This window comes from Rhipicephalus sanguineus, chromosome 8, assembly GCF_013339695.2.
Source record: "Rhipicephalus sanguineus isolate Rsan-2018 chromosome 8, BIME_Rsan_1.4, whole genome shotgun sequence".
NCBI classification, from domain to species: domain Eukaryota; kingdom Metazoa; phylum Arthropoda; class Arachnida; order Ixodida; family Ixodidae; genus Rhipicephalus; species Rhipicephalus sanguineus.
The window spans coordinates 79,073,546-79,134,493 of record NC_051183.1 but is presented as its reverse complement, the minus strand read 5'-3'; the positions used below and the strand labels follow the sequence as shown (position 1 = coordinate 79,134,493).

The window sequence follows — 60,948 nt, the reverse complement described above, 5'->3', positions numbered from 1 at the left end:
TGTCCTGCACGTGGCATCGAGGTCTTTTGATGCCCTGTCTACATTCAAGCCGTCTTTCACGCAGTATAAGGACGAGGCGTTGTTGGGTCTTGATAATTCAATGTTGAAGTCACCGGTAATGATGAGAGGCCTTGTTCGCTCGGAAAATTTATTGTAGGAAGCATTGACCCCGATTTTTACGTAATCGACGTGATCCACGTTGCGGACCACGTGAATGAGTGCATGGTAGTTTAGCGTCTTCCAGGGGTGTTCTGTCTTCAGCATCCTCACTTTCCTTGTGTCCGCCGCGGTGGTGTAGCGTTTACGGCGCTCGGCTGCTGACGCGAAGGTCGCGGGTTCGATCCTGGCCGCGGCGGTCGCATTTCGATAGATGCAAAATGCTAGATGCCCGTGTACTGCGCGATCTCGGTGCACGTTAAAGAATACCAGATGGTCAAAATTCCAGAGCCCTTCACAACGGCGTCTCTCATAATCATATCGTGGTTTTGGGACATAAAACCCCAACAATTGTTATTATTATCACTTTTCTTGCGTGTCAATGTGTGTGTTCGCGTTTACTGTGTTGGTTGAGACTTTGTATCACCTGTGGCACATACCCGCATAACATAAAATCTGGTATGCGGGTATGTGCCACGCGTGACTGAGAGAAAGGGTTTCATGACGTACGCGACAGGTATTTTCAGTTATTCATGCCATGACCAGTGAATCGTGTTCGTCATACACTGATCCCCTGCTATGTCAGTTTTGGTACATTTGAAGTTATGGAGACGACCAGGAGAGCGCCCAGACGTAGGCGGCTAGATAGATGGATAGATAGATAGATAGATAGATAGATAGATAGATAGATAGATAGATAGATAGATAGATAGATAGATAGATAGATAGATAGATAGATAGATAGATAGATAGATAGATAGATAGATAGATAGATAGATAGATAGATAGATAGATAGATAGATAGATAGATAGATAGATAGATAGATAGAAACGCCCAATGTGTCTGGGGTTCGCTAAGAAATGCTTCGCATTTAAAGAATATTTTTATTGACTGTGATTCCCGTACACTGTCGTGATTGGAATTGTTGATTGTATATCCGTCTGAAGTTTCTTATGGTTATATTTAGTGTTGTGTAATACCACTACTGTCTATATATTATCACTATTCTATACTTAGCTGCGTTTTTTGTATTAATTGTGCGCCTGCATATTATGCATCATACTTTTGTGATTATTCTGTGCAGCTGAATGCGTACATTGCACTGCAGGCTTAGCCAGGTGACGTTTAACGTCCCCTTTTGCCGCAAGCACCATCACAATCTTGTATTGTTGCACCAATAATAATAATAATAATAATAATAATAATAATAATAATAATAATAATAATAATAATAATAATAATAATAATAATAATAATAATAATAATAATAATAATAATAATAATAGAATTAAACAGAACACTGTCGTTATCTATGCTTACTTATAGGTACACTGCAGGTAGAAACAGTTGAAGCTCCGGTTTATAAAGGTCGTGGCGTTGGTGACGACTTGTCCAATGCGTTACGTGACGTGCTTACAAAGTATCAGCAATTAATAGCGACAATCACAAGAATATCGGCAGCCTGCACTTTACTGATCATATTGTCGATAACTGTAACATTGGAGATTACTTGCAATAAGATGCTCAGGACTTGCATTGGCAAAATCTAATATTTTAAAATGATATGGGTCTGAGCTTGTTGGTAAGGCTTCGTGGGTTCCAAACAGCGCGTAAAATACGAGGACACAGAAAGCGCCTGGCCCTGTCCGTTTCTTTCTGTGTCCTCGTATTTTACGCGCTGTTTCGAACCCATGAAAGTCTAATATGTTTTGTGTATAACTAGAACAGCGTAATAGATCTTCAGCGCACGCTATAAGAAACAAAAAATTGAGAATTCGGGATGTATTTCTGCCACACAACAATAATCGTCATCTGGCTTGCTCGCGTCTGCTTTCTCGAAAATTTGGCTCTCGCCACTTTCCTCTGAAGAACGCTATGTCACGCCGATAACGCGCACACCGTTCGTTAACGGGAAGTGCTGGGATCGCGGTGATAACGCGAGGAAAGCAATAATAATAATAATAATATGTGGGGTTTAACGTCCAAAACCACGATATGATTATGAGAGACGCCGTAGCGGAGGGCTCAGGAAATTTCTACCACCTGGGGTTTTTAACGTGCACCTAAACCTAAGTACACGGGCGCCAAACATTTTCGCCTCCATCGAAAATGCGCGAGGAAAGCACGCGAGGTAGATAACGATCAAGGTTGTGTGACAGAAAGACTCCTCAGATACTCGATTTTTTTAGCGTGCAAGAAGAACCTGATGGCGAACGGACAATACACCGCTAGTACAAAAATCGAATGCTTATTGGCAATATTGAAACGAGACATCTGCGATTACCGCATGCTATCAACACTGCTTGCAAATGATATATAATGAATAACGTACACCATTCAGAAGAGCACAACCTTGCAGCAAGAGATGCGAAAGAAAAGAGACAGATGTGACGTCACGTGAAAGGAAGCTGAGAGTACGTACCAAAAACCAAGCAGCCACAACTGATATTCCAGTCGAAATCGAGCACAACAGGGCGACGCATATGCCTACGGTGATGGTTAAGAATGTGACGACGCCGTGAAGGACTTGGCGGCCAAAAGAAGCTTTTGTAGACTGAACAAAATATTCACTTGGGACGTCGGCAGGATGGTCAACTTAATGTTTCTTATTCTGCACTCCTGCACCCCTAATTACCGTTCTTCCCTTAAAATACATGTAAAACCCTGTCGTCCTCGCGATATTGTTGCGATTGTGATCCACAAGATTCAAGGCTTCCATTTAGGTATTCTTTATAATAATATAATAATTGTTGGGGTTTAACGCCCCAAAACCATGATATGATTATGAGAGACGACGTAGCGGAGGGCTACGAAAATTTCGTCCAACTGGGGTTCTTTAACGTGCACCTAAATCTAAGTACACGGGCCTCTAGCATTTTCGCCCCATCGAAATTGCGGCCGCCGCGGCCGGGATTCGATCCCGTGACCTGAGGATTAGCAGTCGAGCACCTTAAACACTAGACCACCGCGGCGGGTATTCTTTATGAAGGAGCGCACTGCATACATATAAACATTGTCCAAAATTAAAAGTTCCATCAGATAAAAATTAGCACTCCTCTGAGTGACCCATTTAAGAGCTACATAGCATTCAATCGAACTCCCCTCTAAGACGCCACACTAATTTTAACATGCTATACCTTCATATTTTAAGTCAAAGTGTGGAATATGTTTCACGGGGGACGATTTTGCACATTTTTTCTGCAATTCGACTGCATTTACGAGCGTGTAAGCTTTTTACCTCCATGAAACGCGTACAGTCAGTCTCAAAAGTCTAGGGACCACGAGACACAATAAGAAACTTAATATTGCCGCTACATCGGCAGGCAACCTTCAATTTACGTTTCCGGCCTGCCCTAAAACGCGCCAACAACATGAACTGTGCAGTTCGACCGAGTACAGTCACAAATTTCTGAGAAATTTAAATTTTTCTTAGACCTTCTGGTCCTTAAACCTTTGATGCCGACTGTACATAGTACATCGAGTGCATTCCGAGCAAGCTTCGCCCTCATACTCTTTTTTTTTCTTCGTCTTGGTTTCAGTACCACAGAAATTCCGAACCAGAGCAACTTTCGTACTAGCATGTCTTCAGACAGTTCAAGTGCCTCGGTCGGGAATTCTTGGCACGGAAGAAGAAATAACTCTCTAGCCGTCCCTGAGACCAATTTCTCGTGGCCCATATGTTCTCTTGTTTGACTCAATACAAGACGAAAACAAGCGGAATCAAATAAAACATAGTCAGACATGCTACACAGCAGAAAGGCTGGCAAAAATCAATACATGCTTGTTTATGGAATCCGCGCCGAAAAGCCAGGCACACGCGTTGGCCGCAAGAGGCCCTACAACCGGTAGGGAGTCAGAGTTAGGAGGGAGTGACGCTTTTACCACCAGGCCCATTGCTTACGTAAGGCTTGAAGTATAGGCATCTCCAGCCACGCGTTCCAGAAACACACGTTGGCGATGAATGTTTAGGCTTCTGGGGCTGCGCCGAAGGCCTTAACCGTGCCGAGCCCTTCGGCACGAAGCAAACAAATCGTGGGCGATCGACACGAAAACGCCGGTTTGAACGGTAGGCCTCCGAAACCGGCGGCCTTGCATGGAGTCTGTGCCTTGCCTTGACAGATGACCTCTGAAAACTTCGTAGACGCCGTCAAAACATACACATCGTGGCCTGAATAACAAACCAAAGCGGACCATGCGTTCTGAGTGTGCCGGCCATTCGTGTGAAGGGTGTTTTCAGACCACTAAAAGGTTTGGTGGGGACTTTGGTTCGCTGACCCCGTGGTTATTCTTTTAGTATAAGAAGGGAGGTCTGCTGGGAGCCTCGTTCAGAAGCTCCTGCGAGAGCCGGTACTGCTAGGACGAGCTTAAACACGACCATGAAGGACCTCAAGGGAAAGGTTGCCCTCGTAACAGGAGCTGCTACTGGTTTCGGAAAAGCGATCGTCGATCTTCTTCTTGGCAGAGGATGCAAGGTAATGTTATTTATAAGTGTCGTAAAGCAGTGTCATTCCACTTAAAAGTTTAAACGTGCCTTACAGCATGCCGACACTTAAATTTTAAGCCGGTGCTAAATTTTCCGATACCAAACGCGAGTTCATTGTTAAACAAGTGTTATTCAAACTCATCTGTAAATTATAAGGAAGATACAAAGCATGTAGCGATGCTGCGAATTCGTTTATCTTTTTTTTTTAAATATTTACCCAGTATTTCGGCATCAGGCTTCGCATGTGGCTGCCACAAGTGGAATCGTTATGTCTCCAGCAGGCGTACTTTAACAGGTTTTGAAGACAGAAAAGAGACAGGACAACCCTTATCCTTGTCCGATTTTCTAGGATTTCGTTTCTCCTCCAATGCGTTTGAATGCCTGCTCATATGAACCTTAAGCTGCCATTGACTGACTATCCAACCTGTGCCGTCAAGGAAGCTCGCGCATGAGAGTGATCAAAGCTAACAGCGCATAGACATCGGCCAAAACATATACCTGCGTTTTCTTTAATTTTATGAAGCCTGCATTATATTATGATCATCTGGTACGAATTTCTCAAGAGCTTTCCATTCGTTCGATGCTTGTTTTTTTGTCACATTTAGGGAACCGACATAAGTGAACGCATCCTAATGTTCGCATTCAAGGAACACTTTCCTTTCTTCTAGCTGAACCATTTCCCCATCACCTAATTTCGTCATTCGTTTACTGTATACGCATACTTGCCATTCATGACTCACCGAAGTGTACCCATGTTGAGCAACAACTGTCACAGACTTGCCAATTTACGCAAGACCAACGCTGATTACCAGCTCTTTCTTTCCGGTTCCGCCTGCCGTTCGCGTAATAAACTCTACATGGATGTATTCGACGGTCAGCAGCGCTATGGCCAACAATCTCGTTGTTAAAAGTAGCAGTGCATGCACATAACTTATCAATAAGGTGGACAAAAAAGCAGCTGCCACCGCACTTCCATCGTTATCAATATCCGTAGGCGCACCAAGAATGGTTATTACTTGCACTCATATGTTACGTTTCATTCAGCGTCCGCTGCTTCGACTACGTTTTACAGGTAGCTCTTCTGGACATGGACTGCAATGTGGGCAAGCAGACAACCGCGGAGTTCCAGGCTAAGTATGGGAAGGACTGCTGTATCTTCCTGAAATGTGACGTCACAGACGATCAGGAACTTGACGGTGAGTTCATTTCGACAACTATCTACTGTGTAGAGGTAAAGGTTACGTTGGTCTTATATTGAAAAAGAGAAAAAGAATATCTCAAGTTATGGGGGTAAAGTAAGATTTATTGCTGAATCCACTGAACACCGGAATGTCCATAGTGAAATGGAAGCGAGCCTTTCAATGCGACCAGATTGCAAAAAAATAAAATTATTAAACGGAGGAACAGGCCCTCCCTCTGTAGGTATCCAGAAACCGTTGTTCTGAGTACCCGGGCCACGCCGCAATGCTTCTCGTTTATACAGGTCTGCAACTCAGGACACCATTGGCGCGGCTGTCGCTTGAGGTTAGCGGCGCTTAACATGCGCACACATGCACGTACGCGCGCACGCATTCTCGCTTTCTCTATATGAAAAACACTGTCAGCACACTGCGCTTTCACAATCGGTGCAAATGCATCGTGGGGTGGAGGGAACGAGGTTCGATCACCAAGCTAAACGAACTCTACAGAACTGTACAGAATTTTCGTAAGTTAAACGTTTACCGCGCAGTCTCCTGTAGGTATTAAGGCGAGTTCATCATTTCTTGTGCCTAGTAAATACTGGATCTTATTCGTAACTTTCGTGCTTGGCAGAAGCGTCGACTACATTTGTGGTGAAAAGTTGCCTAGCAAGTAAAGCTTCTCCGTTGCTCTCTATGATGCACTGGGCGCGTTAAGTTAGAGAGCTCGAGCGCGCTCTAGCCGGCGGAGTGCGCTCTTGTAAACTTAACGGTTAAGATTCGACTTCCGGCGCGTGATTAAGGAGCGCGCTCTACGCGCTGCAACCCTGAGACGGTGCATGAGACGTTGCGCGAGAGCTCGCGCCTGCTACGGCTTCCGAAAAAATGATGTGCTTCCGACTCTCTCTTCCGATGAAGTGCGTTCTCCTTCGCCACTCGCTTCCTACCGCGGAAGCAACATAACATTCGCCATGTAACGCTCTCGTGCCGCCGAAAGCAGTCGGCAGAAATTGCCATTAAGCTAAGCTCCGAAGGCATCGCACTCGAGCGCATTCTAGCGTGTTCCTTTGGAGTTCGGAGCGCGCTAACTTAACGCGCCCATTGCCTACCAGGGTTGACAAGGGGCGGAGCAGTTTTTCACCTGGTCCGTTCTAATTTCGTAAGGAGTTGCAGTTGTCACTCATCCTGATTCGTTCCTCATCGTAACAGCAAGCAGCTCACGATTGTTGGGAAACTATACGACATCCTCTGTGTCACTGTGTGCCATTCCACAGCCAACAGTATGTTCCACTCCCTTGTTCCGACCACTCGATATGATAGATCATTCTCGAAACAAATGATTCTAGAAGCTTGGCCTCATTCACTCGCTGGATTACGCTTCTCATTGGCTTTTGCTTCTTTTCGCTACTCATCCTTCCTGAAGTGATCGAGGTAGCCAGTTATGTTTGGCCTTGGTGACCATGCATTCCATGTTTCTTCTCTTCTTCTACACTCTCTTCTTCTTCAATTGCATTGATTGATAGCGGAAGGTCCGAAAAACTGCACATACCAATTACTCGCAGCGCCACTGTGTCTAGCAACGAGCCTAAACGTTTCGTACAGTCGCTACATGCCGTTGCTCTCGTGTCCTCCAATTACAGACTGCTTCTGCCGGACCCGCGCCCACTTCTGCGGCCTCGACATCGTGATCAACAACGCCGGCATCGCTGGCGAGGCTAAGTGGAAAAAGATATTCGCCATAAATGCCGTAAGTGCTTTTTTTTTTTTGAAAACACAATGCCTACATTATTTGAACGAAATCTCGTACAGGTACTCAGAAAACAAAAAAAAAAGTCACATGGTCCCTTATGTAATTGCCTAAGACGACTGGGAGGCCAAACCCATCTTCTTTTACTTCTCCGTCGACTGTGTTAATCACGCCTTCAGAATTTTCACACCGAACGTGGTTTTCCACTGCCTCCGGTATCAGAGGAGTTGGAAGCTTTGGGCACCTTACGTGGTTTTGCAGTGCCTCCGTGATCGGCCCTCCTTTAACCAGGCGACGATGTCATGTGATGACGTCATCATGTGACGTCACTATGACGTCATGATGACGTATGAAAATTTTGTCAACGTGTCGCGTCATGATGACGTGAGAAGATAACGTCATCGCGTGATTATGATTCTTTGCTTCACTCGCGATGAGGCCGCCGACGCCGCCGACGGTCACTTTTCGCGTTTGATGAGGCATCTAAGATACGGAAGATGGTATGCCTTTCTGCAGCTCGTTTCGTAACTTATGTCCTAATTTTGTGAGACTTATGGATCTTTCCATTTTTTTTACGCTTGAATGAATCAGGGACATTAACAAGTCCCAGTATCTACTTCAGAGTGCTGCGCAGTTAAAGAAAAAAAAAACGATGTGAAGCAGCGCGCATGCAGTATACAGTGAAACCTCGGTGATACGAACCTCACGGGACCACCAAAAATATTCGTATCATCGGAAATTCGTATCACCAGAAAGCATGAAAAATTAGCATGCGACGAAAGAAAGCTGGCGTCCATTTTCATTTATTGTTGCTCAGGGACGCAGCAACGTCAGGAAGAACTCTGAATGATTGTCAGTTAAGTTTTTAGATGTCGGCAATCATGCCAGCACTCGTAAATATACGGCCCGTACGCGCTTATTTAATTAATGAACCAGGTGCATTGTGACCCACAACAACAGTAGCCCCTTCCAAATTTTAGTATGCTTTTTTGCATGACAGCAAAGTACTGCAGCGAAATTACCGAAAGAAGAGCTTTGACGCGATGGATCAAGGCCACAAACTTACAGGACCCCGGTCCTGTGTTATGATTTTGTAATCGCAGAGGTGTTGGGGATGTTTTGGGGAGACTTACGGCCGTGCCCGCACGAGTGCGATCTCAACGGTAGCGCATGTTGACGTTGTGAGGCCTGACTACTTCGCCAAGACCGTCCTCGCCTTCTTTCGGTCCTCGTCCACCTTTCATAGGATGTCTGATGCACGAGGCAGGCACGTGTAAACACAGTACAGCGACAGCAGCCCGCGTCGACGCCTTAAAAAAAGCGTGGCGCTAATGTCCTCCGTAATCTAAATGCGAAGGCACAGGGAGGCACATAAGAGCCTCAGAGATTCGCGCACACAATCTTGGAGGCCGCGAGCGTCCCTGGAGGTTTATTCAGACCGTAAGAAAAGAGTTTTGTTTACACCGTGATTCTGACGATTTGGCGATGCGGCGCGCATGCCCATGCTTGCGTTCCCGCGCTCGCATGTGCTTGGTGCGTCTTCCGCGACAGCGCAGGCAGCACCTCTTCGTATCTGGGCGGTAGCGTACGTTCGTATGAAACGTCACTGGGTGAAAAATGGTTCGCAACAGCCTTACTCCTTGCACTGCAGGCCAATGGGCCTTGGCCGGGACCAACGAAAAATTCGTATCACCCCGAAATTCGTATGAGCTGTGATCGTATCACCGAGGTTTCACTGTAAGTAGGACTCCGTGTTTTCGGATAAATCCGAAGAAATCCGGTAAACACTCGCCTCTAAAATTTCTGGCAATTCGAATTTATCCGATAAACTCCGAATTTAACGGCCAATATGAGCCTGTTACGTTCTTTATAGAAATGTCACGTTCTCAGCGGTCATTGATACATCGGCCGGTTTGACCGATATGAAGCTTACCTCACGTCAACAGTATCACGTAGACCGCACCCATCGCACATTTGACATAAGGCTTGTCGCGCACAAAGCGATACATATTAACGTAAGTAGTGCCCCCGGGAGCGTGAGGCGACATCTTCATATACGGTCCCCTGGCGCCGCTGGGGCGCGCCAGACGACATCAAGTATGCAGACCTCGTAACGTATGTGTGCGCCTATTACAACAAGCTTTAAGACTGTAATACGCACAAACGTAGGTGTTCTGTATTGAAGCGTTTGTACTTTTGTGTGTATACATGTATTTGTGCGCTCAAAGCTTCCAGACAACTAAAATACGCTTCGTGTTTTCTGATGTTTTCGTGTCCAGATATCATTTCATCCGAGACATTGGAGCGTTGAGAACAATGCGAAATTAATCTCCGAATTTCGGAGAATTAGGGATTTACGAAACATAAACCCCGATAAACGTGGAATTTCCGCCAAAAGAGAAAGATAATGAACTCCGAAAACACGGCGCCCTAAGTATGAGTGAAGGAAATTCAAGCCGACGCCTTGCCAAAACAAGCCGGGGCGCGTGGCTTCGAGCCGGCCAGTCCAAATTAAGGAGCGCGACAACTCGTCGCCGATGTGTTTATCCAGAATGCCAGCCACGTGCCGTCAAACCGTTCGAGCCTCCCACGACGGCGCGAGCGCGTCATAAAGCTCAATACTTAGACCGCCTCCCTCCCTCTTCCTTGAACTCACTCACTCACTCGCGAACACAAACACGCAGTCGCACTAGGGAATGCGGTAGACCTGTAGGTGCTATGTGTGCGTCTACGTGTGCGCTCGCTGGTGTGCGTATGTGTTTGTGTATGTGTTTGTATGTGTTTCGTTTGTAGATGAGCGTGTGCATGTACGTGTGGTTTATGCGTGCGTGAGCGCGTGTGTGTTCATAGGAGAGGATGAAGCGAGTTGTCGTTCCGCAAGCAGCAGACCACGAATAGACTAACCAACGGGTCGAATACGATACGGGTGTTCCGCGAGTAAGCAGTCCCTCCCTACGAAGGTCAAGTTGGTCACGCTGAAGTTTTGTGCGTTGCCACGCGGCCCACGCTTAGTTTTATTAACGCGTATCTACTAACCTTCAAACTGGAAGGGTGTCTTATTTAAAGGTTACGGCCGGCTCTCGCTCCTCTTGGGCAACCAACTCAAATCTAAGCCGGCCATTCGGCAAGGGACAAGACATCTGCTGGCATCATCTGAGCTTAGCAAGAGGTAGTAATGTTAGCTTTAAAGGTACAATAAAGCTCCTGCAATGGCACACGTGAGGCTGCCTGCAGGCAGCAGTTGGCACGCATCGCGATGTTCAGCTGCTGCTACGCACAAATAGAACGCAAAGCACATGAAGCGTGTTTGCGACGTAATATTTTAGCGCCGCGTCGCGTGGTGACAAGGTGTCCATTTCGCACTGCGCTATCCGATTCGCCGTTATGGGGGCCTTAAGAATGCAGTGCGAGGCTTCAATTCTGGATATGGACGTAACTTTGCCGACTTGAGCTGTAACTACAATTGTAGCGGTATCAGAGCGAGCTATAAATATTCATGCACTCTGCAAATATATGATTATTCCGCCTCAATAAATGTTATCCACGGCTCGCGTTTAACCACTGTCATTATGACCTATCCGTTAAAAAAATGGTCAAGTTCTCAACAGGATAATTCAGCGCAAAACACATATAAGCTTGCCTAGAACCGAAATCAGCGTACTGGAACCCCTTCTTCCCTTTCCCTTCCCTCGCCCTGGGGCGAGCGGTACATATGCATTTGTTGTATGTGCGTGTTTGTGTATGTCTGCGTGTGTGCGTAACGTTCTGCCCCGTGTCTCGGTTCCTTCCTTTAAGTGTACGTCAGGGGTCTCAAACACGCGGCCCGCGGACGCTCCGCTAGCGGCCACGCACGCGCATGACTGCCTTCGTCCCATTTATTTATTTTTTTTTTATGAATAAGTATGTTCAAGAGCTACACAGGCGTGTCTGTTTTTTCTTTTTTTTGTGAGGCACCCCATGTGGTCATCATGTTGGGAAACATAACCGTGGAACAAGAATTCTACATTTCAGAATCGGCGTCCACATTTCATTCACTCTGGAGATCAGCGTCGACATGTTTCTCAAATTCTGACGCCAAATCCGCTTCAGGAATTACTCATATATGAGATATGAGAAAAAGCCTTCTTTCAAATGGTAACGCTAGCTGGCATTTCGTTCGAACTCCCACCCACCTACCGCTCCAACATTCTTCATTTTCGCGGCCCTTGCGGGATACTAAATGTCGTGATGGCGGCGCGCTAGCTGAGGTGAGTTTGAGACGCCTGGTGTACGTGATGACATTCATATAATCACGAAGAACTGTCCTTGTAACAGCAATAATACGGCCACTCAAAGCGAACAAACATCGTCGTCATCCTCATAGTGATATCTTGAAGTGCAAGGCGCGACGACAACACACACACACACACACACACACACACACACACACACGGATCGTATGTATCTTCCTCTAGGCGCTCCCTGTGTGTGTATGTACGTCCCTCTGTCCTTAATATGCGTGGCGCCTTACACTTCAATATATGTTGCGCCAACACAACCAATTAGCCATTCCTACACCGTAGTGGTACATACGGGGTCCACGTGCGATTGATATGATGTTACGACGCTCTGCGTGCTGTATGCTGTGAAATGGGGGAAAACTATACCAGTGAGTGCGTCGTCTTCGCGCGCTGAGTAGAGGAGAGACGCTAAGCGCATTCACGCAGGGAAATGGGGGAGAGGGGCAGACGAAAGTGGCAGAAGGGGAGGGAAACAGATCGTGTTTCCGTTAGTCAGCCCCTCATGTGGAGGTCAAAGCTGTAAAATGCGGCGTTCTCCCCGCTTTGCAAAAGTTGTGACAAAACGACCGCGCGCGCCGTATCATACAAGTGATCGATGCCGGCACTAACGGTTGGGCAAGCCGATGGAGCTGGCAGCTCCATGTGACTGACGCCGCAGGCATCTTCAAATCTCCCCGCTTGTACATGGCGGCGCACTTTTTCTCAAAGATGTGGGAAGCAACTCAATGAGTCTGCTCCATATAAATTTCGCGCTGGCTGTCAGACCGATGTTACTGACACGTGTTCATGTATGCCCGTGCGCGCAGGCACCGCACTCGTTAATTCAACAAATACAGAAATCTTTACTGCAATTTAAATGGCTCAGAAAAGTAATAACATCTTTATTCGTGGTACATGCATTGCTAACAATCGCTGTCAGTATTTCCCTTTTTGTGCGAAGCTGACCTTCATTATTAACTTATTTGTTTTGATTGTAACCGAGCCATACTCGACGCACCGTTTTATTGCAATCTTATGAGCCCTAGAAAATCTGAAACAATTCCGGTGAGACCATTAAATGAACACTTCAATGACACAAATCACTACATGCGATAGTGAAACGCGACGAGTTCGATAAGTCTGAGAAATATGAACGTCGTCTGCATCGCCATTCGCCATTAATACCTCTATTCATTGTGCCACTCCATCCTAGCGACAATCTTTCTTTATGTTTATTGTATGTCGGTCATCATTGAAATCTATGATGCCGACGCAGGAAGCCGTCTTCAGTGGAATCCTTCTCGGCTTGAAGTACATGGGAAAGGACAACGGCCAGAAAGGCGGTCACATCATCAACGTCGCGTCAGTCGCTGGTAAGACTTAACAGCTTAGTCATAAACTATCAAATAAAAATTATCAAATTCTGATGTTTGGTGTTCCAAACCCCAGGGTGTAATTGTGACGTAGCGAGGGAACTCTACAATAATTCTCAACACGAAGGATTCGTAGATGTGGACCCAAACCGAAGTACACGGGTGTTTCGTATGCAATTTTCTATGCACGGGTGTTTTGTACCCAATCAACGTGCCACTGCCAATGCTGGGAGTCAAGCTCACGTCCCAGAGCTCCAAACCTCATCGTATTAATCGCGTTTTTTTCTTTCTTTCTTTCTTAAACATCATTCAGGCCTCAGAGTGATGCCCACGATCCCGGCATACAACGCGGCCAAGACGGCTGTTGTTGCCATGACGAGAGCTTTCGGGGTGAGTAGATGAAAAAAATAATAATAACCTTACCATGCACAATCACCAATCTGCGTCTCTGCAGAAGGTTATCTAGTAGGAAATATTTTAAGCCATGATGCGAAGGTGCTTGCATTCCTATATTCATGTATCACTTGCATGAAGATCTCAGGTGGGGCTGGGCTAAGGGCATGCGTCTATTTCGTAGAATAGTCCATGGTGATTAATGACACATCGCCTTGTTAAACGCTATTGTACTTGCAAGGGTTAATCTTATGTTCAAGGACCACTATCCCTACACCCTTTCCTATTTAATACAGTTATTCGACCTGCTACCTTGGTTAATACTTCCTGGTTCTCTAGCCATTGCATATAAATTTAAAAACCAACGAATCATACGCGCAAATTCTCGCCATTATGTGGCTTTATGGGCACGTGAAGCGTAAAGCTTATTACATGGATGCAGAATAATAGGCGCACTTGGTTTTCGGGTAAATAAGAGGACGTGGGATACCGTATGACGGAGTAGTTTACTTTCAGCTATTAAGGGTAGAAAGTTTCAACTATTATTAATAGATTCAGCTATTAAGGGTAGACAAATTTTCGTTAATATGTTATCTATGACCCACTGAAACGCTCCATATGGCACCCTAATAATGCCGTATGTTATCCTATGGAATCTATACAAGTCCACATATTTATTATATGTTTGCCATATACTTCAGTAAGAATCTTAAGGGAATATATATGGAATTATTAGAATTTCTTGCGGAACGTTTCAGCATAGGGAAATAAGCCGTTATATAGCTCGATGTTCTTCGACATCAAATAGAATTATCTCGGTCGAGTATGAGTTTTTCAAAAATGTGCGCACGGAAGCAGGCTATACTTTAAGTGCGCCGCCAATGTATGCATCCTGTAATTCTGAGCTCTTTACTCTTTAATATAATGAACTCTCAACGCGGCCACAAGTTGCAACTACGTTGCACCCAATTAGTTTCTTCAAGTGCACCCGCCGCCAAGCTTCTAAACGCAACATAAGCACTATGGATGCAGTGTGGCACTCGGTTGCTGGCATAATGGCGCATCTATATTTGTACTGCTCTGGTATCGTCGGTCGGGCATGAGAGAGCACAAAGACAGTTACAGTTCTATGCAAGGAGGATGCGATACGGTTTGAGATTCTTATCGCATCAGAAAATAAGGACGCGTAACCGGAGCGGCTCTTAATCTATACTGAGGTAGTAAACGGTAATGATATCACTACTTAAGCATATGGGCCAGGCGATTTACCTCTGCAGTCATGAACGCTTATCAAAACAAACCGGAGCTAAAGAAGGAAGAGAGGCGTCGGAAAGGAAGGGGCCATAACTTGCTATGCTTATGCGGCACTGACGGCTACAAGTCGCTTGATTATGGCCGCAGCGGGAGATAAACCGCATTGCTCTTTCGAATATAAATCCGTTCACCAGTACAGGAACAGCTTTCGGCTAACACAGATCGAAGCAAAGCCTCGAAACTTGAAATTCAGCGCAAAAACGATGTTAGGTCGAGTCATTGCCTGCGATAAGGCTAACAGTAGCTAGGAAGGCCGAGTCCTAGTGGGATGTTTAAAGACTCTCCCCGTTTCTGGACGTACACAGACGAAGGAAAGAACAGCAAGGAGAGGAAAGGAATGGATGTTAACGTGTCTAGAACAAATGGCATGCTATGTAGCACTGAGGAAAGCAATGGGGGATTCTGAAAGTTAGATGTATGCAGGACGAGGGAGAGAGAGGGACAGAGGGGGAACCCACACAAAGTCAACCATGACATCATTATTGGTCTATAGCCGCTTGTGCTAGTTTTCTTCGAGAATTTTAGCACTGGCTTCGTCGTCTTTATCCTCAATGACTTCTCATGGCGACATTCTAAAATCGCTGCTGCGGACATCGGTCTGTGGTCAAAGCAAGGTATCGTCTCTGCAAACTGCAGTGAGGGTATATTAAAACACATACACACAAGAAAAATAGCGAATAAGCGAAGGGAAGCATCACTGTGGTAACTACACCTCGACAAGAAGTAAAGTAGGAAAAAAAAGTTAAAATATCTCGAAAATTTAGCACTACACTTAGACACGGGCTCCGCGTGTAGTCGTGAGCTTTCTGCAACGTACTGCATTACTTTTGATGCATTAGTTTCGATGCATTAGTTTTGATGGAGATTCCTGCGTGTTGAATTGTTAAGCACACTGATATAAAGAACGCTTATTAAGTGATTAAGTGACGCTGATATTTTGTTACACACAACATATATGGTGGGCTCTTGAAGGTTGTAGGTGTGATGATCTCTGACAGCATGGAACTGACTTCGAAGACTCCTTTGAACTATTTCTGCAGTTTACGGTAATGTTTCAACGGGCGATACTCTTCGCGTACTTTGGCGTTAGCGTCACTGTTAGCAATTACTGCGATTAAGAAACGGTGGTGCTGTGCGGCCCAGTAAATGTAAACTGGGCCCGGAGTTTCCCGAACACCCGTGAAGTCCGACAAGCTATGTACATGGACTCCGAAGCAACGCTGGCCCCGGTCGCGTATGCCTGCAGCTTGAAACTGTGTATCCGATCCTGTCCACGAGACAAGCTAAAAATAGCCACGAAATGCGCCCGAATCAGCGACACTGGCAACAACCGCCAGCACAGCGGGTCAAAGATGAGTCCAGCTTGTAAACTGCTTCGGGCGAAGTCGTTTTTAGAGCGTCCTCATGCCCACCACGTGCGTACTAAATTTAAAGCACGCACTGCGGGCCGACGACGAGGGGAGGTGGTGGGCGCACGCTGCCGATCCCCTGTCGACGCACCGCCGACCAGTGCAGTGCAGTGCGGGGTTCCTTTGCCTCTCATTAACCTGCTTTGACTCGGCGTTTCCCATATTTCATCGCTCCCCGCGCGGCTCCTATTTTATTTTCTCCATATTCCAGCCAGTTTTGCGTGGGTACGGACCATCCGCGAGGGGTGCAGAGTGCGCGAGTTTCGGCTCGATTGAGATATCATCTCGTTGCTCGTACGGGACGAGACCGCCACACGCTCCGTCGCACTGTTTGGTGGAGAGTGCCAGACGTTTTCTGTAGGACGTCGCATAACCGTACGATATAAGAAGACTGACGAAAACGGAAGGGGGGGGGGTGGAGGAGCACTAGAAGATGGCGTGGTTGTGGTAAAGGGATCTGGTATCTGTGGAGTAACTGTCGACAGGAGCTGTATTTGGATGCGAGTGATGAGCGAGTGCGGATGGAGACTAGGTATCACACAGACGAGTAGTGTTGAGTAGAGAGAGTGAACGAGTGGGAGCAGGTCTTCACGTCAGAAAAGACATCAGTGTGGGGGGCTGGGGTGATTGAGAAAGTGGGCAGGTGACTGAACGCGTGGGAGTGAATTCATGCAAGCGTGAAGATGAGTGTGACGGGGAGAACTAATTTGTAAGAGGAGTGAGGGAAAATATGTCAGTTAGAGGGTGAGTGAGTCGGTGAGCGAAAGACTTAATGCAAAAGTAGAAGAGGAGGAACGAGTGAGCAAATAGGATTTTCAAGTTTGGCTCGTCTAGCTCAAGACCACATGGAAGCGGTAACGTAGCAGAAAGCTTCTGCTAAATAATAGTCCTATTCAGAGCGTATGTAAACCTCTTACGGCATAGCTTGAAAATTAACATAATTTCTGGGTGGTCTTTTCAGTATGTTATGAAACAACTAAGCTTTTTTCGTGATTGTGAAGTCGTTTAGCGAAAAAATACTACGGGAAGAAAACGTTGCGTACTGCAGAAGGGCTCACTTACATCTGATAGTCCCAACAGGCCCAACAGCCGACGCTTCTGAACATTGTTTCACAATCATCCAGATTACTGGCACATTGCTCCGGCGTCAATGCATAGTTCATGCCTCCGGTCTCACGTTGAAATCAACGTATATTTCATGCTTCCGGTCTCACGTTGTGGCAGCACTTCGGCAGCCTCATAGAGTACAAATTCCTTATACAGTATTATAGAGTCTAGAGCCTTAAACAGTGTAATTATACAGTGCAAAAGTATTTTCAACTTTTTTCTGTCGCGCTGTTTTCTTTATAATGCATCCGTACCAACTCGCCCAACTGTCAGTCCAATTTCTGCAGGCAGGTCTGCTACTCTAAGTACACTTCCGGCCTTATTATTGTTAATTAATGCAGGATGACCTCTACCTGAATCGTCACGGAGTCAGGGTGAACTGCATCTGCCCCGAGCCGATGAACACGCCTATGTGGTGGGGGATATCCGCCTTCTGCAAGACCCGCGAAGACACCACCCCAATGGCCCTGGATTACGACAAGCGTGTTATGCCGTGCGTGTTAAACCGACTTCTAAGCATACTCGCCGGTGCGCCACATCGTTGACAAGAACATATGATTCTCCCTCTTGTCAGTTCTGAAACAGCGAGAGTTTACTTCTGGCCTTGTTCATTAGACTGCTCTAAACGTTTAGCGTAGAAACTTATGACTGGACGTGAGAAGAAGGAGCACACACAAGCGCTAACTTTCAATACTGATTTATTTGAAGTCAGATCACACATTTACACATGAAATAAATCAACTCCAGCGTAGGCAGACAAGGAAGCATCAAGGAGAAATAGTTGCTTTTTGTTAAAGATAGTGAGGTCGTGCTAGTGCCCAAGCAATAGTTACAGGGCGTACAATGGCGCACTACTGGCCCCAGGCACCGAAATATCAAAGTGCGCCACATTCGGAGACGCACTTTGCAAGCAACGTAGACCGAAACACTATACCTTAGTCAAAAATCGGATGGACTCCGATGCACATGCTGAACAACAATACAGGATGCCATTACTAAAATATGCGAAATACCGTTCGAAATGTGTGCAAGGCCAGTCAAATTATGAATGTACATACTTAATGATCCTGCATTCACTATAACTACTGGCTTATTTTACATAGATGCGCTCTTTCTTGTTGCAGTGTCGAGCACGTGGCCAGGGGTATTCTGACGCTCTTGGAAGACGAGAAGAACGGCGCTGCTTTGGCTGCGCTCCACGGCCAAGAGTTACATTATTTCCAGTTCCACGACTGTTGAGAGGCACTCGCCGAACTCTAGTCTGCGTTAGTCGAAGCCGTGCAACTTTAGAACTTGTAGCGAACTGTCAGCGAAGATGATGTGGATTGAAATAAACACCGTCCTTGACTTTGGTTTAAGACCAATACAAGTGATCCCGGTTTCCAAGCGCACTAGACCTGGGTTGGTGAGTTGCATACAAATCAGCCCAGTGGTGAATTAGTTCCGCAGATGCTTGCCCCTGAAAGTCGTTGGACTTGGGTTCCAATACCGGACCAATGCGGTGAAGCTTTTTTCTTGAAAAAAAACCAGCTTGGGTTTTCTTGTACCTGCGTGTGACAAGTGGGTATATGGATTAGCAGCAAGGCTAATCACTGTTCTCGTAACGTTCATGCCGTCAACAGTATGAAATTGATGAGGACGCTGCCGGGTGCTCCTGAGCGTGGCAGCGCCCGGCTGGCTTGGCGGTACTGCAGACCGAGACTGCCGGCCGGCACTGCGCAGGCACGGCCGTCTCCAACAAAGTGTAATGCATGCCGCATTTTCGAAGGTCTTACAATGCTCTACAGGAGGTCTGAGCACCTGCATCAACTCCGGCCGGCCGCGTTCCGTTGTGCGCTGCCGCAGTTGATCGCGGAATTCCCGAGTCCTCCAACGGTGTTAAGGCTTATTCACCCCTGCGACTATCACCGGTCGCGCGACCATTCGCAACTGGCGACCTAAAAGCGATTCTACACGCGACCGATGTTCACACGTGCGTGCGACGTCTACCTGTCGACAAACAGAATTCACGCCTGCTCGCATTGCTATTGCCTCTCTAAACAAGCTGACGTCCTTTTCCTGCACATCTGATGGCTTCGGAGGTATGCGACTGAAGATCGCGTGACTGGAAAATCGAGCAGCGAGTGGCTGGGCCAAAGTGGTCTCTTTGTGACCATTTGCGGCCACTCGCATTGCGGCTAACTTGGTCGCACTATCAACGCTTTAGTCGTAGATGTGACCGAGCATTTACAGGCATCGCATGTGGATGGCGCACAAAGTTAGACCAGAGGAATGCCATGGGCTTGAGTCAGCGTGCTAAATAAAAGGCTTACGGGAATGGATTTTACCCGTACCAAAGTGCCGTATTTACAGCGCTGCCAGGCAAGAACAGTATAATATCCATAGGCGGAATGTTGCTATCTCAAGTGGAAGCCGGAACACTTGCCTCGCTGTGGCAGCTGCCACAGCAAGGCAAGTGTTCCGCGATCAATCAGCTCTAGAGCTGATTGATCGCGCATTGGTGATGCGCCCGCCCGGGTGCCGTCGTCGCTTTCGCAGCGAAACGCACATTATATTTCTCATGGAATCCTGGAATTCTAATGATGCATAATCGTGAGTGCCTGAACTATCCGCGGGTGTCCTGAAAAATTTTTAGGCGCCACCAATGGCAGAACAGCATAATTGTGCCCACACCAAATGCGTAGTCCGCGCAAATGCGCTGCGAGAGAATCTATAACTGTTAGCAAAGTAGAAAAGAATTATCCAAAACATTGTTATTCTAATCGTTGTTTCGAACTTCTGGACAAAAACTACTCAATTCCAACGCATATAGCACCGTTTTAATTGTCCTGACCCAATTTATCATATTTCCAACATTCTGAGCCCTTCCGTCGTCGCTTGTAGAGTATACAGTCGAAACCCGCGATAACGAAATCCCGAGGGAACGAAATTCTCACCGCAACGAAATATTTTCGGAGCACCGGCGAACGCCCATAGAAGTCAATGCATTTCGTAACTCGCGACTACGAAAGATATTCATACCGCAGTCCCTCATTAACGAAATTTTTGAAACACGAGTGCGCAAATAATCTACTCTCGCAACATTAACTACATTCGAAAACTGCTGAAATGCATTCATGCTACACTTAAATTTTGCAAAAATACCGCTACAGCGCACTTGAGAAGCAGCCGCCATCATTGTTCACAAAAAAACAGAAAGCTGGCGACGATGATCATGATGGCTTGCCGAAACACCTGCTCGTTACGGCGGACTACGTAGCCAAATCCACATTCCTCATGGAGTTTCGTTCGTTGGCTTAGTTCGTTGCTTGGCTTTGTCGGCTTTTCGCGCACATGGTCGCGTGTGTGGAGCCATTTGTGGAGCGTTTGCTTGGTCGCTTGGTAGAACGTGAACTGTGTGTTGCGGTTGCTTCATCCTATTTCGCTGCCTGCGAAGATGCCGCCTCCAACGAAAAAGCGGAAGTTCATCACGCTGGAAGATAAGGCTACAATCATCAGTTAGATGGAAAAGGGCAGGAAAAAAATGGACATCGCTGAAGAATTCGGCGTTGCGTGCAGCTCGCTGTCCACGATTCTGCACTGATCCGCACTGATCCAGCGGAGCCGGAAGAAGGTTCGCCTGTAGGCGCACTTGATGACGGTACTGGTGACAGCGCGGTGCCGCCGTCACTGACCAGTGCATGGGGCGAACTTTGTGCCGTGGCAAACGAGATTCCCGATCGAGAGGCATGAAACTGTTGCATGGTAAGGCGCGTCAAAGCAAACACACTGACTTTTGGAAATAAAATTTGTTTTTTTTTTTGTAAATTCCATATCTTTCCTGCCGCATTCTCGCGCCAACGAAATTCCCGCAAGAGCGAAATTTTGTGCTTTCCCCGCCGATTTCGTTATTGCGGGTTTCAACTGTATAGATATTGAACGTTTCTGCTGAAAACTGTCTAAGTTTTCATATTTTCCTAGAACTATCGGTGAATGGAACTGCTTTACGAATACATGTGATCAGGCTGCAAAATAACGTTATTCAGCCTTTATTGTTGTTGTTCTGTCATTGCTACTCCTTTTGTACTTGTATTGACCATCGTGCTTGGGCCATGAATCCGCAGTATTGAATAAATAAATAAATAAATAAATAAATAAATAAATAAATAAATAAATAAATAAATAAATAAATAAATAAAATGTGTGTGAATTCTTCAGCAATGCTCTTTGACGCCAGCTTGGGTGGAGCATCACTTTTTGCAGGATCTAGAGCCACTGGGACTGAGAGTAATGTATCGTGTTTCGATGAACGCCGTTAACACTAGCTTTGGAATGGACCGCCTAATGTGGTGGTATTGTTTGTGTACCGCTTGATATGTGGCCCAAGGGTCGGCGAGTGTCTGCCACGAGAACCAACGTGTTTGAACCAGTTGTTATCTACAACTCTTCGGTCAATCTCTTTCACAGCATTCTGGTTTATTGGGCGCCGGATATTCCTACATTAAGACATATCCTCCAGTGTAGTGCGTCCTGCGTAAGTTCCTTTATCATAATTCCACACGACGCTAGCGAGTGCATGACTGACAGCTGCTATTGCATGCTGACTTGAATAAAGAATGAAAATATAAAAGACTCACGCGGCAGATAAAACACCCTCACTTATGCTTGTATGCTCGATAGTTCTTTCCGTTGGAAGAAAAACGTCATGTTATGACAGCTCCTCTTCCCGGGGTAACTTCAGTCTGCGAAAAAGGTCTGTAAGCGAAATAGCATATGACTTCCTGACTACCTTTTTCAGTGAGCAGGGAAATCAAAGGCGTCTATCGTTTAAGGCACGGATGACCGCTCTCCTGCGGGTAGGGTATATACAAGTACTCTGAGCATTCCTTCTTTGTTGATGAACACAGAAGAGAACATTATCTGAACGGCAATAGCAGGTAATATTTGAGATATTTGCGTACAGATTTCCCATAGAATACATACAGGCTGCTAAATTGTTCACTTTTGTTCTAAACACACGTCGTTCTTTTCTGCTGTTCTGGTAGGCTTTAGCCAAGCCTTTTATTAAAACGAGGCGCAAGGCCTGCGCGAATACATGTCTGGACAGCGCCTCCTCTGTTTTCGTCTGGAGAACCACTCTCGAATAGTCGGCACGATATCCCGTGCAATCTCACAAATCTGCCCGATGTCGCACAATATTTGGAGACGTCAACTTACAGACGATCACTTATTCGGCCACGGTTATATATTTTTTTTCATACGAAAGTGTTTTATACCGGGGTCCACCATGACTTCAATGACGTATTTCCGTCACGGAAATGAGGTTGGTAAAATGCACACGATCAGACGGCAAAGAAAAAACTAGAGGAAACATGTCCGTTCGTGCGAGTCGAACCCACGACCTCACGGTCCGCGACGACAGCTGCCGGGTGCTCTTCCGGAACACTGCGCTTCCGTCAAACTTTATTGATAATAAATCGGAGTGTGAATTGGGGAGCCAGGTGCTCTTGGTTCGGGGGGTTGTGTCGCTGTCTGGGAGCTTAAAGTGAAGTAGCGCATCACGACGCTAACGTGCGCCGACTGGGAGCTCTTCGGTAGTTTTAGCGCAGCGGACGCTTTCGTTATAAAGGGCAGCGTTCTCGACAGCGAGCGGCGGCGGAAGTTGGCGACGCCAGGTTCATCACGTTACGCTGACGGGAAAACCACTCGCCCTAACGCATCCGCATTTGCGCGCGCCCGGCATCCCTTCGTCACGAAGACAGACGGCCGCGGAGGAGCCTGGTGGCATGTCGCATCTGGAGCCAGCTGCAGCCGGGGCGCTTCGACGGACGGCGGATGCGTAGGTCGCGCCTCTCTACTCTAGTCACCATAGCCTCGCGTCGGACTGTAGAGGGCAGCGCGTTCGCTAGCGTAGCGTCGCTGTGCCGAGCGTGCGCCAGGCGTGCGCGCGCGTTGATGGGATTTCGGACTATAAAGGGTCCTTAATACTGCAGAGAACTCTATGGTCGGTGAAAAGTGCGTGGTGGTCCGATTCGGTCACGATGCAGTTATGTAATTTGCCTTTCGCGTCAACGTTTGACGCCTCCTCGCCAGCGTAGGGCAGCTTCCACATAGAGCAACGGAGTTCCTCCGCCGCCTACTCAATCGGATGGTGGCACCGGCTAATAAAACGAATGCAATGAGTGCTACAGAAAGGCAACGACGTCGACGCGTGAATGTCGTGCAAGTCGGTGCTTAGGAGACACGCCAGCGGGAAGCGGAGCGCCGTCGCGCGTTCACGACGCAAGCTACGAACTCTTCCTCTCGCTTTCCTGAAAAGCTATGTTGTATATGCATTAGCACAGGCGTAGGTTACCCTGTTACTGGGGAACGCACACTTTGCCGTTTCTCTCCTCAAATGACGACGCTCTGAAAGTGTGCATATCGAGTACCAGTGTTTATTATGTGCCTGTCGATGCCATCCTTGCGCGAGATTCACCATATGCTGTGTCCAGGCGTATTCTAACTGCTACACCTAGCGCAAAGGTTTAATCATGACCACGGACGTTAGGTTTCGGGATGTAGATGTGCCACCAGGCGTCGACGTGGGTGCATTGACATCAAATGGTGCTATAGCTGCCAAGCACCAATAGGCACTGTGCAAGCTCTCGTATATTAATCTACAATAAAGATTCAACTCCTTCTGTGAGGATATGTTTCATATTCACGTTATACCGATTCCTATGACGTAGGGATCAACCACGTTTTTCTCAAGTGTTCTTCTTCTTAAAAGTTAACACTGGCGCATGACAACGCACACAAGAAAGACAACAAATAATATACCTTGTGAGCGCTGCTCTTCGCCGTTGCCAAGTTTAAACCTATGTCAGCAATTAGCCCGATGGATTAGTTTCCAACGTTATCATTTCATCACTAACGGCATCTTTAGTTTACCAGCACAGGACTGATCCAAGGTACATTATATTTCAAGCGTGAATACAATTCCATCGAGGTTAGCATTGGGGTGCTCGAAGGAGTCACTCTTACTGATGGCACATTCTCTTACGAATTATCCAACACTCTCAGACTATTGATGGTCTGCACACATAAGGTGGATTTCGTACGTGAGCAAATCAGGCATTTGCGAACGCCGGGCTGCGCCTTACCAAGGCGCGATTCCGACAGTCACTCTAAGAAATAAAGAGTCATTTTACTTTTTCTAAAAGTGCATAGCACTTTAGGGGTCCGCCTTGTTGTCCATCCATCGCCTCATGCCACATTGTCACGCAGTGGTCAACAGGCCTAAAACAAGGCTAACAATGCTCACAACCAGCGAAAAATAAACTGACAATGTCTAAAACAGTATAAACTACAGAAATAATGAAGGATTAATTGCAATAATTTACCTAAAATCGCGGAAAACACTTCAGAAACATGCGGCTGATGCCCGCGCCACGCAAGAGAACCGCCTCGGCAAGCGCGCGATTGACCAGGTGGTGGCCAGTGCCAAAGGAATCGCTGGGTTGCCCGTGCTACGCACTTCCTCAAGTTTCACGGTAGTGGAGCTGCATTAAGCCCAGTATTGAGAACTACAAGACCTACACAAGGACGACATTAGAGCAGGATTTAGAACTACAACAAGACCTACACAAGGACTTTCTTTGTTCAGTCCTAACTTGGTACATAACGACTCTCTTCATAGAGACGCATGAACTCTCTTAGGAGATCACTATACTCCCGTCGCGTGGTTTCGGGACCCAAAAGGGAGTTAAAGTCATGCCTCGCGGGCATTTGACCACGAATTCTCGCTCGTTCCTCCCCGGAAACAATGCGTCAGTGACGTTGGCCGATTCTCCTAACGTCGCCGGCTTCCTATCTTGAAGATAGCAACGTGGTGCTACGTTGGCTCTTTCCGCCTACGTTCTGTAACGAGTTAAGGCGACGAACGATTTCTCACCGAAGATATGAGCCGATTCCGAAAGCAGTGCAAGTCCAACGCGGCGTCTCGCCAAGTCACGCGCCTTAAACTCCCACATTGACTTGTACACTACAGACACTCGTTAGCGCTGACTCATGTTGTCTAGTTCTGGCTAAATGACGGCTGCCGTTCGGATAGTGTAGGCCAGCGTAGGCTACTGCTAAATATTTCTTGAAGATTTCTTATGTTGTCTATTCGTCTCTAAAGCACCAATACTGTCGCTCTTCAATCACAATTTGCCGACAGAGTTACATGCTCGGGACTAACAGGCATAGGCGTGAGCATAGGGTGGAGGACGCAGGGAGCCACCCACTTCCCCTTATAGTTATCTAAGGGGTGCCAATCAACCCCAAATCTTTACTCAGTCCGACCTGTACCTTCAATGTTTAAAGTCCAAAATTATAGAAAGTCACGTTTTTGACGAAAGGAGCCGCCGAGGGTTCCTGATGTTGCATTCCAAGAACGATTTACTTCCGACCTGTATACCCTCCGATACCCAATGACCAGAGACCAGAGTTAATGTCATTGCATCATGCGCATTTCTGTGTACATTGCCAAGCTTGTTTTTGTTTGGACTCGTCAAACGGGACGCATGCCTATTTTAACAGGGCCTGTGATCGCTGTAAGAGTCAGCACTTCTCTGATGTAAGAATCAGCACGTAGCAGCACGCAGCTGTGCATCGCGATCTTCGGTTGGTGGCTTCATGCATTGCCTGCCAAGTCGCTGCATTCCGCTTGCCCATTCTCGTGCTCTCACGACAGACCGTCGGTAGGTGCTCCCGGCCATCGCCGTTCATGGGCCGAGAACAAATCCCAGAGTGAGCACGATATCACGGCATTGTCGGCGTGAACCGCTAGGCGTGTGTTTACCAAAAGCCCTGCAACCGTGCGCACTGGTGCTAGACAGTTAACACTCCTTACGAGGGAAATAGTGGCAAGAATGCTTCACTTAAAAGATAGAACCATCTCGAACAAGGGTCGTTGAACATCGGCTCTTCCTTCTTTTGAAGGTCTTGATTGTTACACTGGACGAGAAAAAGGGAGAGCCAATCAAAGATAACTTCGCTTATAAGAAGAAATATACAGGAGGCTGCCCTATATAGAGTGACGAAGTTTCGTAGGACATAACCGTAAGAAAGCAAAGCAGATTTAGAAGTTATGGAGAGCACATGTAGATTTTCCCGACTGCAGACCATCTTCAGAGGAATAATTTTTGGATGTATGCGGACGTATTTACCATTCACAACGCAGGTTAAGATATGTGTTGAGCTTTTCAACGTATGTATACTGCGCGGTAGTAAACACGGACGACAAGAAGATACAAGGATTGTGACAGAAACAATAAAAAAGAAGAAAAAGCCCAGAAGTAGAGACAGCACTGATCACAGAGACAAAAGCAAACGAGACAAAGTCGCGGTAATCCCTAACAAGCACCAGCTATCTCACAAGATGAAAAAGCTCGGTCAGCGCATGGGCGTAAAGATCGTTTTTTCGGCACCTTACAACTCAGCTAGCCAAAATGACATGTGTAAACAATAAGCCCAAACAATCTTACACTGTCAGGCATAAAACCCAGTTTGTCAGATGTGACACGAAGGTAGTTTATAGAATTCCGCTATTTTGTGGTGCCTGTTACATCGGGCAGACTGGAAGATGCCTAAATGAGCGCCTGCGCGAGCACGCACGCAATGTACGTAATGGCAATGAGGGTTTTTTTGGCTCAGCACGTCAGGAAGTGTGGCTGTCATGCGTAGTTCGAAAGCACGGTCGTAATGTACAGGCACAATGACGATCATACCCGTATGATCGTCGAAGCGGAAAAAATGGCACGGGAACCAGAAAACTGCGTAAGCAAACGGTCGTTAGCTCTTCTAGATAAAGAGCTACGGTATCTGGCAAGTGGCGCACATACACCATGAATCTGCTTTTATCAAACGTTCAAGTTTTGTTGATTGTTAAGAGCTAAATCATCATTTTTTGTAGATTTTGTGTTTTCTTTTTCTGTTTCAGTCATATATGTGGTTTGTGAAAAATAAACCTTCAGTTGATAGTCTGCGCTTGTCCTTGTATCTTCTTGTCGTCCGTGTTTACTACCGCGCAGTATACATACGTCGATCATGAATCACCAACTCGCCCAATCGTCCACCTTGATGAGCTTTTCAAAGCGAGAAGGCTTAGATGCACTGCTCTGAAGTATGTGCTATGTGAACACGACTGCCCGTTGTACGTAGAGCACATACACGCATAGAACAGCGCGACATGCTTAGTGACTCATTGTACGACAGCAAAGTCACCTGCGTCTACCTGTCTCCATTCCTGTCTCTCCCACTTGCTCTTTCACCAATCACATGTGGAAGCCTTGGGACACGATACCCAGACAACCAGTCCTGCTTGCTCTTAATTTAAGATTATCTTCTTCTTAGTTGAGCTCCAAGAATGATAAGACACAGCAAAACTGAAAATGTAAGAAATAAACATCTCGGTGCTGACGGTAGTCGAGCCCACGACCTCCGCATTAGGCGTGATGTCATCCACTTAAGCTCGGTTCGATGGCGCTTCGCCCGTCTACTTGCTTGGGCACTTACGCAAAAAAAAAGGGGGGGGGGCGAAATTCTACATCTGCCTGCCAAGAAGGATGAACTCAACTTGTCCAATTTCAGCAGCGAGATTTTAAGTGTGGACTACAGCAAATCTAGTCACGCCTCGCTGAAGAAAGAAGGGCCGGTATGAAAAACTACACAGCGATGTAAAAAAAAAGTAGCCGCACCTGAATTCGACGCCTGTCCCAAAATAAGCGCACGCTTCGAGACGTCCCCGCCTTCAAAACTTGAGAGCCGGCAGCCGGAATCAAGCTGCTGACACCGAAGCCAACACGCCGTGAAGCCTACTTGGCAGCCCTCGCCCGAGCAATATGACAGGCTAAGCGTAAGACTGTGTTTGCCTATGTTTACTTGCTGTTATTTTGTAGCAGACTTTGCAGAGGCATTAGGGAGGAATGCAGGGACGTCACATAGAAAGTGGGCCCCCCCACGCTTCCTTCGGGGTCAGTGTTCAGCGAGTGCTTCTTAGGGAACAGGTGTGGAATTTCTTTTTATTTTTGAAGGGGGGGGGGGGCTCGTTTGATCGTTAGGCTCAACCAAATTAATCCAAAAGACAATTAGGAAAAAAAGCATAAGGGACATCACAGGTTGTCTTTAACGGTAGTTCAGTAGTTGTGACGTAAATTGAATGTGATCTAAAGTGGACGAAAGAACACCCTTGCCGTCAGTAGGATCCGAACCCTCAACCAATTGAGCTACGTAGAAAGGCGCGCCCAGTCCAGTTCGTCGGGTATTTCAATACATGTAAGCTGTGGGAATGTTAGCTTGCGCTACTCGTATCCAAGGACAGTATTAATTCTTGAAGTTCAACATCCCAAAACCACGATATGATCATGGGGGACGTCGTAGTGGAGGGCTCCGGAAATTGCGACCACCTGGGGTTCTTTAACGTGTAACTAAATGTAAGTACACGGCCTCAAGCATTTTCGCCTCCATCGAAAATGCTACCGCCGCCGCCGGGATTCGATCCCGCAACCTTCGGATCAGCAGTCGAGTACCATAACCACTAGACCACCATGGCGGATTCGTAGCGAAGGCGGCGACTGTGAAACACTCTGCTCGCCAGATGGCGTCCCGTGGCACATGAGTTCGGGTCCTAATTTAGTTCATTTCATTTTATGCCATAATTACCATGGTACATTTAAAGACAATAATTAATGTCTCCTATGTTTTCCTTAATCTATCTGTATGTTCATCGGATTCATTTCGTTATAGAACAGGTGGTACTTAGTACGAAGGACTGTGACAGAGACAGCAGGATAGCTGACATGAACTAAGTTTTGGTTGAAAAGCACAGAGTACCAGCATCCATAGTAACATTTGTAGTGAGACTAAGCGCGTGAGGCTGGTCATTGAGCATATTATACAAGATTGTTTGTTAGTGTGGATATATAGCCGTTCCTGAACCCTAATTTTCTAGTACTGAAATATGAACAAGCCAAACGATTTCCGACCACTGTGGCCAGGTTTGCCGTTGGGCAGAATTGAAAAGGAACCAGAACTCGTGCTAGAAAAGGAGCCAAAATTCGCCATGTCAGTTATTTTTTAGGCAACTTTGTAGCCAAATACAAAAGAAATGATGTTAGGAATATGATTTCTCAGTGCTGAACAATAAGTAATATCATTCTGAATTATGCAACACACGGAATTGAGAGCACGATATTTTACCTCTTCATCTTCAAGCTACAGGTAAATTACAAATAATAAATAAAACGTTGCGAGTTCCGTGCGCCTGCATAGAGCTTGTCAAGAATAGATAGACTCTCGCCAGAGTAATTTTTTATCATTCCAGTCACCAGTTAACTCTGTTGTAACACTGTAGGAAATAAGCGCACATTGGCCAACATGACAAAAAAGCTTCGAAACAATGGGTAATATTTATTAATGCCTGCTATTTTACCTACCAATAATCAAAAGAACGGCTAGGACATGCAATATATTTACAATTCAAAGTAGCCAGAAAGTAGCCACAGAGCCAACCTGAAATTTTTTTATCGCCATTCGCGGTCGTAATATAGCCAATTTGGCGCAAAGTGGCCACCAATGACAACTATGACGGTGGATGAGTTTCGAAGAGGCCGAGATGTAGGAGTGCCCCCGTACTTAGCTTTAAGTGCCCGTTGACGATTCCCAGGTGGTCAATAATTCCTCCTCGCTACGAAGTGCCTGACAACCATATCCTGTTTTTGGCACGTGAAATCCCACAATGTAGCTTCGTGATAATTTCACTAGTAAGTTGGTTTTTCTAACGTGAAATCTCACCATGTAACTTCTTGATAACATGACGGGACCCGGTGTAAAGTGGTTTCTCCCAATTAGTTTCGCATGGGCGGATGTGAATCCATCGATTAAAATTCTATTATTTACTGAGAGGTAGATATGCTCTTGTCTATGCTAAATTGCACTTATCAGAGACAAACAGTGCGAGCGAAATAAAGAAAGATGGAGAGCAGTACGTACAAAGACGCACTGCCGAACTTTTTAATGTAGAAGAAAGATTGACATTGCAAGAAGGAACATTCGCATCTCATACCTATCTTAAAAACCTCCGTAACGATTATACGATAGGCATGTCGCTCACTAAAGTCTAGTGATTAAGAACTTAGACTTCAGTTAGCGCACGCAACTTCATGAGACAGATGTATTTTTATGTACGCCAACGGACAACCAAGAAATGACGAATATATTAAACGAAATATGTATGCCCAGTAAGACAAATGGTGCGGTTTCTGGCATTGCTTCTCCAGTGAAAAAATGCAACGAAGTCAAATACATGAAGCGGTCGCATTTCCGGAGCCCTTCACTATGGCGTCCCTCATAATCAAATCGGAGATTTGGGATGTTGAACCCCGACAATTATTTTTATTATTATCAAACACATGAACAAGTAAAGAAGTCCCAGAACATCAGTGAATGCTATCAACAGAAAATATGGCATCGACCCTTTCGAAACCGCAAGTGAATAAACTCTATGCGCAAATCCCATTGACTATTTTAATGAAATGAACAATTTTGTAACGAGAGACGAATAAGACATTTGCCAATGTATTCCTGTGAACCTGCGCAGAAAGAAGAACATATCGGAAAAAATTTGAACAAATTAGAACCAATGCGGTGGCACCACTCTTGTCTCCGGAAATATTACCCCGTGGCTTTGAATCGACCCGGTGTAAAACTACAAAATCACAGAGGGCACAATACAGCACATTTTTAAGGAATCCCATTCCGATGCGAGATTCCTCAAACGGAGCTCTCAGATCCGTACACCGGCGGCTTCACCATCCATCTTTCCGCGGCTGTGCTCGGCCTCCAGATAAGATTAGCCTCTCGGGCAGGCAAACTAAAATACATCAGAGCCTGGCGTGGCGACTGGCATCGCAGCAGAAGCAGAAGCAGCTAAGAAACGACATCGTGAGAACTCGCTAGTGAGAGGGCACGGGGAGGAAGAGAGGGGGTTGTGGCAGTCATCTTCATTCCGCAGGCTTCTTGGGAGCGGGAAGGAAAGGGTGAGAGGAGACGCAAAAAAACACAAGAGCTGCGTAAGTATGACCGGGAGTCGGGGACGCTCGGCATTAAGGCGCTATAGGCCAGGGCTCTGGCGGGGGCGTTGCTTGAAATAACACCACCGGCGACGCCGGGCGACGAGCCTGACTAGGTAGCCGTCTCCCGGCATCTAGTCTTGCACCGGGAGTGGAGCGAAGTCGTCGGTGTCTAGGACCGGTATCCGAACGACTACAGCCACCACACGTCCGGGGCCTCGGCTCTTGCCCCCCTCCACCATAGACGAGTAGGACCGGACATCGCCTTAACACTATGAAGGACTTCAGCGGCAAGGTGGCCCTTGTCACGGGAGGGGCCATGGGCCTTGGACGAGGCATCGTTGAATCCCTGTTGCAGAAGGGTTGCAAGGTGCGTCGATCGCCACCTCCACCTACCCGGACCCCATTCCTAGTGCGCCCCAGTTCCCGAACTTTTTGGAATTGATCTGTATGGCCGGCACCGCGGATATGAGTCTTGTGCACCAGAACAGGAGAGGTTACTTGATGGCTATGGTTGAGCACATATTCCGGTGTGATGTGCGTGTTCTCGGGCGTGTGGCAAGGTCGTAGAGATATAGAGACACGGCGGCCGCTCAGTTCAGCTGCTGAAGCACACATTTTCGCTGCTGTTTTTTGGGCTTTTACACTGCATACCAGCCGTAACTTCTTTCTGTGAAGATTGTGGATGCCGTTGAGCGGCAACGAAAGAAAAGCTCGGTTTCCTGTTTTTAGGTGCACGGTCTTTTCTTGCAGGCAGGGCGATTCTATCTCTAAGTGATCTTGTACTTTACATGACTCAATTACTCAAAGGAACCACGCATACATTTAGGTCCGTGTATAGAACCTCTCTCTTAAGGTACAAGTGTTCCCCATCACAGCCTATTCCATCAAAAAGTGGTCATGGACTTAACGCTAACGAACATAGTCGGCCATTGGCAAACAGCACATAACAAAGTGCTTTATTGATAGTGCGATTTATTCTGATGTTTCACTTCTAGAACCTCCCGAATTGACTGGGGTCGGTGTGTTAGCTCAATATATACCGTTTAAAAGTATCATTTTGGTAATCTGACAATAGTGCATTCCGGTAGGAAAGACGAATTGCTTCAATTTGTACAGCCTGTTAAGTACGATTTCTTCTGAAGCACACGACTACTACCGTCCATGATTACTGAGCTTTTTTTTATTTATAGAAGGCAACATGATCTATATAAGACCAACACAGAGTAACTGTGTGACACGGATAGAAAACAGGAAGCTTAGTTTCGGGGCTGATTCATTTACCCAAGTAACCAAGCAACTTTCACACCCCACAGCCCCTTCCTTCCCATATTCACGCACCCGATGCATCCCTTCCCTTTTTTCTGCTGAGAAGGGCCAGTGATTCTTTCATGTTCAGGTAGAGATCTACAAGTTCTGATCACCGACATTGCCTAAAGTTCACTTATTTTCTGCGTTCGGGTACTGCATTACCATGTAGCTGACAATTTCCATATGAAAGGAAGCTTTTCGTGCAGATTAGAAGTTTAAAGTGCGCACACTACACAAGACACAGATGCTTTACTCAATGCTGCCTTCGATTTAAAAAAAAATACATTTAGGCGTCACGTGGAAACGTTCAAATAGTGACCATGAAATAATAATGTGAATGATGATAATTAATATTGAAAAAGATAATATTATCTGGGATTTAACGTTCCAAAAGCCCGATATGATAATGAGGTACGCCGTAGTGGAGGGCTCCGGAAAATTGCGACCATCTGGTGTTCTTTAACGTGCACTGACATCGCACATACAAGGGGCTGTACCATGTAGCTCCCCCGAAATGCGACCGCAGGGGCCGGGATCGAACCCGCGACTTTCGGGTCAGCAGCCTAGCACCGTAACCACTGATCTACCGTGGCAGACAAATGTTGAAAAACAGCGAATTCTTGCAATTAAATCCCCAATGTGCTATTTTACCCATAATTCTCGTTCGAACTTCCATCGAATCTGCAATAACGACTGCCAGACTGCACCCTGCTGCATCGTATAGTATGTGACGACTTCGGCATACAATCTTACTTTTCGATCCTTGTCACTGCAAGCTTATCGTCTGCTAAGTGATATGCGCTTGAAATGCTTCAGACACTATGTAACGGTTCAGGGGATTACGAGAAGACCTAGCTGGATTTTTAAAATGGCGCGTCTAAGTAAAAATCGTGAGCACTGTTACAAAACCAGCCGTACAGGACATTAGCACTTCATATCCGTATGTTTTTAATGCCTGCGCCGAATGAGGTTATAAATTTCTGTTGTTGAAGATGACGCAGCCGTAACCGCAAGCTCGAGTAACGGACCTGAGTTTTTCGCCACACGTTCAGCTCAAAGACCATGACAGCCAACTCTCTTTGAAACAAAGCACCCTTTAAAGCGAATGAGTAATTGCGCCTCATTCCTCGAAGGCAGGTCTGCTTAACTATCGCTACACCTAACGTATCAACATATCGAATGTCGGGATCATTATTTCTGACAGCTCAAAGCCAAGGAGCACCTCTGTGTTTTCCCGACACACAGTACGCTTATCTCAATTAGCATCGGCTAGCCCCCTTGCTTTCCCGCCGTCCTAGCCGCAGTGCCGTATCTGTTCTTGTTCGAGTTGACGAAGTGTGCTCAACCGTGAGAGACTTTGCGGTGCGGTCCGGGCCTCTTGTTGCGGGAACACAAAAGGGTGGGGGCCGCGGGTCTCTTGTCTCTGCGATCTTAATGGTCTCGATGATCTCTTGCCATTGTTACTGCCGCTGCACAGGCGGAATACTGCCACTTCGTTTAGGCCACATTAGCCTAGTGACTCGAGACCTCGGCCACGCCTCCTTCGAAGGCGTGGTCGCCTGTCGTGACTATCTGCTTACCACGGAAAACACGTTGTAAGGTATTGTAACAAGCCAATACCTATATGAGACGTTTAACACTGAGTTTAAAGGAAGCATATGTTATTTTCTTGCTGTATTTTTTCTTTTCAATCGCCCGTCCTTTGCTGCCTGGAAACTCAGCATTTGGTTTTGTGCTACAGCGATGCACTGTAATTTCACTCTCTTAAACTTTGATTACTATAGGAAAACTGAACTGCCAGAGTTAGTCGTAGAAATTGGGACGAACGGATAAAAATCACCAATGAACACGAAATAACTAAATTTTTGAGCATGTTTATTCGACGAGTTAGCAAATAATTTATCACTGGAACACAATGTGTTTCCGATTCTTTCCTTTGTGAGTTTATTACGTATTTAACTCGAGTAAGCTAATATCTTTTCTGAGCGTCTAAACGCATTCTATTTGACGTTATTTGAAAAAATCTATCCACAAAACATGAATTCACCGCTGCGAAATGTAATCAAGGTACCACCAGTAGAAACACCGCCATGGTATCAATATAGGAATATATTAAAAATTACAATTACAATGACTCGTTTACCGGCATACAGACCGCAAATCACTTCTTTTAAGCCCAGGTAAACTTTGAACAAATGATGCCACTGCGTAAAAATAAATGTAGGTGTCTAAGTATCTTGGTAAAAAAGTAAGCCAAACATGGAAGACTAATCTCTCAGATCACGCAACAGAGGTAGAGCACCGGTACTCGTGAATCGAAGGTTGCAGGTTCGGTCACTGCCGGAGGCAAGCTGTCTTTTCATCCGCTTTAGTTTCTCCAGATTTATATCGTAATTACTACAAATAACATCCGCCATACTTTCCTTGACTTGCTTGTCTGTTAGTTCTCATTAGAGGAATGTATTATCACTTAGCTCTGGTGTAGCTTCGCATACAACATGCCGGACACTTTAACAGTGACATTCACAACGTACCCGTCACAGTCTGTGGACAAGTACGATCCGTGTCTCTACGGAAACGGCATAACATATAAAAGAAAATGAAGCACCAAACACACATATGTGCTATGTAACCTAAGCGACCATAAAGCCAGATACCCAGCACATTGACAAGGGATAAAATTTGGCACATGGCTAACTTCCCTGCCTTTCTTTATCATCTCTCGCTGTCTCTTCTAGTACATGGCTGCAGTGATTTGCACGTGCGAGCATTGCTAATATTGCTTCGTGATAATAAGCAAGACCGTGACGTGTTGCCTTAATTACCTGCCGCAGCGATTAATACCGCCTTCTTTCGGACTGAATATTCCAGCACAACACCGACTGGGCAAATCGTGTGGCACTTAATTTACGATGTACTTTTCTCCTGTACAGTGCTCACGGACTGAAGCGCGAAAAATTTGGGCTCAGTGCTCGTACATTCGTTTCGGCCGTCCTCAATTCGTTTCATATTGGAGTAATTTCTATTAGTACACTTACGTCAGAACCAACACTGCCTTTATTGGCCAGATTTGCAGCGACGTGGTGGGGTTATCACGAGCAGTTGCTCGTTGCAGTCGTTACACTAAACAAAATGATGTCACATTTCAATCTGTGAGTATACAGTACGGCTACATGTAAGCATGCAAATTTCTTTTCGCGAGTTCCCACTTCTTCTGCCACCTGCGCTGTTTCGTAAACACTTCAGCGATTTCAATTCAAACTATGAACGCTCATGACCGGCAGTGTGCGTGCTACAGTAAGCACTTTCTGGTCAAAATGTGATATTTATAACGCAGTGCACAACGCAGTAGCAGTGAAAACGGAATGACGTGCTAGATAACTGGTAATCAAGTATTCAGTTTCCCACGGTTCGGCAAGAAATTAAGCTTGATGAATTCTGAAATTCACTCAAAATGAAATGTGTACAACCCACCAATACCTTTCTATTTGCTGAAAAGGCATTGCATTTAGATTGTCATTATGTTTCTGACACAGGGAGCAAATATAACTCAGACACCACGTTAGGGAGAATCGCAGTGTAACCAGTCGGATAAGTATTCCCTGTTATTGCCAGCATTGTTAAAATATCCAGCAAATTTCTTCCCAAAAGTATTGACTCTCATTCATTTGTGGGATGTGTCACTCACAAAACACTTTGAAACTAATATTTTCTGCTCTATTGCAAGCCACAACTCAGGTATAATTATTAGGCACTTTGAAGTGTGTGGGTGGGGGGGGTGGGGGGTAACTTGGAGTAGCGGACGCCTAAATCTAAGCGAACTGGTGTCCTTGCATTTCGGCCCCATTGAAGTGCGGCCACCATGGCCTGGAAGCCAACCCGCGTCCTCGAGCACAGCAGCGCGATAACGTACCTACCAAACTATCACGGCGAGTCGCAAAACACTTTGCTTAGGCAACAAACACCGCGAAATATTTTATAGTGAAAGTTGTTATGAGATCACAACAGCCAATTTTGCTTCCGTCGTGTTCCGCCGCCGCCGTTGTCCGTAACCGCTATCGCGCGAAAAGAAAAAAAAATGAAATGACAAAAAAATATCCAGGATCGTATGGGCTTTCAATTCGGGCCGTCTGCGTGGCGGTCGGGTATTCTACCACAGAGCCACGCCCGTGCTTGATACTTCTAAGCAAAAAGACCCTATACAGGCGTCATATATCGGGCAAGGAACGTCGTTAAGATATGTAACATAGCGTGGTAGAAGAGTAAAATAACAACCAGGCGTCACACAATGCGAACTGCGAATCGAGTGGGTCGTTGAATGCTTCCAACCCATTACAAAGAACTCAGTCATATTTCTTCATCGTCATCAGCCACAGCACAAAGTGCACATAATGCCTGGCAGATAAGTAGCGGGCACTACTCTTCTCCGCATAATGAGGAATAATGGCATAGTGGGTGCGTCCCTACTTTACAAAAATTATGACTTCTGGCGTAGTGGGTGCCTTGCAAGTGTACTTGTATCAGTTGCCCCAAGAGAATTTACAACGGGCTCTAGAAAGGCCGCTCTTCCAGATTTCGCTGTGATAGTGCTGCGTGTTCCGCGCAGGTCCGGCGATTTTTTCTCCTCGTGAAAGCAAATGCAGACTTCCCGACTCAACGCCATCACACAACAATGCGGCAAGCACTCGGTATTCCATTGAGCTGGCGCCATATCAACTATTTCGCATTGCCTAATGCTGAGGCACGCGTTGCAGGGTTGAGAAGAAAATCGTGGTCCGCCGGTGCATTTATCACTGAGGAAGCAGTACGCATTGTTTGCCGGAATTCTGCCAAGTATTTTGCATTGCTTAATCCGGTCGTGTTGGCATGAGTCATCTAATCAAGAAAAAAATATGTGCAGTGCTTCTGGCAGCCATATTTTGTCGGCTCTATAGGCGGCCCCTCGAAAAGCTTTGGAACTTAATTGCCAGGCGTAACAGTTAGCCTCCCGGATGTTGTCATTTGGTTTACCGAACTCCACAGTTTAGGTCACTTCATATAAATTATCCACTTTTGATTGCATTGATGATTGAAAAGTTAGCGACACTGTTTATCGCAAGGGTCATGGCGCCTAGGTTGCTCAAATTTATTATCACCAAGATCATGCTTCAATTCATAATAAAAGAATGAGACTACAAATGTTAAACATACATTTTTATTTAAAAAAAACATGCTAATTCAAGTGATCCCCTTTTAATTTTACGTAGCGTAGCGCTCCTGCATTGTTACCATGTTGAATGATGTTGCACGTGTATATGACAGGGGCAAATGCCATTTCATCGCGGGTACAACAGAGACGTTATCATGGACGTAGAAAGAGACGGGACTGCAAGCTTGCACTCTCTCTGTCGCGGCTCTCACACAAGCCGAAACTTCAACTGACCCAAATGTTGGCGCTGATGCATTTACGTCACTCCTTCAAAGAAGACATTTTTTTTTCCTTCTGTATTTGAGTGAGTTGCCGAATATCTATGACATTTTCCAAGGTGCGACGAAAACTCGTCAGGCAAGTGTGATTCACTCCCAAAATAAAACAGGCACTCGCCTTGTTCAAAAGAAGATAAGCGTATACTGTCGTTTCGGGGCCGCTGCGGGTCCTTGTTCCCAAAGAAAATGGGTGATAGGGGAGTGCAAGATATGCATGCGCACTCTGTGCCACCTAAGACAGCCCTCTCTAACCCATCTTCATTATGAACAAGGAACCCCTATCAGGCCCGAAATATATGTTTATTTCCTCTTGAACAAGGCGAGTGCCTGCTTTATTTTGGCAATATATAACATAATTCGAGGTATTTAGGACTCTTTCGCATGCTGTTCATAGGCGTATTCAGAGGAGTGTGACTGGCGGGGGGGTTCATTTGTCCGCTCGGATCGGCCCACCCCTCACTTTTCTGATTTTTCCGCCGTCTATCAGCATCTAATCGCAATCCGTTGTACCTGTCTTCACAATTCCCGCAGGTGTCCATACTGGACATCGACGAACCCATGGGCAAGCAGACGACCGCCGACATGGTGAAGAAATTTCCCAACTCAAACTGCGTATTCTACAAGTGTGATGTCAGCAACGAGGCCCAGTTCGAAGGTAACGCAACATGCATGGCGTTGCATGTGTCCACTGGCAATACGGTGTCTGCAAAAATGACCAAGATCTATTAACACGCCGGACGACATTAGCTATGCCTCTTAACAGTGCAGGAGTGTGTAATTACTATTAAATAAAACTCGCCTTTTCAATTCTATTTCAAATGTTCCGCTCAATGGAAAGCTTCAAACAATGTTTTCGAAGCTGCGGCAAGCCTGACCAGTATTCAGGCCGTTTCGACACACACGCAGCCGGAGCGCGCTGTTTTAACCCCGTGTCTGCACTCATTATTAGGAGTCATGCAGCCTTCAAAATAATTCCCCAATTAAGAACAAGTACAACTTCAGAGAATCTCCACTTATAATGTTTGCACAAAAGAGTATAATTTCTTACCCCGCGGTCGTGTGTATTGCATGATGCAGTACCAGGGGCGTAGCCAGAAATTATTTTCGGGGGGGGGGGGGGGGGTTCAACCATACTTTATGTATGTTCGTGCGTGCGTTTGTATGTGCGCGTGTATATATACGCAAGCAAAACTGAAAAATTTCGGGGGGGGGGGGTTGAACCCCCCCAACCCCCCCTTGGCTACGCCCCTGTGCAGTACACATGATTTGCTTGGTGCTTCATTTGCCGAGTTGTGTGGCACAAATTAATATTTCACTAAACTACTTCCCTTGGGAACCATGTTCTGTGCAGCTGGGCAGTTAGCTATAGGCCGGTAACCGAAAGGTTTGCCGTTGTATGGTTTGGTTCGCCCTAGGGATCGACGCAGCATACTGACCACAATGCGTCGAGTTTGAGTGCCTGATGAAATAAATAACGATTTCGAAAATCCTGGGATTACAGAAACTCACAAAAAGAGCATACACTTCCCAATGCAAAATGGCAACACCTTATTTTTTTTTTAAATAGAGAGGGATAATATTTAAACTGATAATGGACCCTAAAAGCGCGTGAGCTGAAAATCTGCCATCTTGAATGATGTCAGCTACCAATTTTTCGCTTGCATGAATGCATATAAGTTCCTCGCGTTCACAAATTTCAAAGATGTCACGTGGCGGAACGGCGGATCATTTGCGTCGTATAAGAACGTCCGAATGATAATACGCAGAGGCGGACCTGCCAGATTTCAACAATGCCTTCAAGGACATCGCCATCTATGCCGCGATTGTTCGCGAAGAAGGACGCCGACCGCGTTCGCTATAAGTCGGTCAGAGCGTTTACTCCGGAAATGATTTCCATTCGTCCATCGCCTGCGTTTAGAAGTGCACAAAAACGCGAGTCATCCATCAAAATTTCCATTTCGCTTACTGAAAAGAATGCCTGACAGTTCTGAAGCCACAGATAATATAAATACTGAATAAGAACGAGGTTGAAAAACAATATCGTGCGCAAATTGATTCTTTGTAACATGTTCTTCGAGCTGTACAAGGTGACCACACGAACTTATGTAGGCCGTTGATTGCATATTTTGCAATAATCAAATGAACACAGTTGTATCTGATGGATCCTCTCAGGCACACACTCAAACATGCGCCGAAGCGAGAGAGTCACGATATCGCCAGGTATCGCTTAAACATCACCCTAAACGGAATGATACGAAACTAAATGCAGGCACGCGAAGGTAAAGCCAGGCATCATTCTCGTGGAAAGACCTTCGCGTACGAACGATTTCGCGCTCCAAAAGCCCCTCGAGTGGTTACCAAACGTAACAGAAACTAATGCTCCGAGATAAAATGATAGAAAGAAAAGCAAGAGTGAATGGCGTGACAGCACGTAGTCAGGGATTACGTGGCAGCTGCCGCGCGATGCATATTCAAGAGCTGTTTGTCTTGAAGGCGTGGCCTGCCGGAAACGGAAGTGAAGCGTCGTGAAGACTTATCTTTTCAGCGCAGCCTATCGCGACTCACTCAGCAGGAAGATCGTGCATCGTAATTAAGTCCCAACAGATGCAAAAAGAAACGTTCTCGAATAATTACATGCTACTCCGAAATGAGTGAGCGTGAGCACAGAAATCATAAAGAACAAGAGAAAAGGCGCCAGCAGGCATACTATGTATACACTGAAATACATTAGCCGCGTGGCACTGCAGTTGCGTCGAAGGACGATAGAAAAACAACGCACAAAGCGAGCTGGTGAGGCAGGAGAAAAGCAAGCGCTCAATCATAAGCGTCCGGCGATATCTGTCGGACCGGACAGCAGCCGGCTTTTGTGTAACTCGGCCGCACACACCGGATTAGAGGAGCCGCCGCCACCGCGAATCAGCGGACCGCGAAACGAGAAAGACTTTTGATCCGAAGCAACACGAACAAAAGAACAGAGACAACGACGGCAACCGCCGCGATTATATGGGACGCCGCAGCAAGAACCGCACTCTCGTCGTCTCAGGGCCGCTGTCTCACGGATTCCGGGCGCGCGACTAGCTCACGACTGGCGGCACGCCACCGCAACTGCATCCCCTTCCTCTGTGCTCGCTACCGCACACGGATTACGAACAGAATGCAGCCCTCCTCCGCACTCACCCTCGAAAAACATCGACCCTCCGTAGCAGTCGGCTCCGCAGAAAGAACAAAGGAGAGGAGGATTCTCAACTGTGACGTCACATCAATTCCGCACCCATTCTCGTTTTCTCTCCCATTACCCTCTCCCCTTGTTACCCGCACCCGCACTCCTCAACGCACTCCGCTACATGCCCCGCTAGGAGAGCTAGGAGTCGTCGCATTCGTTGCGGTGTTGGGAGGCTGTGGGATGGCGCCACGCCAGTCAATGTGGGCGAGTGTTTTGTGCCTTCCCGCAGCTTCCTCCTTGGTTGCACTGAGAGGCGAGCTTTCGCAAATAACCTGCCGCTGGAGCGTGCCGCTGCGTTAATCGTACTCGCTCGGAAAAGCGCACTGCCGCACCTTGGCTATACAGAATCTCGCAGTGTGTATACGTTACTGCTTCTGTAAAACGGGAGTGGCATAACAGCGTACACTTCACCGGCGTCTTTAATCCTTCTTCTGTACGCGCTAGCGTCCCTTATCGGGTGGCCCGTTTACCGCACTGTTGTCATTGGGGCTGAAATACGCGCCGTGTGGTTAGGAAAACAGGAGGTGGATGCGTTGCCTGTCGCGATAAATATAGTACAACTCGAGTGCCTGCCTTTTGTGAGTTAGAAAGAAGGTAAAAGCGGTAGTGCACTTATATTAGACGCCTGTTGAAGATTTTCTGGGAGAGCTATAATCAGGACAGAGTTAGGCCATGTTTCATAACCGGTGTGTGTGTTGCTTTGCGGACGCTAGACGTAATTGTTATTCAGAACTTCAAAATAATAATTCCATTCATCACTCACTGATGACTACAGCCCTCCGTTCGGCACGCACGCAATATTCATATGTTGTTATAAGGGTAATCCGGTTAAAATATCGAAGTATTATTGCATGTTAGAAACTCAACTGCACAACGTAAAGTTGCTAATGTGGGTGACGCGGCGTCACAGAAACAACCGAAAACAAACAGCGTGTTCGAGATTTGCAGTCTACAACTTAGACGTTTGTTTTATTGTTTATCCTACCGGACGGTCCTCTAAAGCACTGATGACACTGTGCACATCTAACAGTTTTCTCTCGAATGAAAAGACTTCATTACTATTTGCTTTATTTCTGATAACGTGCGAACTATCATATCTAGTATTAAGAAATTATTTTTTAAAAGGCATGGAAGATAGCATTACTTGTTGTGAGAATCTGGTGCTTGTCAGAGCAAGAGGTATAATTGAACTATTCTTTCTTTTTCTCTTTCTTTCAGCAGCGTTCCTGCAAATCATACAGTAGCTTCCACTGAAGGCAATATCTGCTTACAATCTCACCAACATTGTATAATTTAGATTCAAAACCTTCTCATATACCCGAATGCAAAAAAAAAGTTACAAGGCTTACAGAACCAAAGCGATGGATTCCTGACAAACAACTTAGCAGATTCTCACGAATACTACTGATCACCTGATAGTGTTCAACGTGCACAGAAAGCAAAGCACCAGAAAGTTTTGCTTGTTTGTTTGCTTCCTTCCTTGCTAGCTTGCTTGCATTTTTTTCATTCCTCCTGTCATCAAAATATTACCTCCATGGCAAAAAAACGAACCTTGGATATAGCAATCAGCTGAAGAATTTCAAAGTTGCTAAGTCTCGATGGCAGGTCTATGGGTTACACGAGGGTTCAATCTCTTTCGCAACTCTACTGAGTCTACGCCAATGAAATTTTCGCCTGTGTTCTACTTCCCCGATTCGAGCACTAAAATAGCGCCAACAAAGTGTAAAATGTGCTGCGGACACGGCAAAACAAACAAGTTATGTTAATTACAACACGTTCCACAAGAAGTTTCGTTTATCTAAAGGCCAGCTTACAGACCACTCGAGGAAGTATCGGTACTGTGGTCTCGCGCAGTTTCTTTAAAGTCCATTTGTATGCAAATGCACGCCGGCGAAGCAAGAAAATGAACAAAATAGGGATGTTGTCCCGTGCTTGCAATTTATTACCGATATCACACCTCCAACAACGCAAAACGGAATGAGATAAAAAAGAACAGGTCTTTCGCAACCACCACGGCCGAAAAATCCGATAACATATCGAAAACAAGACCAGCCAGTCTGATTGCTCAAAGCAGACGGTCTACTTAAGAAACAACGCGAAAAACATAAATGGGAGAACACGATAACGCCTCTGTTTACACATGATATTGCACCTCCCGAGAATCGAAAGAAAAGACGTTTTTCACGATTATCGCGACTGGAAATCAAGGTATGCCAGTACGTAGACAACAGCAGTTACAATGGTCAGAGAGATCAGTGTAGTTAAGGAACAAAGTCGCGGGCAGTTTGCGTGGGACCATGTTTCCCAGCGGAAGGGGGCGCACTAGAGGGCGCTCTCGCTATTCTCATAAAAAAAAAAACAGGTCGAAGTCGTTATTGAGGACGCCGACGCATTCGCGGCGGAAGACCAGGGCTTGCGGCACCAGGACAAAGCAATAAATTGATCTCGAGATAAGCTAGTGGCAGCGACAACCCATCTTCGAAATAAACCTCTATACGGGCCGCCATGCACGACTTTTTAAGTCGCGTCGCTTGCGCCTGGACGCGATACATTCGTTATTGTTTGGTTAGATTACATGTTTCTTTGTTTTCTCTTATCATTGCGCAGAATTTTATGGCTTATCTCTGGGCATTACGGTGCGGAGAAGGTGTTACGTCACTGATTTCGGGGTCGCCGGTTAGATTCGAGCCCGCGCTTCGATCTCTGCTCGGATAACTTGGCAGACAAAAAGCGAAAAGGCGACGACGCTCTTCTCCTCGAACAGTTAATGAAGAACTATCTTCTCAGCATTATGCACTGTTATCTACATTTTTTTATTATTATGACGGTGCCGTGGCAGATTAAGCAAGTTACATGTTTGTTAGCCGTGAAGATAGAGAGACAGATAAAAATGAGGCAAAGGCAGTGATATTAACCGGAACTGAATGTTCCGGTTTGCTACCCTACGAAAGCTGGGAGGAAATAGGGGTAAGGAACAAGGAGACAACTACAGAGGCAAAAAATAATGGAAGCGACACTAATCCTTGCCTTAGATGTCTAGTAGTGGCAGTCGCACCTCGGCCTTCCTATGGCCTGGTTTATTCCTTGGGTTAACACTGTTTTCGTGGCACTGCCGAAGCGAATCTCAGAAGCCACGTATAAAGAAGCGCGCAGTTGACATCTGCTCCGACAGGTGCCGCAATGGCATCAGCTGCTCACAAGAAAACCGTCTGCTCTTCGAATTAAATCATTCAATCAATTTTCACTAATTATCCTGAGAGTTTATTAGCCAATACCTTAAGTGAACTTAAGCTCTTATGCCACATGTGTCCAATATAACTCTTAACTTGAACCGTACCATCGATTTCGTACCAGTTTTATTTTTTAGAAAAATTGTTCTGAATATTCGGAAAACCGGAAGTCCTTGGGAGAGAAACAAGAATGTGACTTCTTTCTCGTGCCACTAAGAAGAACTGGGGCAGGGGTGAATTGTGCTCCCTTGGAAAGGCCACTGACACGCACAAAAATCCGCAAAGATATAGCGTTAAGTACTCAAATATTAGTTTTACTTACAGTCGTAATGCCAGCGTTCATGGTAATACGGGATGACGTATTGTCAACGAGATGTTAAAAACACATATACTAGAAGCCATGTAAACATGATTGGTGTAGAACGAACGTTTCTGATGATGCCCGGAAGGATTTAAGACACACCTACAAGGAGGGCAAATGAATGGCGTCGAACATCGTTAATTGCTGGTATGGTCACAAAAGTGAAGCGTTTAATTTATTAAATGAAATCGACATTGTTATTCGTTTTGGTGCATAGCTTCCTATTCTATGCAAGCGTATAAACTGAAAGCTTGGCTTAATAGCTATGTATATTATCCGCAAAGAAATGATGCGGCGACAATGCAGATAAGTATCTCGAATTGTATAAGTTAACTTCACATAAGTAGTGTGTAGTCAGAATTACGGTGGTGCCGAGCACCCGCATTTGGCGCTCGTAATGGCAATAAGAAAACAACAAGTTCAAATGCACTTGGACCATGTTTAATACGAATCAACGCATGACATTTTTTATTTTTGAAGTTTTCCACAAAACAGACGTTGCTGCAAAACAATCCTTAAACCCTCGTGCGCTGGTGAGTTTGCGAAGCGCTAAATATCGCAAAAATATTGACTACCAAAGAAGTGGCAGTCACCACCTCTGCGATATTGACTTTCACCCGTAACTTGCGGTTTAAACCAAGGATGCTTCTATACTTTGCAGATGGCTTTAAGAAGACCAAGAACCACTTTGGATGCATTAACATTGTTGTCAACAACGCCGGTATTGCTGGTGAAGACAACTGGCGAAAACTATTCTCCGTGAACCTCGTGAGTTGATCAATTACGGCATAATTGGTGTTAAGCATACATCCTCGTTGCAGAATACAATCGCGGGCTTATTTCGTTTTGATAATAATAGTCAAACTGCGAAACCCTGCAATTTGCGGAAGCCTTTTCGCGTCCCTTTGCAGTATTTTCTATGAGTGGCAGCGCTCTATTTGGGCACTACAAAGTGCGAAATGAAGTTTGGATAGGGATGCAACCAAAACGTAAAAATAGTTTTTAGGAATGGAATGCTATGTTTTACCTCCACCTTTAATTATACCAAGTCATGATTCACACGAAAAAACTCCAGTGGTCGCACACCAGCCACACATTACTTTAAAAAATATCGTAATGGCCATTTAGCTAGTCAGCCTACTCGCACTGATTTGCTTCGTAAATAGTCTCAAAGACCTGCACCTAAAATGTGCAGTTGAAAGATTATAGCAATCGCAAATGCTGGATTTGCAGATAGCTTGAGCTTATTATTTGTTCTGTCAAATATGAAACTTGTTGGTATCTAACTAATGATTTAGTACACAACCTAATGTGTAAAGCAATCAGGCACAATTCAGCGTCCTGATAATGTTCACGAATAATGATGTACTGCCACAACATGAAATAGAAATGGTCACTGTTACATAAGTGTGTCTGTTGACATTCTCTGTGCACGAGCAAATCTGCCGTCACATGGTTATCTTCTCTGCCTGTCAAGCAGGTTTCTATATATATATATATATATATATATATATATATATATATATATATATATATATATATAAGTTCACGTGCTACGTGACGCCAACAAGGCAGAAAAAGAGTGTTCCACACTCGCCGTCATGGCTAGTGGCGGCGCTGACTGACGCTCCCACGTTTAAATGCACACATATACCCTATAAAGTGAACGGGGGGATGGCCGCCGCGGTAGCTCAGTTGGTAGAGCATCGGCCGCATTATTCGAAGGTCGCAGGTTCGGTCCCTGCCCGTGGCAAGCTGTCTTTTCGTCCACTTTTCTTTCTTCACAATTACCTTACATTTATTACTAAAAACATCCCCTATACTTTCCTTGGCATTATTGTCTGTTAGTTCTCATTATTATTGTGTATAACAAAGAAAACGAGCCCTTGAAATTAACACTTCTTTCCTTATATATATATATATATATATATATATATATATATATATACTACAACATTTGAGACTGACTTCATCATGAAAAAATTCGGCAGATCCCACATACCGTGGGAATCGATGTTATGCGAAGCATGCGCAGGAAGGTGACTGTGTCGCAGTTTTTCACATTGCGCGAAATGTTACGGAATGACACTAGAGAAATGTGCAAATGGTATACGCACATACATATTTTGAACAGTCGCGCATGTGTTATCTAACCAGTTGTTTGCAGTTGCTTAACGATGCCAACAGCAACATAGGTGTTATCAACACCAGACGCAGTAAGCTGATATGTAGTGCTTACATTCTTCAATACTGGACAGCGCGAATTCGAATAGGACAATGAAGGAACACAGATGCACAGGACAGGCGCTACTGGCAACTAAGCTTCATTCAGGAAATTTTCCATAAACACATACACAGTCGGATGGCACGCGCAGGCGCACTGCACGTACGTTACAGTCACAGTTGCAGTTGTTAGAGTTGCGTTACAGTTGTTATGCTTATACTTATCCGTTACGACGGAGAACGCACGTACGTTTCACGAACTCGTGTGCATGTGTGGAAGATGTTCTTGACAGTTCTTGAATAAGGTCATCACCACCGTGATTAGTGAGCACCAGCAGCTGGACAGGACTTGTTATCGGATCCGTTCGTGGTCGCGGCTACGAACGGTCTAAGTGTAGTGATGTGCGAGGTGTAGTAGAACTGGTGGAAACCGCGGATGGCTTTTACGATGAAATGATCTATGGTGCATCCTGTCCTGCACGTGGTACCGAGGTCTTGGGATGCCCTGCCCACATCCAAGCCGTCTTTCATGCCGCCTAAGAACCAGGCGTTGTTGGGTTTTGATAAATCAATGCTGAAGTCACCGGTAATCGTGAAGGACGTGGTCCTCTTGGCAGAGTTATTGCAGGAAGCACTGACCCCAGTTTTTGCTTAATCCACGTGGTCGACGTTGCGGACCACGTGGACGAGTGGATGGTAGCCCAGCGTCTCCCTGGGGTGCTCTGTCGTCAGCTCGCTAACTTTCCATACGTCAGCCGCTGTGGTGCAGTGGTTACGGTGCTCGGCTGCTGACCCGAAGGTCGCGGGTTCGATCCCAGCCGCGGTGGTCGCATTTCAGTGGAGGCGAAATGCTAGAGGCCCGTGTACTGTGCGATATCAGTGCGCGTGAAAGAATACCAGATGGTAAAAATTTCCGGAGCCCTTCACTACAGCGTCTGTCATAATCATATCGTGGTTTTGGAACGTAAAGCCCCAACAAATGCTATTATTATCACTTTCCTTCCGTGTCAATGTGTATGTTCGCGGTTACTGCGTTGAGTGAGACTGTTGTCACCTGTGGCACATACCCGCATACCATAAACTCTGGTATGCGGGTGTGTGCCACACACAACTGAGGGAAAGGGTTTCATGGCGTACGTGACAGGTATTTTGGATTATTCATGTCATCATCAGTGAATCGTGTTCATCATACACTCATCCTATGCTATGCGAATTTTCGTATATCACGACCTATGGAGACGACCGGGAGAGCGCCCGGACGTAGGCGGCTAGATAGATAGATAGATAGATAGATAGATAGATAGATACGTAGATAGAAACGCCCAAAGTGCCTGAGGTTCGCTAAGAAATGCTTCGCATTTAATACATAAAGCATCGCAGAGGTATGTTTAGCAATATGTGTAAGCGTAAATGGTGGCTTCCCCAAACGGCACCATCCCTTGACTTCCGCTCACAGTAATCCCATAGCGGCATCTGTGAAAACGGTTTCCATAGTGCGGCGTGACTGACAGCAGATATCTGTCTTGCTTTGGCCTAATTAATATTTTAATGTTACATTTCAAGGAAGCCTACTTTTCCGGCATCCTTCTCGGATTGAAATACATGGACAAATCTAAGGGCGGCAAAGGAGGACACATCGTCAACGTGTCATCAGTATCAGGTATGAGTCGTTGATAGATACTGTATATCGTGTGGACGAAAATCATCGCAAAACTAATTTCATTTCTCCCCTTAACCAATATTACTACAGTATTGAACTAAGAAACGTCACCCCAGGTTTCAAATCTTGTTAGTTTTTTTTCATATGGGGCAATGAATTTCTTTTGAAATCCTTGAGCACAATATTACCTCTAACTACGGGTACCTGGCCGCATACGTCAAAGGCTTAAACGTAACTGAAACACAAAAATGAAAACATGATGTAACATTGCCCATTCGTGCCTGCACTTTCAAATGTTCGTTGGTTTTAATGCAACTACTACAACACTAAACCTACATTTTTTAAACCAACTGGGGCCTTATGTTAATATATTTTTGTAATAAGCTTCGCCCAAATGCGACTTTATGTAATTAATTTAATCACTGAAAACTTCTATAAACTTTTGTAAAATCAAGAAGAATTTGTGAATTATCTTAAAGAGCTAATTCGCTTCGCACCCGCTTTTTTCACGTAACGGGAACTAATATAGCTAACCCATGTACATTTGAAACTACAATTCATACTTTATATCGACTGAAGTAAATCATAGAGAGAGAGAAAGAAGTAAAGAGAAGGAGGTCAACGAGGCTGTCTTGCTGTGGTGAGTCGTTGATGCAGTATACTGCGTACTTCATACAAATTGTGATTTAATGATACCTACATTTTGGGCTGCCTTCACTTTTCTAAAGCGTATATAATGAATTCCCAGCGCTCAGATATTCGTTTCGAAGCAGCAACATTGTTCCCGCCATAACACCATGTTCTTATAATATCAGCGCCGGAAATCTACCGCGACAATGATAGGTCGTCACGCAATACCTCGCAGACGTAACAAAGCAAGGTAAAGTTTGTTTACATGCAATACTTAAAATCATTCCATTGCTTCACAACTAGCACAAACTTGACTACCGTTTGAACATTGACAGCGAGCAGCATTCATCGTATGTCTCCCCACTACATGTTTTGCCACATTATTGGTACTTAATTCCACGATGTCTTCAAATTATTTTGTACGTGTATTGCCAAACTCTTCTTGCAGACGCGATATCATTACACAGTTATTGAAATAGATCACATCCCCTGCCGTTACCCCAGTCACAAATATCGCTTTTATTCTGCAGCGACGCCCTCGTGTGAAAAATAAACCTGGCTATGTTTGAATGTACTTTAATAACTTATTTTCATTTCAGGCATCTACGTGTTCCCGCAGCTTCCAGCGTACAACACATCGCAAGCCGCCATCGTCACTATGACCAGATGCTTCGGAGTGAGTAATTCGACAATTTTCAATAAAAGTTCCTTTAAGATTCATGTTTGCTACCGCAAAGTAGAGGATACAATTCAAAGCAGGCAAATGATGAATGTTAACAGGGCAACTGTGCTGCTTGCACTCATGAAAATACTGCCACGCCCGCTTCTTCTTTTATTTTGATGTGCTCGAGTTTGACCAGCAAGGACGGTTATCAACGCTCGACGCTGGCCCCGAAGAAGTGTTCGAGAAGCTTCACGATTTTGCTAGATCGTTTTGTTAAGATTGCGCGCCGCACGCGAATGTTCCAGCTTTCTCGAGAGATAACGCCGCCATCAGCGATATTGCTGGAAAGTTCCATAGCGCCTGTATAAAAGCCGACGCGCTTGACCGCTTGTCGGTTGATCGACGGACGACGCCCTGTTCGCCGCTATCATTGTACAGCGTGTATTGCTGTAGTTCTAGTTCTCATTTTCCGGCCACAAGTTCGGCCAAATAAACAGTTTCATCCTGCAAACGCCGACTGCTGTCTTCGTTGACGTCACGACCACGTGACATCTGGTGGAGGTGCTGCTTCTTCCATGATCCGGACGCCCCCGCGAAGCGCTGACCCAAGCCCAAGCCACGACGAGGACGACGGCAAGGAGAACCCGGATCGTCGAACAAGCCGCAGGCAGAAGGGACTGCTGCCAGAGCACGGGCTCCTTCCCGAAAAAGACAGACAGTCGCAGATGCCAAGATCGACCGCAGCGACGATGACCGACCCCGTGCAGCCTGCGCCGATCCTTCTTCGGCATCCCAAGGAGCCGCCAACCTTCCGCGGGTCGTCGTTTGAAGACCCGGAGACCTGGCTTGAAACATACGACCGTGTCGCCGCCTTTAACAACTGGACCAATGAAGACAAGCTGCGTCACGTGTACTTTTACCTCGAAGACGCGGCCAGAACCTGGTTTGAGAATCGGGAGTCCTCAATGCAGACCTGGGATCTTTTCCGCAGCACATTCCTGCACACGTTCACAAGCGTCGTCCGCAGGGAAAGAGCCGCTTCTTTGCTGGAGACCCGGGTGCAGCTGCCAAACGAAAACGTCACCATCTTCACGGAAGAGATGACTCGACTTTTCCGTCAGGCCGATGCTGCGATGGCGGAAGACAAAAAAGTTCGCCTGCTCATGCGGGGTGTCAAACAAGAACTTTTCGCGGGACTTGTCCGCAACCCGCCCACGACGGTCGCCGAATTCCTCACCGAGGCTACGACTATTGAGAAGACACTGGACATGCGGACGAAACAATACAACCGCTCGACGGTGTCTGCAACCAATTCCGAAGTGCACTCACTAGCCACCGACGACTTGCGCGAAACCATCCGAGCGATCGTGCGGGAGGAGTTGCGCAAGCTGTTACCTTCGCCGCAGCCTCAAGTGGATTCGATCGCAGACATTGTCCGCGAGGAAATCAAAGAGTCACTGGGTGTTCCTGAGCCGGCACCGCCGCAGCTTCAAGCAATGAGCTATGCTGCTGCAGCCCGACGCAACGTCCCCCCTCCTCGCCCACGTCAAGACGTCGCGCCGCCCCAGCAGTTCCGCCGCCAGGCACCACCGCCGCCACCACCGACGTCATACCGCCCGCCAGCCGGTCAGCGATACACACCGAGGAAGACCGACGTTTGGCGCGCCCCCGACCATCGTCCACTCTGCTACCACTGCGGAGAAGCCGGCCACACCTACCGCCGCTGCCATTATCGACAGATGGGATTGCGTGGGTTCGCCGTCGACGCGCCTCGTCCACAGCAGGGGGAAAGACCACGTGACATCGCCGACTACCTGGCAGGAACGCAGTGGACCCCCGAGGACCTTCCCGATCGCCGTCGCCAGGCCGCTACGCCTCTCCCCAACGCCGACCATACACTGGCCCAACCCGGGGCCGGTCACCTAGCCCGCATCCGGAAAACTAAGGACAGCAACCGATGGAGGTGCGGTTGCTGTACGACGAAATACCGAAGACCCTCCGCCGCCGACGCCACCGCCACGACGAAGGCTTCAGGACACGACGCGAACCCCTGACGACGAAACCTCGCGGACCGAAGTAGACCTGACGACGCAACGTGGAAGCAGCGGAACAAACCGACGTAGCCGTGACCCGACGCCACGACCTAACTGCAACGCAAGACGACGAACTAGCGACCTCGACGTTCTTATCGACGGCCACAGCGTCACAGCCCTCGTCGACACCGGAGCCGACTATTCTGTCATCAGTGGACCGTTCGCCACGAAGCTGAAGAAAGTAGGACAGCCTGGGAAGGCCCCGAAATCCGGACAGCTGAAGGTCACCTCGTAACCCCGGAGGGAATCTGCACAGCGAGACTTACCATTAACAACCGGATTTATCCCGCGAACTTCGTAATCCTGCCGCGTTGCTCGAGAGATGCCTTCCTTGGTATGGACTTCTTAGGCCTTCATGGTGCAATCATCGACCTGAGGTGTAAGTCAATAACACTGTCCACGGAAAAGGCACTACCGCCGCACACTCCGCCAAGAAAGCACGCCTTGAATGTGCTGGAAGACCAGGTCACCATTCCCCCTCGCTCCAGCGTCATCATTTCCGTCGGCACTCAAAAATCAGCAGACCTGGAAGGCGTTGTTGAAGGCGACCAGCACCACTTGATTAACCGCAAGATTTGCGTCGCAAGAGGAGTAGCAGAGCTGCGGGCTGGGAAAGCAACAGTTATGCTCACGAATTTCAGCAATGAGTACAAGCACGTGAGCAAAGGCACGACGGTCGCCTACATCGAAGAAATCGTAGAAGCCAGCAATGCTTTCGGCCTCACCGATTCTCCCGAGCCTACTCCGACGAATAAAGTGCCGCAACCAGCTTTCGACATCAATCCCAGCCTTCAGAAGCACAAACAAGAACAGCTCAAAACCCTGCTCTTGCAATACAAGGACTGCTTTTCGTCGTCGTCAAGAATTCGGCAGACTCCCGTGGCAAAACATCGCATCATAACAGAGGAAAGCGCCAGACCACTCCGTCAGAGCCCGTACAGAGTTTCGACGCGAGAACGCGAGGCCGTGAAGAAACAGGTCGACGAAATGCTACGCGACGACATCATTCAGCCGTCGAAGAGTCCGTGGGCATCCCCGGTGGTGCTAGTGAAGAAGAAGGATGGGACTCTACGTTTTTGCGTCGATTATCGTCGCCTGAACAAAGTCACGAAGAAGGACGTGTATCCCCTTCCCCGGATAGACGACACCCTCGATCGATTACACAACGCAAAGTACTTTTCGTCGATGGACCTCAAGACCGGTTACTGGCAAATAGAAGTCGACGAGAGAGACCGAGAAAAGACTGCTTTCATAACACCAGACGGCCTGTTCGAGTTCAAGGTCATGCCCTTTGGTCTTTGCTCGGCACCTGCGACTTTTCAACGGGTTATGGATACAGTACTGGCCGGCTTGAAGTGGCAGACGTGTCTCGTGTACTTGGACGACGTCGTTGTGTTTTCCTCAAACTTCGACGAACACCTTCGGCGCCTTGAAGTTGTACTTCAAGCAATCAAGACCTCCGGACTCACCTTGAAGCCTGAAAAGTGCCGCTTCGCATACGAGGAGCTCTTGTTCTTGGGTCACGTGATCAGCAAGGATGGTGTTCGCCCGGACCCGCGGAAAACAGCTGCCATCGCTGACTTTCCGACGCCCACCGACAAGAAGGCCGTACGCCGTTTTCTCGGCTTGTGCGCCTATTACAGACGTTTCGTCAAGGAATTTTCACGGATCGCCGAGCCACTGACGCAACTCACGAAGGCCGACGTCGAATTCAGGTGGGAAACGTCGCAAGTTCAAGCATTTCAAGAACTGAAACGACGCCTGCAGACGCCTCCCATACTTGCGCATTTCGACGAATACGCCGATACGGAAATCCATACCGACGCAAGCAGCGTAGGACTCGGCGCCGTCCTTGTGCAAAAGACCGACGGATTCGAAAGGGTCATCAGTTATGCTAGCCGGTCGCTATCAAAGGCAGAAATCAACTACTCCACAACAGAAAAGGAGTGCCTGGCCATCATCTGGGCTACATCGAAGTTTCGCCCCTACCTCTACGGCCGGCCCTTCAAAGTTGTGAGCGACCACCACGCCTTGTGTTGGCTAGCTAACTTGAAGGACCCTTCAGGTCGCCTCGCACGGTGGAGCCTACGACTTCAAGAATTTGACATAACCGTCGTTTACAAGTCCGGAAGAAAACACTCCGACGCTGACTGTCCTGTCCCGCGCCCCCGTCGACCCACCGCCGCAGGACGATATGGAGGATGACTGCTTCTTGGGAACCATAAGTGCCGAAGACTTCGCCGAACGACAGCGAGCGGACCCAGAACTCAGAGGCCTTGTGGAATACCTCGAGGGCAGGACCACCGTCGTTCCCAAGGTATTCACGCGAGGACTGACTTCGTTTTTCTTGCGCAACGGTGTTCTCCTTAAGAAGAACTTCTCGTCGCTTCGAGCCGATTCCCTTCTCGTAGTGCCCTCGACATTGCGACCAGAGGTCCTCCAGGCTCTGCATGACGACCCGACGTCTGGACACCTGGGTGTTTCTCGGACGCTCGCAAGAATACAGGAAAAGTACTACTGGCCGCGCCTTGTCGCCGACGTAACTCGCTACGTCAAGACCTGCCGGGACTGTCAGCGATCGTAAGACACCGCCGACTAGGCCAGCCGGACTTCTGCAGCCTATCGAGCCACCTCGACGGCCGTTCCAGCAAATTGGGATGGACTTACTGGGGCCGTTCCCGACGTCCAATACCGGAAACAAATGGATCGTCGTAGCTACCGACTACCTCACCCGCTACGCCGAGACAAGGGCCCTACCCAGAGGCAGTGCCGCCGAGGTAGCGAAGTTCTTCGTTGAGAACATCCTCCTGCGTCATGGCGCCCCAGAGGTCCTCATCACCGACAGAGGTACGGCGTTTACGGCTGACCTAACTCAGGCAATACTGAGATACAGCCAAACAAGCCACCGCCGGACCACAGCGTACCACCCACAGACCAATGGCCTCACCGAGCGGCTAAACAAGACCATCGCCGACATGCTGGCCATGTATGTCGACGTCGAACACAAGACGTGGGATGCCATCCTTCCGTATGTGACCTTCGCATACAACACGGCCATGCAAGAAACGACGCAAATGACGCCGTACCGCTCGGTCTACGGAAGGAGCCCGGCAACGACGCTCGACGCAATGCTACCAACCGCCACCGACGAAGACGACCTCGACGTTGCCGCCTATTTGCAACGCGCCGAAGAAGCTCGACAGCTCGCCCGCCTGCGCATCAAGAACCAGCAGAGGGTCGACAGCCGTCACTATAATCTTCGACGACGCCACATGGAGTACCAACCCGGTGACCGTGTGTGGGTCTGGACGCCGATACGCCGACGTGGGCTCAGTGAAAAACTTCTTCGGCGATACTTCGGGCCATACAAGGTGCTTCGACGTCACGGCGCTCTTGACTACGAGGTCGTCCCGGACGGAATTACGAACTCCCAGCGACGCCGCGCACGACCTGAAGTCGTCCATGTCGTGCGCCTTAAGCCGTTTTTTGCGCGTTAGCGAACCTGGGGACTCTACTTTTTCCTTTGTTATTGTAATTTATTTGTGTATGCACTTGTTTTTTTTCCTTTCATGTTGCAAGCATCGGGACGATGCTTTTTCAGAGGGGGGCAATGCCACGCCCGCTTCTTCTTTTATTTTGATGTGCTCGAGTTTGACCAGCAAGGACGGTTATCAACGCTCGACGCTGGCCCCGAAGAAGTGTTCGAGAAGCTTCACGATTTTGCTAGATCGTTTTGTTAAGATTGCGCGCCGCACGCGAATGTTCCAGCTTTCTCGAGAGATAACGCCGCCATCAGCGATATTGCTGGAAAGTTCCATAGCGCCTGTATAAAAGCCGACGCGCTTGACCGCTTGTCGGTTGATCGACGGACGACGCCCTGTTCGCCGCTATCATTGTACAGCGTGTATTGCTGTAGTTCTAGTTCTCATTTTCCGGCCACAAGTTCGGCCAAATAAACAGTTTCATCCTGCAAACGCCGACTGCTGTCTTCGTTGACGTCACGACCACGTGACAATACGCCTTACGATACAAAGCTTCATTAAAGAGCCGTACAAGCTGCCTATAATCAGGACTGCGACTGCTTATAACCATAGGCGTGCCCACACTGGGGCAGAGAGGGGAGGGGCGCCCTCCCCCCTTAATCATAAAGGGGGGCGTTAAGTAAGCTTTACAGTCTTTACTCAGACGGACCTGTCGTGTCATTGTTTAATGTGCAACTTTTTTGCATATATGCAAATATGCCAAGCAAATTTATATGCAATGCAAATATTATCCAAATATGACGTGCAACGTTTTGACAATATTAGTGACCGATGCCCTCTGATGTTGCATTCCAAGAACGACTTACTTCCTATTTTTCGCACCGAATATATAGAAATCAGAGGCAGGACCTGTGAGCACGTCATTGATTCATCTTAATTTTTGCACCCAATGCGAATAGTCTTTCCTGTCCCTGCGAATGAATAGCCCTGCGCATGCCTACGCTTATAATGGTAAATTGAGCTGAACATAAGTAATTCCAAACATCGTCTTGAGTTATCATCAAGCTGAAAAGTTTTATTCCTTCATATAGTGCAGGCGTTTCTTATTTACGCGGAAGTGCCTGCTTTCACGTTTTTTTTTTTCATAGGACTGAGCTTTTAGTCGCAGCAAGAATTTCGATGCAAAAAACTTTGCTGATTTATGAGATATTCGTAGCACAAATACAAGCAAAACGCAGTCAACTTAACAGTTTTGCGCTTTACTCGCAGTCGGACATGTACTACAACCGCACCGGCGTCAAGGTCTACTGCATCTGCCCAGACCCTATCGACACCAAACTCTGGGCCCAGCTGTCGGACTACTGCCGAATGTCCGAGGATACCGTTGAGTTCGCCCACGTCTACGATACTCGGATTCAGCAGTGCGTTCACCGCTTTACTTTACGTAATACGTGCAAGCTAATTGCTAACAATTATAGGCATACCAGTGAGCGCCACTCTGGTCAATTCACCGAAAAGGGGTTGCATTGTTTTTATCTGATGAGATAAATCTGCCGAATTATTATGTATATGATATACATTTTAATGCATTTACTAAATGTGCAGTATGAACTAAATCTGCATTCCTTGAGCGAATGTACAGGATGTAAACATATCTTGTGACATAGGGGGCCGCGTTCAATTTGCCTCATATTACTAACAGATTGTCAATACCAGCTCACATGTAATGCCTTTGCAAGTGTAACTGGTTGGTGTGTCGCTGCTAATGAGTCAACATTATTAGCAACAAGTATTAATATATATCATCACTGTCATATACTGTATTCCCGCATTTCAAGAAACATCTTGTTCTTAATCTTGTGTTTTGAACAGTCCATGCTTTCACGAGTTTCCGCACTTTCGTGAAACTTCAAAAAAGTGTGGTAGACAGCAGTTATGAACACGTACTGCGGAACATTTCTTCATCTTTTTACTTGTATTCATCCATTACAGTAAATTACTTCAGTTTTCGGCAAATATGGACAGTGAAACCACTTTCATGTACCTGAGTCCCTGGGCACTTTCAAGTGATTTCTAACCGCTTTTCGCCTGATGGACCTTCAACTGTCTTTGGAGATAATGATTTGACAGATTGATTGATTGATTGATTGATTGATTGATTGATTGATTGATTGATTGATTGATTGATTGATTGATTGATTGATTGATTGATTGATTGATTGATTTTTCTTTTACAGGCCCGTCGTAGTGGCGCACGCCATCATCCAACTCCTGGAAGACGAACGCAACGGCGGCACCATGTTGTGCCTGCACAAGATTGGAAACAAATACCACGAGTTCCCGGCCCTGCCGAATCCATGAATGACCCCACTCTTTCTTTCTTTTTTTTTTTCCAAGTTCCACATGACCACCTTGTGCCTTTTTAGTCGCCTCTCAGCAATAAAACTGCCACTTATCCATGACATCAATACCATGACCACCTGTTCCTATTTCTCACCGACGATATTGTAATGCGACACCCAAAGTGAAGTACCTTAATTAAGGTGTCGTATCTTAGTCCGTCCAACGGCCATTTCTGCCTTTAGGACAATGACTACTTATCGCATAAGTGATCCCTGATGATTCCGAAGCACCTAACGAGGTAGAACTTAAAAGTGTGATTGTTTAGGCTTGTTTTTTCGCGATGAACGAGGATAAAGCGCCAAAAGAGGACGAAGTGGACTAGGGTGGACAGACGAGAGGTGTATTTCGGTTGGCCGCCCTATACTCCGTTTCATACATCAGGTGCAACGCTGCGGAAGCTATGCAAGAAGTTCGGTCAGCAAAATGTGTAAGTCCGCGCATCTCGCACTTTGATTTTGCCGTTGTGAACGTCACCTCCGCGATTGGCTCCGGCTGCGCGCTACCGGAACTGATCGTGAAGGCAACTACACGAAAACGAACAGACGCTAAGCGAGCCAGAAGAACCTATTGGTGACCGTGTATGTGACGGGGTTTGTTTATTTTCAAGACGCAAACATCTTCATTTATTAATCAGTCCAAAAACGAAAAAAAAAATCATTACGGGTGTTAAAATCATTGAACCATTTCTTACTGAGAACACCATCTACCGCAAGTAGTCCCTCTGTCTTCAATAGCGCTCCACTTGATATATGAAACGGAGTAATAGTCCACGTTGTCCTTTTTTTGGCGCATTACCCTTGTTCAGCTAAATAAGTGTTTTCACGGTTTGCGTTGGTTTACATCAGCGGGTGCTTCAATCGTGTTTGGAGTACAGATGAAAGCTGAAACCTGCCTGGATGATGACACAGCCCAGAGGATTAGGATTTTTTTATTCTTGCCACGTACCTTTCTTCAAGACCGTTTAAAACTGGCAGCAGGTTACGGAGGCCATTCGCGTACATAGGAAACAAAAGTCTGCGTGCATACGTTTCAAATTATTATGCTGCGTTCCAGGCCATGCGGCAAAAACGCCCTACAGATGCGGATGCAGGAAAGAGGCTACGTGCGCGTGGATATGCGCCTGTTACCAGCTTGCCTCCTCCGAATGCAAGTCGCTTTGAATTGTGACTTATAACTACCGCGCCTTTGGCCGCATTTGTAGATCCTGCATGCTGTGCATTTCTATAGAAAAACATTTCATACAGGAATTACATTAGGTAAATAAAAATAGTACTAACAGTGCAACGTAATTTTCGCCATTCATCCATGATGACTAGATATTATTTGTTTACTTTCACTTGAATTAAATAAAAGTATTAAGCAGCTCTAGAGTGCCTATTTGGGCCGGTTGGAACATGTTCACACGAAACGAGAAACAGCGTCAACCACCGGACAACAGAACAGACACGAACCAAGCAGGGGCGTAGCCAAGGGGGGGGGGGGGGGGTTGGGGGGGTTCAACCCTCCCCCCGAATTTTTTCAGTTTTGCTTGCATATATATACAAGCACACATACAAACACACGCACGAACATACATAATGTATGGTTGAACCCCCCCCCCCCCTGAAAAAAATTTCGGGCTACGCCCCTGGAACCAAGCGCTGACTTACAACCAAAGCTTTATTCAGTACAACAGATCATATATACCCACATCGATCATGAAAAGATGTGAGGTAGAGGACAACAATGACAAGGTGTCTGTTAACAACTATATGTAGCGAATTGAAAAAAAAAGAATCACCGACGATTACGATGCTGCCTAATGCGAATTATGAGCGCAGCTTCGTGTTGGGGCAGGCCAAATGTGCTTGAAGTTTAGGCTCTCCGCAAGGTATCGACTACGCCATAAATCATAATTTTTGTGAAGTAGGACAGCACACACTACGCTATTATTCGTCTTTCTGCGGATAAGCGAGGTGTCCGCTACACATCCGTAAGGTATTATTTGCACTTCGTTGATGCTGCATGTGGCTGATGAGGATGAAGAATTATGGTTGAGCACTTTGCAGTGGGCGGGAAGCGTTAAACGACGTACTCGTTGCGCAATTAGGATTGTGCGATGACTGGTTGTTATTTTACTCTTCTACCACGCTATATCACATAGGTTAACGCGATTCCTTACTCGACATGATGCTTGTATAGGGTCTTTTTGCAAATGAGTTTGAAGCACCAGCGTAGCTCTGTGGCAGAATACTCGACTGCCACGCGGAGGGCGCGGGTTCAACTCCCTTTCGATTCTCTGTATTTTTTTCCTGATACTTTTTCATGTCTGTCATTTACGCCACCCACGGCGATGGCATAGGCGATGCCGTTCAACGCGGAACTAAGGCCTAAGAGCTGGGCTTTAAAATGTAAAGCCAACATCCACGTGAAAGATATGCGGATTCCTTGGTGAGGAGCGCTGTCTAAGGTGTACTCACGCATTTTTTGTCGATGCAGTAGGTCTCATATATTTCACGTGCTCGTTGGTCATCATAACGCCTTATTATTTTACAGTGATCAAATATAGCATGACAACCATGTATGAAGCTTTGCGCAGCTAAGTGGCTGCCAACAGAACCCTTCATTACATTGCAGTGTTCTCTAAGGCGGTCATTTACACACCGGCCTCTATGATCAGTATAACAACGACCGCATGATAGGTGGATTTCATAGACTGTTTTATGGC

General features: G+C 46.6%; 1 protein-coding gene across 1 annotated transcript; it reads left to right on the top strand.

The window, feature by feature from the left end:
- Nucleotides 1-4,373: 4,373 nt before the first annotated feature.
- LOC119403342 (uncharacterized) lies at nucleotides 4,374-58,229 on the top strand. Its single transcript, XM_037670285.2, has 15 exons — nucleotides 4,374-4,629; nucleotides 5,713-5,836; nucleotides 7,459-7,565; nucleotides 13,101-13,197; nucleotides 13,511-13,587; nucleotides 17,762-17,913; nucleotides 18,545-18,654; nucleotides 31,270-31,367; nucleotides 31,740-31,865; nucleotides 38,804-38,927; nucleotides 45,748-45,854; nucleotides 48,873-48,969; nucleotides 50,199-50,275; nucleotides 57,108-57,259; nucleotides 58,076-58,229. The coding sequence occupies exons 1-15, from the start codon at nucleotides 4,534-4,536 to the stop codon at nucleotides 58,197-58,199; spliced, it is 1,668 nt and encodes a 555-aa protein (XP_037526213.1). The 5' UTR covers nucleotides 4,374-4,533; the 3' UTR covers nucleotides 58,200-58,229.
- Nucleotides 58,230-60,948: the final 2,719 nt, after the last annotated feature.

Bases quoted from the DNA above. Each gene is read 5' to 3' on its own strand.
- LOC119403342 (XM_037670285.2), top strand. From the start codon at position 4,534: ATGAAGGACCTCAAGGGAAAGGTTGCCCTCGTAACAGGAGCTGCTACT. The intron at 7,566-13,100 runs GTAAGTGCTTTT...ATGCCGACGCAG, and splicing joins AGATATTCGCCATAAATGCC to GAAGCCGTCTTCAGTGGAAT. The intron at 13,588-17,761 runs GTGAGTAGATGA...TAATTAATGCAG, and splicing joins CCATGACGAGAGCTTTCGGG to GATGACCTCTACCTGAATCG.